The sequence below is a fragment of the Notolepis coatsorum genome, assembly GCF_963971535.1.
Source record: "Notolepis coatsorum genome assembly, chromosome: 9".
Classification (NCBI taxonomy): Eukaryota; Metazoa; Chordata; class Actinopteri; order Aulopiformes; family Paralepididae; genus Notolepis; species Notolepis coatsorum.
The window spans coordinates 13,614,240-13,686,328 of NC_140173.1; the positions used below are offsets into that span (position 1 = coordinate 13,614,240).

The 72,089-nt window shown below is 43.1% G+C and overlaps 1 long non-coding RNA gene across 1 annotated transcript; it reads left to right on the forward strand.

Moving 5' to 3' along the window:
- The first annotated feature begins 31,859 nt into the window (after positions 1-31,859).
- On the forward strand, positions 31,860-41,969 carry LOC311234318. Its single transcript, XR_014620088.1, has 3 exons — positions 31,860-31,980; positions 36,812-36,951; positions 41,845-41,969. It is a non-coding gene; the product is annotated as an uncharacterized lncRNA (long non-coding RNA).
- The last annotated feature ends 30,120 nt before the right edge of the window (positions 41,970-72,089 follow it).

Consider the following 72,089-nt stretch of genomic DNA (forward strand, 5'->3'; position numbering starts at 1 on the left):
CTGTCGAGTACCTGGGGCACGTGATTGACAGCACTGGACTCCACAAAGCACCGTCAAAGGTGAAGGCTATTGTGGAGGCTCCATCTCCGACGAATGTGAGTCAGTTGAGATCATTCCTTGGCCTGCTGACATACTATGCGAAGTTTGTGCCTGACCTTGCCAATAGGCTGAAACCGCTCCATGAGCTGCTACACAAAGCCCAAACATGGAATTGGACAGACAAATGTGAGGCAGCTTTCAAAGGAGCAAAGACAGCCCTCTCTCAGTCTGAAGCCCTCACCCACTTTGACCCCGCCTTGTCACTTCAGCTGGCGTGTGACGCCTCACCTTATGGTGTGGGTGCAGTAGTATCGCACATCATGCCATCAGGGGAAGAGAGACCTATCGCCTTTGCATCACGGACGCTGAGCAAAGCGGAAAGCAATTATGCGCAGATTGAGCGTGAAGCACTGTCTATAGTGTTTGGAATAAAGAAATTTCATCAATATCTCTACGGCAGGAAATTCACGCTACTGACAGACCATCGACCTCTCACCTCTATCTTCGGTCCTCATACAGGCATTCCATCGCTTGCGGCCAGTCGTATGCAGCGATGGGCTTTGTTGCTGTCTGCCCACCGGTATGACATTAGGTATAGGAAGTCGGATCAGCACGGGAATGCTGACGGGCTCTCGAGGCTCCCGTTGCCTGTCACACATAATCGGACACCACAAGCGGAGATCTTCTACTTCAAGGAAGTGACCGCTGCTCCAGTGACCTCAACTCATGTGAAGAAACACACACACACGGACCCGGTCATGTCTGAGGTTATGGACATCGTCACTCGTGGACGGGGAGGGGAGATGACACCAAGCTTGAAGCCTTACCTGGTGAGACGAAACGAGTTGTCGGTCCAGTCTGGATGCCTATTGTGGGGCTATCGTGTCATTATTCCCCCACCACTGAGAGGGAAAGTGCTTGACGAGCTCCACTCTGGACACTGTGGGGTCGTGCGTATGAAGGAAATTGCACGCAGCTATTTCTGGTGGCCAGGCCTGGATGCAGCTATAGAGGAGAAAGCAAAGTCATGTTCTGCCTGCCAGAGAGTGAGAAACCTCCCACAGCTGGCTCCATTACATCCGTGGGACTGGCCTGAAGAACCATGGCAAAGAGTCCACATAGACTTTGCTGGACCATTGGAGAACCACATGTTCTTAATCGTAGTCGACGCTCATAGCAAATGGCCTGAGGTTGTCGTCATGACGGGCACCTCCTCTATGAGGACCATCGAAGAGCTAAGGTCTATCTTCAGCCGCTTTGGTCTACCACAACAGCTGGTTAGTGATAATGGCCCACAACTAGTGTCTGAAGAGTTCAAGACATTCATGGAGGAGAATGGTATTCAGCACATCAAGTCTGCACCCTATCACCCTGCTACCAATGGGCTCGCTGAAAGGTTCGTACAGACCATGAAGCAAGCTCTTAAGTCCTCTCAAGGTACACAGTCCATCAACAGGCGCCTCAGTGCTTTCCTGCTGTCATACCGAAACACACCTCATGCTACGACAAAGGTCTCGCCTGCCTCGGCTATGCTCAAGAGACAACTCCGCACTCGACTTGACCTCCTGAGACCCCAAAAGACGAGGGAGATTGTGCATATGCAACAGAGAGCTCAAGTGGAGAGGCGAGCGAAAGCAAAGTTTCGGAGCTTCACAGCTGGAGACCGGGTTCTCGCCCGGAACTATACAAAAGGGGTCAAATGGATGCCTGCAACAGTTGTTGCAAAAACGGGTCCTGTGTCATATACAGTAGAAACCAGGGATAATCTCATCTGGAGAAGACACATCGATCAACTGCTCCACACGGCTGGTTTCCATGATGACTCACCTCAGCCGCCATCCTTTGTTCCAGAGCAGGAGACCTACCAGGAGCAGCATTCATCACCAGAAGAGCCCCAGACGCAACCTGCAAGAGTGGCCCCTGTCCCAGGCACACCTAGGCCTATCCCAGCCATCACTTCTCCCAGACCCGGACTCCTACAGTCCTCCCCAAAAGACAATGAAACTGACTTGCCTACAGGTCGTTACCCCAGTAGAGTCAGACGCCCTCCTGATAGACTAACCCTTACAATTGGGGCAGAATAATCCCCAGGGTTCAGTCTGGGAATTGAGGTAGTCTACCCTCTTTCCCTAGTTCAGGCAAAGGTTACTAGTCAATGAAAGTTTAAGTTAATTATAGAATGAAGGATACCAAACCACAGTGACACTTAGTGTTTTTTTGTTAATGTTTAAGTACTTACTTTTTAGGGGAACCTTCAAAGTTAAGGGGGAGGGATATGTTGTGTATTGACATTCTAAGTTTGCCCCTTATTAGATAACGTCACGCCCCCTGCTAATAAGTACTGCCGTGATTGTAATCACCTGTGTTGAGTTTTCCACTAAAGAGCTGTCAACTGGAATTTACCCGTGTCTCGTGTCTCCTCATTATTATATGTTATACTAAATAACCAGATGAGTATACAACAGTTCCTTTTGGGGTTGTTTAATTCCAGGGAATATGATTACATACAGGTCAATACCTCACTCGTCAGGTACACGCAGCTACCTGCCTCCACGTATATTCCACAACAACAACGTAACTTCCGGTGCCACTTCCTATCTCTCCCGGGGGGAAACACACCCCCAGGTAACAGTGACACACAAAACCCCAGAACATTACATTGTTAATTAATTGAAAACTTTATTAACAGATTGCAGAATGGGTACAGTACAGTACAGCTCAATACATACAATTGTTAAGGGGTTGCAGACCAGAGAAAGACTTTCGTCTTGTTTACATCAGGGTCCGCCATTTTCAATTCATCATAACATATATGACACACACAACATACAGATAGACAGTACTGCTACATCTATACATTTATGACATACCAGATTTGCAAATACAGTACTGTTTGTGGTACAAAAAGAGTCCAGAAAAGAGAGTATATACATTTGACGTAGAAACTGTACATTGGAGGAAGTTGGGTAGGTGGGGTAAGGTTGGGTGGGTGGGGGGGGAACTGTACATTGGAGGTGGTTGGGTGGGTGGGGGTGGGGGGGTGGGGGTTGGGTAGGGGGTGGGTGGGGTTTCGAATTGCCGTCTCCCGTAGGTGTTCTTTGAGAGTGTTTTTGAAAGTGGGTAGTGATTCACATTCCTTTACAGCTTTGGGTAGGGCATTCCACATTGATGTGGCATAATTGCGAAACGTGTTTAGTCCCTTGTTTGAGCCGTATTGTTTTTTTTTGTTGTTTGTCGTGGTATTCACTGACCTTTGGGAAGTATTTTGACATGTACATGGGTACCTTGGTCGTGTAGTGTATCTTGTAGACCAGGCCCATTGCAAGTTGCTGTTTGCGGACGACTCAGCCCTGCTGGTCTCTGACAAGAACAAGTTACAGGTTGAAAAAACACTCAGCTCGGAACTAGGCAAAATCTGCATATGGCTCGCCGACAACAAACTATCATTACACATGGGCAATGACAAGTGGGGCGGCTTTGGCTCAGGGGTAGAGCGGGTCGTCCAATGATCGAAGGGTTGGTGGTTTGAATCCCGCTCAAACCCATGTCCATCAGTGGCGTCGTTAGCCCTGGGCTTCCGGGGCTTTAGCCCCGGATGTTTTTCTCCTAGCCCCGGATCGAAAAAAAAAAAAAAAAAAAATTGTTTAATTTTTTTTTTTTTTTTTACTTTTTTCTTTTTTAGATGTCAGCATCCCCATTGTCTTTGCTGAATGTTTGTTAGTGTTTGGTATTTTTTGTTGGTTTTTAGTACTTTTAAAAATTTTTAGTAAGTAGTTTTCATTTGATCCTATAATATTTTCATTCACCGATTTGTGGACTTTTTTTTTAGTGTCCTGAAAGGCGCCTTATAAATCAAATGCATTATTATTATTATTATTATTATTATTATTATTATTATTATTATTATTATTATTATTATTATTATTATTATTATTATTATTATTATTATTATTATTATTATTATTATCATCCAGGAGGGAAAAGACACTTTGGATAGTAGGGACTGCATCTCTGCCTGTCCTGACCAGGAAACACTTTGCAACTGTGATCTCCTCTGGCAATAGTTGGATATTGTAATGTGTGGCGAGGGGTTGCAGCAATTCCACTGAGAGAAACTGGTCTGAGGCTGGATAACATGCCTGTATGCCTCTCATAAGTTGTTATCCAACTCATGAGAACCTGCTCTCAAGCTCTTGCAGCATTCTGTCGACGACTGGATAGAACAGTCTCTGTCTCAGCTGATCTCCTGAGCTGAGGTCTGAGCTTGTGCCACAAGATGACTCAACTACATACTTGTCCATCCTTTTCTGCTTCCTCCTTTGGCTGGTAGTATGTTCCTCAATCCAAAGGCCATTACATATGGCCTTTGTCCTGTCATACATGTCCACTGCCATCTCTGAGGTGCGATAACCTTTGAGTGTGTCCTGCACTGTGCTTTTAAATAGTACAGATATTGAAGATGTGCACTTTAACGCAGCAGCACCTGGAGCCATCCATACCCATGTCCAGTGTCCTATAATAAGCTTTAATCGAACCTCGGATAGTCCGGTTGGTTTGGGGTGGTGTGAAAGCTCATTCACTCTTGCAAGTGAACCCTGCTGCGGTTCATTTGAGATGTGAATGCAAAGCGGACCAAAGGCAGGAAAAGACCCAAAAATCTAATCTTTTTTTTATGAGAAGACTGAAACATAATGTATATAATGAAACACACAATACAGTTTTTTTTCGATTGCCTAAGCATGATTTTGAAAACGGGGCCTGGTGTTTCAAAACACACAATTAGCACAACCACACACACAATTATCAGAACACCTCAGATCCTTTGCTAAATTAAACACTTGTCAAAACCATACACTAATTTTTTTACCATATGAAACACACGTTTCATATGACTTAATTCTGTTTGAACCAGTTACACACACTGCTGTGCTTAACCTAAAACACATTTAGCAATTCTACTTCTCAGTGATTATTAGAGTACTGTAAGTGAAGTACGCAGAGAATGTGCAAATATACAATAAATTCACCAAACACTACACAAGACCAATGCTGTAGACTGATGAAAATATAATTTATTTATCTACATATACCCAAATCAATGATGCAGAATGATGAAAAAAATAACATTTTCTCTCCATATACCCAAATCAATGATGCAGACTGATGAAAATATAAATGTTCTCTCCATATAACCAAATCAGTCAACATTTCAACATGGAGAATCACAACAATACATGTCCCAGTTTTCATGCTACTATGTGTATAACACTGTAAGCTCAGCAAATATCAGACAAACCTAAAATACTGTATCCAGTACAGGTTAAAATTACAGTAACACATTTCTTTTTTGAAAGAATTTAAACAGAAAATACTAGACATTATCTCTTTGCCTAGCTGGATCTGGCAAGATTTTTTTTTGTGATTCTCCATGTTGACATGTTGACTGATTTGGGAAAATGGGAGAAAATGTATATTTTCATCAGTCTGCATCATTGGTTGTTTTGTGTAGTGTTTGGTGAATGTATTGTATATTTTCACATTCTCTGTGTACAGTACTTCACTCTCCTTCCATTTTGGTTGAAGACAGGTGAACTCACCTGCTGCATTTTTATAGTGCTTAAACCTGATTGTGTATCTACAATTAAGCAATGGTGTGTTTGTGCATCTGATGGCTGTGTTTAACCAATTGGCTCATATGTGTGGTAATTTGACATTCTGTGTCTAATGTAATGCAAGTGTGTTTAGTGTTTTGCAAATCACTGTGTGTATTGTTTTGCAAAAAGTGAGGCTGACATTGTAGGGGTGCAAATCTGGGCCTATATTTTGCTCCTTGAGTGTAAGGTTTTGATAATTGTGTAATACTTTTGATTTGAGTGTTTATGCAATTGAAAAAAACTGTAAAGACTAGAGATGAACTGTTTATTTATTTTGTACATAGGCTGTGCATATGTTTGTTTGTTTGTTTGTTTATTTGCTTATGTGTATGATTCTTAACTGTGTTTTTATTTTGTTATTGGTGTATATGTGTATGTATGTACAGTATATGTATATATATTATATATATATATATGTATATATATGTGTATATATGTATATTTGTACTCCTGTTGGGGCTTCTTGGACCAGATCAATGTTTTATCTGGCTAAATAAATAAATAAATAAGAAACTGATGATTTGGTCCTGTTAACTTTGAATTTTCTATGGGGACTGCCCAGATCCCTCTCATGGACCTGGACCTCACTTTGAGAACATCTAATGATTCTAGTTATTCAGTATTCATCTCTAATTACTCTAAAATTGCGTATTTCTGTGTTTAAAAAAAAATTAAAAAAAAGGGGGGGGGGGGCTGACCCCCCCTCCACCCCCCCGGGCTGAAGCCCCCAATGTTTTCTAACCCTAAAAACGCCCCTGATGTCCATCCCATCGCCGTTGTGTCCTTGGGCAAGACACTTAACCTACTTGCCTCGTATGAATGTGTATGCATGTGAATGAATGTTGGTGGTGGTCGGAGGGGCCGTAGGCGATGATTATTCGCCTGGCTGCAATTGTAGCTTACCACCACCGGTATGACTGTGTATGAATGAATAATGGACTCTGTGAAGCGCGCTGGGTGTCATGAAGAGCGCTATATAAATCCAAGCCATTATTATTATTATTATGGGCAAAACAGAGTCCATTCTCTTCGGTTCAAATAACAAATTCAGCAAGACCGACGGCTTCTCAGTTACAGTGGGTGACAATATTGTCACAAGGAAAGATGAAATTACCTACCTGGGTTCCATCCTAGAGGCTAATCTTTCCTGTGACAAAATGGCATCCAATGTAATAAAAAAAGTCAATTATATAGAAAGGACAGGAACCGATTTGGGGGAGGAGTGGGATTATATATATGTGATCTATTTTCGGTAAAACTACGAAATGACATTGACATCAGTGATATTGAGGCCATCTGGTTGCAGGAACAGCTGCCACACCTAAAGCCCATATTGGTTGGTTGCTGTTATAGGCCCCCTAGCTCGGATAGCCGTTACTTCAATAGATTGTGTGATATGTTGGATAGGGTTACTGAATAAGACTGTGAATTGTATTTATTGGGAGATATAAATGTTGATTGGCTCTCAGATAATTGTTATCTGAGTACCAAGCTGAAATCCATTACAAACACCTGTGGATTATTTCAAATTATGTCTCTACCTACAAGGATATCTGTTAATTGTCATGGAATCACCACTTCCAAATGTATAGACCATATCTATACCAATAATCCTGAAATGTGTTCCATACCTGTGTCTATCCCAGTTGGCTTCAGTGATCATAATATTATTGCTGTTTCCAGGAGAACCAAACTACCAAAGGGCAGGGCTAAAATTGTACTTACAAGATCCTATAAGAAATTTAATGAGGAGGCTTTTCTTGATGATCTTGGTTCAGTTCAGTGGAAGGATGTGAGGTCTGTAGATGATGCTGAGGTAGCTCTAAATATATTTATGGATTATTTAATGACAATTGTGAACAAACATGCCCCTTTAAAAAAGTTCACTGTCAAAGCGAAATGTGCTCCTTGGATTGATAACTCTTTAAAGGACTTAATGTTGCAAAGAGATGAGGCCAAGAAGATTTCGTTTTTATCAGGTCTAATTGAAGATAGAAATCATTACTGTAAATTAAGAAACCAGGTTACTAAAATTAACAGATTAAGTAAGAGAACCTATTATAAGCAGAAAATCTCAGAAAGCAGTAGGGACAGTAAAAAACTCTGGAATGTACTGAATGAAATCATGGGTAAAAAATCTGCCCTGGCTTCGTTTGTGGAATCAGAAGGTGGTATTTATCTGACTAAGCCTCTTCACATTGCTGATTATTTTAATGACTATTTTGTAAACAAGGTGTCCAAGCTTAGGCAGGGAATGGATAATACTGTCAATAACAACTCTGATGTGTTGATAAAAGAACACATTATGAAGGATAAAAACTGTGTCTTTGAATTCCAACAGGTGGATATTGTGACTGTGGATAGGCTATTGCGCTCTCTACCAGTCTCTAAATCCACTGGTAACGACCACCTGGATAGCAAATTGTTGAGAATAGCTGTGTCTCATATCTCTGCACCAATCTGTCACATTTTTAATAGGTGTTTAATCAGTGGCATGTGTCCTTTGTTATGGAAGGAGGGAAAGATCATTCCACTTCCTAAAGATGCTAAATTACCTTTTGGAGGTCCCAACAGTAGGCCTATTAGCATTTTACCCGTTCTCAGTAAATTACTGGAAAAAATGGTGTCTGAGCAAGTCCAGGCCTACTTTTCAGCTAATGACATAACAACTGTACACCAACATGCATACAGGGCAGGTCATTCGACCAGTACTGCTTTGACACAAATGTCTGATAGTTGGCTTTCAGCTATCGATAGTTCAATGCTGGTGGGTGCTATTATGTTAGACTTCAGTGCCGCATTTGATGTGATTGATCACAATCTTTTAATACAAAAACTCATCTGCTATGGTTTTAATAACTCAGCAATTTTATTTTTTAGGAGTTATTTGTCCTCGAGGTCTCAGAGGGTCTATTTTAATGGTGCTTTGTCAGGCAGTAGAGGGTTAGAATGCGGTGTCCCACAGGGGAGTTGCCTGGGGCCCCTCTTATTTTCTATTTTTACTAATGATATGCCTTTTTCTATTCATCAGGCTAGTCTGATTATTTATATGCTGATGATTCAACCATTTATTATGCTGCAGCTACAAACTCTGAGCTCAATCAGGTTTTGGCTGGTGAATTGGACATTTTATATGACTGGATAAAAACAAATAAGCTGGTGCTTAACATATCAAAAACTGTTTGTATGCTTTTTGGGACCAATCAAAGATTGGCACGTAAACCTACATTGGTTCTACAAATTGCAGGTCAACCTATACATCAGGTTGAAAAAACTAAGCTTCTAGGCATTTGGCTTGATAGTACTTTATCATGGTCTGATCACATAAACAAAACTGTTTTTAAAATGGGTAGAGCTATTGCTACTGCCAGGAAATGTGCACCATTCCTTCCATTTGCACTGTTTAATCAGATTGTTTGTGCTTTGGTTTTGTGCCACTTGGATTACTGTTCTGTAGTGTGGGCTTCTGCTTCAAAGCAGTCGCTAAATAGGTTACAAGTGGTACAAAATAAGGCAGCAAGACTCGTTCTTGGTTGTTCATATAGGACTAGTGTTGTTCAAATGCATGAATGTCTTTGGTGGAGTGTTGAGAAAAGACTTTCTGCCAACCTTTTAATTTGTTTTCATAAAGTGATCACAACCCACAGTCCTAAATATATCACGGATAAAATAATTTACGCCTCAAATGTGCACATGCATTTTACCAGAGGGGCAAGTAGAGGGCAGATTATTCTACCCCATACAAATACTAACAGTATGCAAAGAACAGTTTTATATAGGGCTATCAGGGCATGGAATTATCTTCCAAGTGACATACGTGACATAAGAGGTGTAGCAAGCTTCAAAAATAAATTAAAATCTTACATGTAGCCAATATTGACAATGCTGAGATATGCAATATGTTACCGTTGATGTACATATTTAGATATAATATGTTTGTGTGTTAATGTTGTTGTGGTTCCTCGGTTGGTACGTCTTGCTATGTTGTGTTTCCTTATTTGGTATGTCTTGCTATGTTTTAATTGTATTATGTTTTAATTGCAATGTATATGTTGTAATGTTTTAATGTTGTCTCGGACCCCAGGAAGACTAGTTGACGTCTTGGCGTCAGCTAATGGGGATCCTTTGCTAATAAACAATAAACAACCAACTTTTTTTTTTTTTTTTTTTATTATTTTTTAAACAAACATATAAACAAACATGACAACACACGATAAGATATACAAGCATTAATTACAGTGCATATCCAATGAAATTACCATTTAGTCAAATGTCTTATACAGGATATACCCCTAATACCTGTTATCCAAAAACCTACACACATATGCTCTAGCTCGTACCCCCCCCCCCCCCTCCATTGGATAATCCAACCATTATAACTTGTTCCTAACCAGACACTACCATTATATGCTAGCTTTTATTCTCTCCACCACTTCTAACCACATTGTCATCTTGGATTCATTGAGACCCAAAATTCTTGCTGTAGATATTTCTTGATAAATCACATCGAGATATGTAAGAGTCCAGACCTTCCGGCAAATTTTTTCCGGTTGAAACCATCGTGATGCTATCAGCTTTTTAGCCACTGTGATACCGGATAAAACCAATCTCTTTAGCTGTGGAGGTACTGCATATTCAAAGACATCATTCAGCAGTAATACAGAGGGTGTACAGGTATATCCAGAGTTGAGAGATTTGATAATTGCTGGGTCACTTCTTTCCAAAATATCTTAACTGGTGGGCAGTCCCAGTACATGTGCATAAATGTCCCTTCGTCCCCATTTGTACATAGGGAGCATTTGGAGTCTTGTTTAAGACCCATTTTGTTCAGTCTTATAGGAGTTAAGTATGTCCTGTGAATATAGTTAAGATTGATTTGTTGATGATCCGGGTTCCTTGATGCAAGTCGTACATTTACCCAGGCCTCTTGCCAGTCAAAGTCTGTCTCCAGGTCTGGTATATCCCTCCTCCAGACTGAGTCTAGACGGAGGGTTTCATACGAGGCCGTTAGTAATTGATGATAAAAATCTGAAACAAAACCTCTCGATGTCTCTCTTTCATAGAAACATTTGTGGTATCTGTGGTGTACAATTGGTATCTTTAATGGAACACCGTGAGCTTTCAAACATGCCAATAACTGTGCGTAATAATAGTATGTGGACTTAGTGAGATTACATTTTTTGCGTATTTCATTGAAACTACAAAAACCCTGTTTGTTGAAAACGTCTCCTAATGAGTGTATGCCTTGCTTTTCCCATCTAGGGAATCTTATAGGTTGTTTTCCAATCAAGAGTGCATTGTTATTGAATAAGGGAGTATGATTATGCCATTTATGTGGGATAGAATATTTTTTTTGTGTTTCACGCCATGTCCTGATCGCATGAGTGATTATGGGGCCAAATTTCCGTTCGCATTGCTTAATTGATAATTCGGTGTATACTATGCCCTTCAGCCTATGTGGAGCTACTATATTTTCTTCTAAATTTCTCCAGGATACTGATGCTTGGGGATCAAACCATGTTGTTAGTGGTCTTAAAGTGTACGCCTTAAAGTAGTGGTAGAAATCTGGAAATGCCATACCTCCGTCTGCTTTGTTTCTCTGTGCGGTGGATCTTTTTATACGTGGTGGTTTGTTATTCCAAATAAATTTGTATGTGGAGGAGTGTAATTCTTTCCAGTAACCCTTTGGAGGGGGTAACGGTAGCATTGAGCTGAAGAAGTTGATTCTAGGTAGGACGTCTATCTTAACTAGTTTTTAAGTTTTGACCACCTGACAAGGTCGTCTTTAATTTTGTTTTGGATTTTTATGTAATTGTGTTTCACCGTTTGGCTTATGGTAGGGAATATTTCAACTCCCAAACATCTAAAGTGTTTTACCATCTGTATCTCTTTTGGGAGGGTTATATTTCTTTTTGCAGGGGCGTTAAGTGGGAGGAAGGCCGACTTCGGCCAGTTTATCCTAAATCCCGATAGATCTCCAAAGTCCTCAATCAGCTTGAGAAGATGAGGCAATGCGGTGTTGGGGTTTTGCATGAACAGTATTACGTCGTCCGCATATAAACTAATTTTGAGTTGTGTGCCCTTGATTATGATTGGTTCTATGGATTGGGATTGTCTTATATATTGTGCTAAAGGCTCTAATGATAGATCGAATAGTCCGGGACTAAGAGGGCAACCCTGTCTAGCTGAGAGTGATACCGGAAAGATTTCGGAGATGATTGTACCTGTTGTAATCATGGCCGATGGGTCTTTGTATAATACTTTAATCATATCAATGAATCCTTTTCCTAACCCCATCCTTTCTAATACTGCCCATAGATACGACCATTCCAACCTGTCAAAAGCTTTCATTGCATCCAGGGACAGTATCGCCTTAGGTGTGTTGTCTTCCTTGTTGGCATCTAGTACGTGTAGTAATCGTCTTATGTTATCAGTGATCAAGCGACCTCTTATGAAGCCAGTTTGGTCCGGATGAATTAAAGATGTCATATGCTTTTGTAGTCTGATGGCTAATACCTTAGAGTACAATTTGATATCGGTTCCGAGGAGGCTTAAAGGTCTATAACTACCGCACTCAGTGGGGTCTTTGTCTTTTTTATGGAGGACTGTGCAATATTGTCATTCTTATGGAAGTTCCCCTCCTTGACTGAGTATAAAATCATATTTAGTAATAAGGGTCCAATTATGTCCCAACAAGAGAGGTACATTTCTGGTGGGATACCGTCTCTTCCAGGAGCCCTACCACTTTGCATTTCAGATATGGCCTCCCTAAGTTCATCTAGTGTGATTGGTGTTTCTAACTGTTTAGCGTCATCCTCTGAAAGTTTAGGGAGATTAATTTGATTAAGATATGTGTCCATTTTGTTTGGATCGAAGGTTGTATCTGATTTGTATAAGTTGGAGTAGAATTCTTTGAATGTCGTGTTTATCTCTTTGGGTTCTGTAACAAGTCCTTGTTGTGCTCTACTGGTATTTATATCTGCAAATTTTGCTTTGACTCTTAATCGCATAGCTAATAGGTGACTTGGTTTGGAACCTTGGGAGTACTGCTGTTGTCTTGTGCTGCGTATTTGCATTTCAGATTGTTGTCTATATATGGCGTTAATCTCTTTTTTTAGTATGTTGACTTGATTTTCCAGTCGAACCGAGTTGTTGTATTGTAAAGAATTAAATAACGTTGAGTAAAGCGTTTCCAGTTCAGCTAGTTTTGAGCATTGATTCTTGCGTAATTGGGAGGAAAAGCTATCAGTGAAATCCTTGATCATTCCCTTTGTCGTCATCCATAATATTCTGGGGTCCTGCACCGTATTCGCATTTATCCGAAGGAATACCGTAAGAGCTTCATTGATTTGTGTTATGAATTCCTTGTTATTGAGCAGCATCGTGTTAAATCGCCATCTTGGGGCTCGGGTTGATAGTATACCAAATGTTCCTTTTAGGAGTAAATAACAGTGATCTGATAATGCATTGGGTATCATTTCCACATCGTAGTTATCAAATAGTCTCGGGATGTAAAAATGTAATCTATTCTGGATAATGTGTTATGTCTCGCAGATCGACAGGAGTACTTCCGGGTCGTGGGGTTAAGTGATCGCCATAAGTCATTTACACCTGTAATCTTCGACCAATCCTTTAATGCCTTGGATGCATTTTTTTGTTCGCTGGAAAAGGAGGGGTTTGATTTGTCCATCCTTGGATTCCAAATGGCATTAAAATCTGCACCAATTATAAATGAGTATTCGGGAAGGTCTAACATTACTCTGGTAAGTGTATTGAAGAAATTAACTTCGTATAAATTTGGGGCGTATACCGCTACCAGCGCTATTTTCCTGTTCTTGTGTAAAATCTTAGCTATAGTTATCCGACCATCTGCATCAGACCATGCTCCCTTCAATTCAATGTTCAACTTCCGTCTAATGACTATGGCTACTCCCCGAGTTCTCGTTCCAAAGGATGAGTGACTAATGTTGTGATATGTGTTGTCCGCTAACGAATCTATGTCTTTCTCTAAAATGTGCGTTTCGCTTAGCAGAGCCACGTCCACCTGTTCTTTTCTCATCAGTGTGAGCACGCTTTTGCGTTTGTGTTGTTTATTTATTCCACCAGTGTTCCAGATCATTATATTCAAACTAGCCATAATCTATACATGTTGTCGTGTAGTTGTTGGTAATGCTTCTGGAGTGCGAAGCTACAATAGATGTACATCCAATTATTGAGGTCCCATTGAGAGCAGAGCTTAAGAACATATATATATATACAAATAAAAATCCCCTATTACCCCCTCCCACCGAGAGTCGTACATGACTGTGTTCCATGAACACAACCTTCGCGTATAACTCCCTCCCTTAAACCACCGGATATCCCAGAATGATCCAATTATCCTTAACATTCCTATGTATACCATAGGATCTAACATTCTAAATTCTACCGTAAGTAGAATGTCAACTGTGGCTTGGCCACTTTCCTGTTACGTTCTGGACACCGACTGAGGTCGGTGACCACCCACATTCCTGGCATATGTCACTGGGCTTGTCACCTGTCCTTTCCCTGTCAATTAGTGCTGTCACTTAGGGGTGGTTCCTGATTGGCTGTCACGGGGGTGTGTGTGGAATGTTGGTATTGGTGTCTATGTAACCTACCTGTCTTCTGCTTGTTCATTGTCAGGTCTTCACTAATTGCGTTCGGGGAAAACGCAGACGGTTCAACTCTGGACCTCCAATAAGCTCCTATTTACCTTATTTCCTGCCTGTGCTATTTAGCATTTATCTCTCTTAGAAATTACTCTTGTGTTCTTACTATTAAAGTCGAACCTGTTCAAGAGTAAACACTCTCCGTCTCTGTGATTGCCTTCACCCATTGGAACTCACCTACCTCCATTCCTGACAGAAGACCTGACCATCAAAGTTCCATGGAGGCAATCATGGAGATGCTCCAGGCGCAGAGGGCGGCCCAGGAGCGGATGGAAGAACATCAACAGCTGGTCGGCGGCGAGTTAGTCTGACTCAACGGGATCGTCGGCTCATCCCAAGCGGTGGCGCAGTCGGCGTTGGCCACAGCCCGACAAGCCCAAGAAGGAGTGGTTGGAGTTCAGTCGGCGACGGGAGAAGCAGCGGTCCACGCAGAGGAGAGTCGGGGGTGTTCGGGGTCCAGGAACGGTCCCACGAGCCACGACTGCAGGCGCCCGCTCGCTATGATGGATCACCGGATGGATGTCGGGAATTCATCACCCAGTGTCTACTCGTTTTCCGGCTGCAACCACGATCATTTCCATCGGAGATAGCACAGGTAGCGTATATTATCACGCTACTCACCGGTCAAGCTCTCTCCTGGGCTACGGCGGAATTAGAGGCGGGAGCGATAATCTGCGACAGTCTGGGCGCCTTTACCCGGGAGTTGAGAAGAGTATTCGATACTTCCCGGGTACTCTCGGTCTTCGAGGCTGGCGGTCGTCTTCTCGACTGCCGGCAGGGCCTCCGCACGGTCGCAGCTTACGCTATCAATTTTCGGATCTTGGCTCGGGAGACAGCTTGGTCGGAGAACGTCTGCGTGGTTCTGTTCGTCAGGGGACTCTCAGCGCGGATGCGAGATGCGCTCTCCGCGCGTGAGATCCCCGAGCAGCTGGAAGTGCTGATCAACACCGCCATCAAGATGGACAATCGGCACCAGGAGAGGGAGAAGGAGCGTGTCAACAACACCCAGGTATGTTTTCCTTCTTCTCCTGGTGTTGATACATCCATGCATTATACGAGTGGGCCACTGGGTGATGAATCCATGCAGCTTGGAGCGCTGTTGTTCTCGGACGACGAGAGGCAGCGCTTCATCAAAGAGCGACGCTGTTTCCGGTGCGGTCGCACCGGTCACCGCTTCGGCAGCTGTCGGGTCCAGGCTGTATCAGCTCGGTGCCAGTCGGGAATAGAAGGTGCGCCGTCAGGCTTCGAGAAAGCGCCAGCAGGTGGGCTCATTCCTGCCAAGCCCACTGATTCACGTACATTTTTTGAGGTGGCGATCAACTGTGGGGGTGACATTAGGGGAACTAAGGCTCTCATTGACTCAGGGGCGGCGGGCAATTTTATTCACGTGGGATTGGTGAAGGAGTGGGGAACCCCAGTGGAGGATTTAGGGGTTCCCTTACCGGTTTACTCCCTGGACGGTTGGCCCCTGGGCAGTGGGAGCGTCACCCAGCGCACGGTTCCATTACACATCCGGGTGGCGGGTGGGGAGTGGGAATGGGTTCAATTTTTTGTCATCTTTTCCCCCTATTCTGTCATGGTGTTGGGTCATCCCTGGTTGTCGTCACGTGTTCATATTATTAATTGGAGCACGGGCGAACTCTCAACGGCGGCCGGCGTCAAGTCGATCGTCAGCGGGAGTTTGCCCAAACCCTTGTCTTCCCCCCCCTCTTCCCTTTTGTCTCCTCCCTCTTTCTCCAGGATAGTGGGGAGCGTGGCAGATTCTGATCTACCCTCTAATCCCGATTTGATAGGGGTGCCTGAGATCTATTGGGACCTGGCGGACGTTTTTAGCAAAACGCGTGCTAAAGCACTTCCGCCTCATAGATCATACGACTGTCCCATTAATCTTCTACCCGGTACCTCCCCGCCTCGCGGGCGAATGTTCTCTCTCTCACGCCCCGAAACCTTGGCCATGAACATCTACATAGAGGAGGCATTGCTTGCGGGGCACATACGCCCGTCCACTTCCCCTGCCGGCGCTGGCTTCTTCTTTGTTGATAAGAAAGCTGGGGATCAGCGCCCGTGCATTGATTATAGGGGATTGAATGACGTTTCCATCAAGAACCGATATCCTTTACCTCTCATGGACACGGCCTTTGAGTGCTTACAGGGGGCACAGGTCTTTTCTAAACTTGACTTACGTAATGCATACAATCTGGTCAGGATTAGAGAAGGAGACGAGTGGAAGACTGCATTTAACACACCCAATGGGCACTATGAGTATTTGGTCATGCCCTTTGGTTTGGCTAATGCTCCGGCAGTCTTCCAAGCCCTAGTTAACGACGTGCTGCGAGACTTGATTGGGGTGTCTGTGTTTGTTTACTTAGATGATATTCTGATTTTTTATCGCAATATGGTGCAACACCAACTGCACGTTCGGGAGGTGCTAGACCGTCTCCTCAAGCATCAACTATTCGTTAAGGCTGAGAAGTGTGTGTTTCACACTGACACCGTGTCGTTCCTGGGCTTTGTGTTGACAAAGGGCGATCTGCGCATGGATCCAGCCAAGGTGAGTGCAGTTTTGGACTGGCCACGGCCTTCGTCGCTCAAGGGGTTACAACGGTTTTTGGGCTTTGCAAATTTTTACAGGCGCTTTATTCGCAACTTTAGCGCCTTAGCCAATCCATTAACAGCTCTCACTAAGTCCTCTCTCCCTGGCTTTGAATGGTCGCCTAGGGCAGAGTCGGCCTTCTGCGATCTTAAACGTCGATTTACATCCGCTCCTGTATTGATCCGCCATGACGCAGAGGTTCCGTTCATTGTGGAGGTGGATGCCTCTGACATCGCGGTGGGGGGGGGTGCTCTCTCAGAGATGCTTAAAGGATGGGAAAGTGCACCCGTGTGCTTTTTTCTCTCGCCGTCTGTCACCAGCCGAGCGGAATTACGACGTGGGTAATCGGGAGTTATTGGCGATCAAATTGGCACTGGAGGAGTGGAGACATTGGTTAGAGGGGGCGACACATCCTTTCATTGTTTGGACTGATCATAAGAACTTGGCTTACATCCAAGGGGCTAAACGCCTTAACGCTCGCCAGGCCAGGTGCACGTTGTTCTTCACACGATTTCGATTTACCATCTCCTATAGACCCGGCTCCAAGAATATCAAACCTGACGCTTTGTCGCGCCAGTTTGATCTTCCTGGTCGGGAGGAGCAGCCCCATCCCATTATTCCACCGGCCTTGATTTTGGCACCCGTGTCTTGGGGCATAGAGAGGGTGGTAAGGTCGGCGCTAACGCGGGAGCCCGATCCGGGTGGGGGTCCTCCGGGACGGTCGTATGTTCCCAAGGCGGCGCGCTCACGCTTGCTACAGTGGGCACATGCGTCATCCCTCACCAGCCACCCAGGGGCAACCAGGACCCTGGAATTTATCCGTAGGAGGTTCTGGTGGCCGACAGTGGAGGGGGATACACGTTCCTTTGTGGCGGCCTGTCCGGTGTGCGCACGTAGTAAGACCTCTCGACGGGCACCGGTGGGTCTCCTCCGACCACTTCCTATTCCTAAACGACCCTGGTCACACATATCTCTGGACTTTATTTCTGGTCTTCCCCTTTCGGACGGGTTCACCACCATTTTGGTGGTGGTGGATTGGTTCTCTAAGGCGGCTCACTTTGTCCCTCTCCCCAAGCTTCCATCGGCCCGGGAGACTGCTGATTTAGTTATACAGCATGTCTTTCGGGTCCACGGGCTGCCAGTGGATATCGTGTCGGACCGGGGTCCTTAGTTCACCTCCAGGTTCTGGAAGGCGTTTGCCGCCGGCCTCGGCGCCTCTGTCAGTCTGTCGTCTGGGTTCCATCCGCAGTCGAACGGGCAGACGGAGCGGGTCAACCAGGATTTGGAGGGGGTCTTGAGATGTTACGTTGCCGGTAGTCCGGCAACGTGGAGTAGGAGGTTGGCTTGGGCTGAGTACGCGCATAATACCCTTCTCTCCTCTTCTACCGGTATGTCTCCCTTTCAGTGCCAGTATGGTTTTCAACCTCCTCTGTTTCCCGAGCAGGAGCAGGAGGCGGAGGTGCCCTCGGCCCAGGCACATGTGGCTCGCTGTCGCAGGACGTGGAAACAGGTTCGGAAGGCGCTACAGAAGGTTTCGGTTAGTACCCAACGGCAAGCTAACCGTAAGCGTCGTCCGGCTCCAGTTTACCGTCCAGGGCAGCGGGTTTGGCTTTCCACCCGGGATCTCCCTCTCCGGGTGGAATCCAAGAAGCTGGCTCCTCGCTTTATAGGACCATTTAAAGTGATTCATCGGGTTAATCCAGTGACTTACAAGCTACGACTTCCGAGCTCTATGAGGGTTCATCCGACGTTTCATGTGTCCCTGTTGAAGCCATTCCTCTCATCGCCCTTGGCCCCGCCACTGCCTGTGGTTCCTCCGCCCCGGTTTATTGGCGGTCAACCCATTTACACGGTGCGGAGGATACTGGGTTGTAGGCGGAGGGGTAGGGGGTTTCAGTTCTTGGTGGATTGGGAGGGGTACGGGATAGAAGAGCGTTCTTGGGTGCCTCAAAGGGATATTTTAGATCCCAGCCTGATCGTTGATTTCCGGCGGCTGAATCCCGAGGCCCCTAGGTGAACGTCTGGTGCCGTTCGTCGGGGGAGGGTACTGTTACGTTCTAGACACCGACTGAGGTCGGTGACCACCCACATTCCTGGCATATGTCACTGGGCTTGTCACCTGTCCTTTCCCTGTCAATTAGTGCTGTCACTTAGGGGTGGTTCCTGATTGGCTGTCACGGGGGTGTGTGTGGAATGTTGGTATTGGTGTCTATGTAACCTACCTGTCTTCTGCTTGTTCATTGTCAGGTCTTCACTAATTGCTTTCGGGGAAAACGCGGACGGTTCAACTCTGGACCTCCAATAAGCTCCTATTTACCTTATTTCCTGCCTGTGCTATTTAGCATTTATCTCTCTTAGAAATTACTCTTGTGTTCTTACTATTAAAGTCGAACCTGTTCAAGAGTAAACACTCTCCGTCTCTGTGATTGTCTTCACCCATTGGAACTCACCTACCTCCATTCCTGACACTTTCCCGTTAAATAAAAGTTAAAATAAGATAAAACTAAAATTAAAGACCAAAAATAAGCTTCAATTATCATGCCATAATCACTTACATTTTGTATGAACTTGTGTAATTTATAATAACCCAGGAATAATATGGAGGTATTGAACTGAAAAGAGAACCTCAATAAATCAGAGAAAAGAGAAGCAAGAAAAAAGGAAGAGAACATTAACTTAGATCTTAAAAGAGCTTTGCTATGCTTAAACATCTAAAGTATAAATTGGAGAAGTAGTGGAAATATTTCCTATTAATAAAAAGCAGTTTTTAAATACGTATATGCAGCATTTCCCCTGGCCAGGGGTGGGCGATGATCCGTTGTGAAGAATGTTCTGTATCACTCTAGCTCCCGCTCTGCGTCTCTAAGCATATATCTCGCTTCAGCATATATACACTGAATAAATTTCAAAATGTACCTTTAAATGCCAGCATTCATCTGGCCACACCCCCATCCGCTTACCTATATAAGCAGGGGTGGTGCCACACACTCATCTCCTTCTCAAATTTCATCACAAGCAACGTGTTGCTATATGCCCACTTGACGTGGAGAAAAATATTAGCTGGAAAAGCAATGTTTACGAGGAAAGGAAGAACAAGGAGATACGTTGACATCATATCTTTATTTTCTCTCTTACTATTTTCGAGAAAATACGGCGATATTGTCTTCGTCACTGGAGTGTCTGGAAGATGGTGATCATTCTAAAAATCCTCCACCGGTTTTCGTATTGGGAGCACGCCGCTGCATGTCTCTCAACTGCAGTTCCTTGCTGTGTTGGTTGGGGTGAAACCTTTCAGGACACAGCTGAACTGTAGGACGCGCCGCTGTTGTGAGAAGCGGTGGGTTTCAGGTTGGGTGAGTACTGTTTGCTTGCGGCTCCACTTGTCTGTTAGTGCTATGGGGGCTAACTGACAATGTTTACGAACACCGGCCCCAGTTTAAGGTCTTTTGGTTCAGCCTCTTGGGCAGCAGCGGAAGACCTTGATCTGAAGCCCATTATAGTTTGACTAGTGGGCCACGACCATTAACACTGGTGATCCCTGTGTTTTCTGGACGAGTGGATATCTCTCTGTCACCGTGTTAAGGCCCCATCTTTCATAGCCAAATGAGAGTATTCCCTCACGAGGAGATATGGGCATAGATGTTCTTTAGCGGAAGATCTGTGTTCAAAGTCAGCTACACAGGCCAGTTGGGTATTGTGCTGGCTCCGTCGGGTGTTGGTAAAATCACTGTTGTAAAACTGTGTTAACATCTTGTTTCTCTTTTCTCTTAAAAAGTGAGGAGGTGTCGTATATTTCTAAATGAAAACATGAACAAAGCAACTGAAATGTACAAAGTAATGATTAGATAGAGAAGTTGATTTGATAGAAAGGGTGATTTGAACACCATGTGAGTTATTTCTGTGGCCCTAGGCTAAAAGAGGGTAGAGCATTCGACTCTCCCATCACCCCAGACCAGATGGTTGACCTTAAGATAATTACTGGGCCCTCCAGGAGATAGTAAAATAAGGCAGGAAGGACTCTAGCTAAAAAAGAGGAACAAAAGCTTACTCAAGAATAACCCATTTGCCCCCACCTGACGGAACCTATTTGATAATAACAGACAGAAGGAAGGAGATAATTATCTTTGAAACAGGAACCAACTCAAAATAACAGTTGAGATCAAAAGGTCATATTTAAGGAATTTCAGGTTACGACATGGCAGATGGTCAGGAGACCGAGTAAAACGGACTGTAAACAGAGCCTTTCAGACTGAAGATAGATGAGTCAGCAGCACCCAAGTGAGACCAAGTGTTCAATGCATCAAGGTTTAGCAAGTCAGAAACGGAAGAACAATAAGAAATGCAGTTGATTGGTAAATATCAGAGGTAAAGGGTTAGACCATTTGCAAAATGTGGTGTTTCATGGAGACTAGTAAATCGTCCTACAAATATGAAAATCAAATAACATGTGGTGAAATGACTAACAACTGTTTTCAGCCAAGGCTACCATTAGTATTATAAAGGAAAGTGTCCATGTGTTTGGGTTCAAATAAAATGAGTTGATTTGCTAATTCTAAATGTAAAATAATGAACCCAATAGGCTACATTGTATAAACTTAGTCACAATAAAGAATAAAAACTCGTAATACTAGAAGATAAAAGCTGTACAATATTGGTCATATAATTTAATCAGGAAATAAAGTGTTACTCAGTGAAAAAACGGATCCCCTCATCAAGTAATGATTAAACCGCCCGACAGATTCTATGGTGAACGGTTGTGTCAGCAGAATAATTGTGTAACATGTTGACGCAAGACCCAGCAGACAAGTTCCTGCTACAAGGAATGTGGCCAAATAAGGGAAACCAGATTGTGGGAGTGACGTGACTAGATAGGCAGGGAAGGTCTCTCTCTCTCTCTCTGTCTCTCATAAAAAGGGCTGATGGCGACGGAGAAAGGAACACACACCCGGTGACGGGAGCGAGGAGACGGAGAGGATCCCTGGAGAGCCGAGCCTGACACACACACCAGAAGGGACCTGGAGAGAAACACACACCCGGTGACGGGAGCGAGGAGACCAGAAGGGAACCTGGGGACTGAGAGACAGACCTGGAGCGCTGAAAACCTCCATCGAAAGAGGGAGACTCACCAAGCCGGCTACTGGAGAGCCGAACCAGTGACACAGAGAGCCATTGACACCAGATGACAGAGCCGAGGCTCATAGCAGACTCCGCCGAGACGAAAATCAAGCGCTCCCTGCCTGACCGCCGAGGAAACGACCAGCAAACCACTAAGAGAGGACTCGTGTTGCCATGGACAACCTGAGACAGAGAACCGCACCGGAGAAGAAAGCTCTGATCGGCCCTAGCTGATCCGAGCATGGACCAAACAGCCACATGAAAGAGACAATTAGATTGAACCAAAGAGACGATGTACTTGTTTTGATTCCTAAGCTGTGGTTTATTAATAAACACTGCAGTTGTTGATTTTGACCACCTCGTCAGCTTCTCTCCTTACTTGAACCGAACATCTGACATACCAAACAAATGCAGTAGAAGGGTAATAGAAAACTATACGATCACTGAACTTAGATATAGGTAAATGAAGATAGGAGATACTTCAGAGGGTTTCAGAACGGCGGCCTGTCTGGGTGAGTGTTATATCATTGTGTACAAGTTCAGGTGATAGCTGCTTAGCTTACGGTTAGCCAGTCAGCTGTTAGCTGCGGCGCTAGCCTGCTGTGATCACTAGGAAACGTTAGCTTGCTGCTGTCGGCCAAGGCCCAGCGCGGGGTGGTTCCGGCTCCTCGCGCGCCGCCGCGAGCTCCCCTCTGGTCGCGTGCGCCGTTCGCTCGCCATCTCGCGGGCAGGGGCAGTAGCGACCGACGGTTGGAGCGGCCGTTAGCTTAATGCTACTCTGTTGAACGTGCTTTGATTATAACATGTTTTAAACACTCTTGACTACGACGTCATCTTTGACAGAGGATGTTCGTCGAACCTGCCCTGGGCCAGGACGGCAAAGCCTGCGTCAACAAAGGGGACCGTAGCGACGGGTTGGAGCGGCGACGCTGCCCAGATCAAACAACACAGGACGGCTGTGTTTACTACGGTGTCTTGAGACTGCACTTCGTTGATCTACGCTCCGGGTAGGCCAGGTCTGACCAGACCTTGTACACTTCTTCTGGCTTTCCCTTCTAAATGTTTTGTAAATAACGATGTTTTCCAAAACGAGTGTTACTGCACTACATTTAGGATACGACGCAAGTTGTGTGTGAATTGTCTTGTCACTAGGTATTTAGCTTCTCCGTGCAAATCGGGTTGTTGTTTCAGATGTGAAAATGATCTGGTTTGTTGTGTTGAGAAACATCATGTGTGTTTATATGTACCGTGTACTCACAACTAAGGGGGTTAACTAACCTATAAAGCTATGCTTAGTGACAAATGAGTAAAGAATGTTCTTTTCTCAGCCTGTAATGACACATATTAACAGGTTTTCCTGTTTTAACTGGCCGTATTAAGGGTAAAGTAGGAGGATTGTGTTTCCCCCCGGTTCCCTGGGGACTTCTTCATCCTCCTATCAGAGTGGACATGTTGTTGCACTACATTGTGTCACTGTGTGGTAGGGATACGATGTAACCCTTAGCTTGATTGCTGAGGTTGTGCTAAATCTGCTGGAGTAACTTTATTTTCCTAAAAGAAAAGATTGTTGGTCGCTTTCGTGTGTGCCACTGCTTAGCAAGGCCTGTGGCCGATACTAATCGAGAATTATGTATTCTCTCATTATGAAAAACGGCGTTCCTCTGTAGTGTTTTTGCCATTTTTTATAGGTGATGATGGGTTGTGTGTGTCATGTGACCTACAACTGGGTTGGACTGGCCACAGAAGCACATGTGTAAGTTTGGACCGGGGCTCTTAGAGAGCCCTCTCTATTCTGTGTTTTTTCCTAAAAATCAGATAGCAGGTTAGCTCATGCGCTGTGTGAAGCTGTCAGACGCTTCATAGAGCTGACTATGACTGTGTCATACTCTCTTTTTGTCATTACATCGTATCATGGGTGTGGGGTCGTAAAGGGGTGAACTGGTAACCTTTCCTCTCCCCCTTTTTTCTGTTGGTCAGGGGTACACCCCCTGTCCTTCAAGGTTCCTGTCACGTTGCGGTCCCGCACGTTACGGGGTGAGGGGGGGGGGGGGGGGTTTCATGGTCCCACGGCCTGGAATATTGGGCGTGTGCACCGCAGAAATTCCCCCGCCATAGAGTGCGTCACCGTGCGCGTCTCTGTTGGTAGGACTTCCGTGTGCTGTTCAGGTCCATGTGATGGATCTGTTTCGGGGGGTGGTCAGGGCTCCTCCTCACCAAGCTCCTATTCGGGCCTTCTGTGAGTTCGGACTCCTCCTTCCATGTGAGGGAGCCTCCTCCTCAGATTGTCAAAGTGAGTGGACCCTCTAGAAGGTGTCCTATTCTATTGTGTATGTATTCGATTCAATTCGATTATTGAGTGTGTATGGGTTCAGTGCCTCTTCCCCGGAGAGCCCTAAAACCAATTTTTTACAAGGCTCAAGGTGCAATATATTCTTTTCAATCTGTACAGCTCGCGTGGGAAGTCTCTCTGGGGATTCCCGTCTCCTTCCTATGGAAGGGTGGTGGGATGTAAAAATGTGAAAAAATGTTACCCCCGGCTGTGTAGACTGGGATACATACTGTTGGTGTTTCCTTCTTTTTCTATTAAAAAAGAGTTGGAGTTAGGAAGTGTCACACCCCTCTTGTCGTTCCCCTGGGCGCCTTGGGGATTCAATGACAGGTCTAAATAGCCTGTTCATTGATGTGGGTGTGTCCCGACGCACGTATAGTGCTAGCTCGCTGTAAACAGGCGACTGACTGGCACGCCTTGGTTGCTTGAGGTTAAAACGGCGTTTTTATAAAGCAACTGGGATGGAGGTTTTTCCTCTTCCGACGACCAAATCCGACGACCTGGTTTGGTTATCGACGGGTTCTCGTTCATGTCTGGGGGATGATGACGGAATAGATCTGAACATATGTAGAGGGGTCTCACGCCCTGGGGGTGGGCCACGGGGCGCGGTTCGCCCGAACGTCTGGGTGGCGCCTTCTTTTCATGTTAAGATCAACATGCATATCTGCCCTTTCTCCTGGAGTAGGCATGTCGGCGTGGTTAGGGCACGGGACTGGTTCTGGTCATGCTGGTCCGGATCAGTTGAACCCGTTGTCCGCCGGGGATGCAGATCTGCTGTTCTGGTACCCTGAGGGACTTGGGCTTTTTTCAGGGGGAAAAATGCCCAGTCGGTCCGGGTGTCACAGGGTTAAGCGCTATGGAGACCCTGGTTGGGTAAATTTTTTACTCAGCACTGTCGTAATGGCTTACGGCCCTGCCAACCTGTACACGCTCGATCTCGTCGGATCTCGGCCGCTACACAGGTTGGTCCTGGTTAGTACTTGGTTGGGAGACCGCCTGGGAATACCTAGTATGGTGTGCTTGGGGCTGGTTCTCCATTCTTTTTCGCTCTTCTCTCACGCATGGCGAAGAGGGGCCTGTTGGGGTGGTCTTTGACCTCCTCTGGTGACCCTGTGCTTCCCGTATCGCCAGGCCCGGTCCGAAGTAATGTTTTGTCGACCCGTAGGCCTGGGTTAACCCTTTTTTGAAAACTGAAACACTTGTACTGCGGTATAGCCGGTGTATACCCGCAGGTGTGTTTTGGAGTTTTTTCTTGAGGGGTTATAGGAACAACCACCGCATTGGGTAACACCAAGGTGGTTGATTCCCTGGTGTGTTGGAGCAGTGTCAACTCCCGGGTTCACCGGTTGAGGGTGCCCCTGCACGTTCATGATGTCTGCCAATCGTGTCAGCATTCTCTGCCTCAACCCCTCTGGGTGGGGGTTTTTAAATGGAGGCTTGGTCATGCAACAACGCCAGCATACGCCCCTTCCGCCGGGGCGGCTGTGTTCAGCTGTCCCCTCTGGTGCCTGTCTCGTCCGCAGTCTCCAGGCTAGGGTTAACAGCCTGTTGCCTGGTTTTTCCCCGGTGCGCTGCCTGCTTCCGTTGGTTAACCTTTTTTGTGTGCTTACGGCCATGCTGACTGCCTGTTCTGCAGGGTCAGTGTGCCAGGCGGTGTACTATTGGGGGGACAGGGCCCGCTCGGCTGAGGGGCCTTTGTCCGAATACGCTGGCGATGTGGGGGGCGGGGTCACTAAGTGCCCACCTGGTGGGGTCTTGATGCTGGCATCATGGACTTCTCCGGGCCCCCGTTCCAGGGGGTCCAGTCCCTTTGGTGGGTCTGGGTCTTCCTTCGCGCTCCGCTGCTACGGCCTTGCCACGGGGTTGGGTTTGCCCTTGACCCCGTGATTCTGGGGGCAGTAACGAGGTTGTTTCCTCTGTTCGTTCCCTGTGCGTTGAGTTGCTTGAGTGCCTCTTCGCACGGTCGGGTCCGTCGCCCTCCCGTGAAGCCACCAATAGGGGGGGTGCCCTCCATTAGGGTGGGTCGGGGGGGCTTGGCCCTCCCTGATCTGATGGCTGTGGGGGGCCTCAGCGGGGTGTATTTGTCGAGCTTCTAGCTCCCACTCAGCTCTTATTATGCATAGAGACGCAGAGCGGGAGCTAGAGTGATACAGAACGTTAGGTTATGACTATAACCAAGTTCTGTTAACACTAGTGGACGCTCTGCGTCTAGACGCCGCTGCGGCCCTTGATTTTTCATTGTGGTGAAATTTGTTGGGAAGGAGATGAGTGTGTGGCACCACCCCTGCTTATATAGGTAAGCGGATGGGGGTGTGGCCAGATGAATGCTGGCATTTAAAGGTACATTTTGAAATGTATTCAGTGTATATATGCTGAAGCGAGATATATGCATAGAGACGCAGAGCGTCCACTAGTGTTAACAGAACTTGGTTATAGTCATAACCTAACATTATTCCAGCCGGCCGCTGCTGTGATGGTTCTGTGGTTCTGCAGCTAGATGCTGTTGGTTATTCCCCCGCAGGGCTTCTTGTAGTATGTCTGGCCACGTATTGCTGTTATTCCAGAATGTTCTCTATATCAAAGAATGTTTTAGATGTTCTAGATTATTCCAATGTCGTTTTTACAGTGTTGGAATGTTCCAGTATGTTCTGGAATGTTGTTAGAATTCCATACTCTTAAAATAAGGATCACTTCAACGCCATGTTCATCTTCTCTATATCATTCCAATTTTGAATCCAATATGTCCGCAATAATAGAAGCCGGGGAAAACATTCAATAACTCTGAGCTCGTAGGTCTCTCTGCCCCAAATCATAGGTTCATTAAAGTTTATACTATATGGTGTCCATGTCTAACAGAGATTAAAAGGCCATTTATACACTATCCTGCATTTTGTGCTGCCATGTATTTAAGCATTACATCACGCGCAGGAGTGGTTTGTGAACAATAAACCATGCCTAGGGGTGGTCGTTAGACCCCCCTAGGCATGGTTTATTGTTCACAAATCACGACTGCAAGTGGTGTAAAGCTTTTATACAACTGCCAGATTCATCCAACCTTATTGCTATACAATAAACACACATTAATCGAAGATTTATTGAAAAAACCATCCGCCAGAAAAAGTAGTTCCCACAACTACAAAAAAGACAATTTGCCTCCATGTGGAAGCAGCTCGGAAGTGCATCCAACCAACTAACACATCCAACTGTGTATTATTGGAATGATTGAGAGAAGTTGCCTCATGTGGAAGCAGCTCGGAAGTGCATCCAACCAACTAACACATCCAACTGTGTATTATTGGAATGATTGATTGAACATTTTATTACCAGATGCAGAATGGGTACAATACAGTACGGCTCAATACACACAATTGTTAAGGGGATGCAGACCTACTTTCTATAAAACTTCATTCTTAGATGCTTCTATAGAAAGTAGGTAAAACAAATTAAAAAGTTTTCTTTGCCCTATAGGAAAAAAAAGTTTTCTTCGCCCTATTTTTTTATTTATTTTTTTAGCCTAAACTTAACCAGTTGGAAACCAGGCGTACAGTAATAAAATTAGCAATCAACCAATCAATCAATTCAATAGACCATGCTCACTTAAAACAGCGCAGCACTCAGCTGCTCCTCTCTCAGTCTGACTTTCCCCCGCTGTTGCAGACAGGAGTGTGTGTGTGTGTGTGTGTGTGTGTGTGTGTGTGTGTGTGTGTGTGTGTGTGTGTGTGTGCGAATGTGTGTGTGTGTGTGTGTGTGTGTGGGGGGGGGGGGGGGGTGTGGCGGTGGGTGGAGACTAGAGCCAGCGCTGAAGTCAGAGGCAAGGAAAAAGAAATTGAAAAAAAATCGCAAATTAATCAATCAATCAATCCGCGATTTTTCTTTTGTTCTGTATTGACTCATGAACCAACAATTACATCATCCAACATTGTTTAAAAGACTAAGACATTAGCCGTGACAGAATCGCTTCATATTTAGTCGTTAGGACGCTATCATTGTTAAAGATTATTGTCCCCATCTTGTGATCCGGCGGAGTGATGTGAAGTGATTCGGTTGTGGGCGGGTCCTAGGACCAGCCAGCGTGGACTGTTCGCAATACATACGTGTAAAATGACTGTTTCAGCCAATCAGAATCGAGAAATTTGCATGCCGTTGTATAATTGGCTGCATCTTCAGGCGAGTTGAGGAAAACCCTTGCTCCTTGTTTATCGACGATGCAAAGTATTGCAGGGTATATTAATATGGGTTTGTATTTCTCCAGATAGAATTTAGACATCACCGTCTTGAACTTGGCTCTCAGGTCCACCACGTCCCGACAATAATCTTCAAAACAGTGTATTGATATATCCTTGTATTTCAGATTGCCTCTCATCCTGCGAGTTTCACAAATGATAATTTCTTTTATTCTGACTTGGCGCAGGATAACCAATATCACTCTGGGTCTAATGTTATTGCCGTTGGATCGGGTCCCCAATCTGTAGCACTGCTCCACCTCCGGAACATTAGGAAGTATCGTTGGTCCCAGGATTTTCTGTAATTCTGTCGCAAACTCTTCAGGGTGTGCGCAGCTCACCGACTTGTCCAGACCGACTATACGAATATTCAGCTTGTGATTTTGATATTCCATCTCGAATATTTTAGCTTTCTGTTCTTCATTGATTCGCTTAAGCTCAACGTTATATCGTTGAGCTCCGTCTTGAGTTCTATGTAGTTTCCCTTCATCTCAGCCGTTAGATTAACGTTGATATCAGCTACGTCTTTGTAGATCCGACCGAAACTTTGTTGGTGTGCTTCCAAGCCAGTTTCCAGTGCCACGGTGCGCTTAATATGTGCCTCGGCATCCACCCTTAGCGCTTCTATTTTGCCTTCGATAGATTCTTTGATAGCATCTACTTTTTCGGTTATTGTTTCGGTTATTGACTTCTCCATTTTTTTCATTTCATTTTTCATTTCCTGTATGATATAATCCGTGTCTGAGGAGGTGTTTGTAGAGGTTGAACTTGAGGAGGATGCTTTCTCATCCATATTCTCTGCAATTTGTCGCACGTATCCCGCGGCCATAGGCGGGTCCTCTGCGCTTGGTTTTTCAGTCGTTTTATCTTTCCTTGTACAGTATATGGCATCTCGAATCTTTCAGTCAATATAGTTAGTTGATAATCTCAGTTGATATATGCGTCAAGTTTTAAACGCATTGGTGGTTTATAAATATGTTTTTAAAACGAAAAAAAAAAATAACGGGTGAGCAGCTGTGTCACATCCGACTACTCCATTCTATAGTCAAACCGGAACAAACTCGATTCTTGTACCGGATCTCCTCTCTGGTAAACAAGAATACCCTGAAGACTCTGGCAGAAGCACTCATTCAAGGGTACTACGACTATGCTTGCACCTCATGGTACCAAAGCACCTCAAAGGCACTAAAAACCAAATTACAAACATCTCAAAACAAACTGGTCAGACTACTGCTTGACCTGACTCCTAGAACCCACCTCACCCCTGCACACTTTGCCAACCTAGGATGGCTTAGAGTAGACGACAGAGTACAGCAACTTGCAATGGGCCTGGTCTACAAGATACACTACACGACCAAGGTACCCTGACTTTTTTTATTACATTGGATGCCAGGAAAGATTAGCCTCTAGGATGGTAATTTCATCTTTCCTTGTGACAATATTGTCACCCACTCCACTGTAACTGAGAAGCCATCGGTCTTGCTGAGTTTGTTATTTGAACCGAAGAGAATGGACTCTGTTTTGCCCATGTGTAATGATAGTTTGTTATCGGCGAGCCATATGCAGATTTTGCCTAGTTCCGAGCTGCGGGTTTTTTCAACCTGTAACTTGTTCTGCATCCCCTTAACAATTATTTGTATTGAGCCGTACTGTATTGTACCCATTCTGCAATCTGTTATATACAGTTTTCAATCAATCACTCTGCTTTAGAAAAGTTAACATGAGTTATTTCTCAAAATACGTCCAGCGGAGGGCAGTAATGCGCCATACTGCCGGACATTTCAAAGACGAAGAAGAGCTTCCTCCAGTGAGTCTGGTCCTGCTGCTGCTGCTGCTGCTGCTCCTCGGTCCTGATCGTGTCTCTAGTGGGACTGACATCTGAGCCCCGTCCTCCTGGTGAGAGCAGCAAAGGCCCTGTCGCCCCAGGTCCGGAGCTTGGTTGTGGGAGGTGTTAGGAGGTTGGCATCTGCAGACCTAAGGCGACGGGTGGGCGTGTGACGGTGGAGGAGGTCGGACAGGTAGGGAGGGGCAAGGTTGTTGAGGGCTTTAAATGTGATGAGAAGTATTTTAAATTGTATCCTGTATTTGATTGGAAGCCAGTGGAGGTCGTGGAGGACAGGGGTGATGTGATCAGAGTGACGGGTGGAGGTGAGCATGTGGGCAGCAGAGTTTTGGACATATTGGAGTTTATTGAGGATAGTGTTTGGTGAGCCGTAGAGGATGCTGTTACAGTAATCCAGTCTTGATGAAATGAATGCATGAACCAGTGTTTCAGCAGCGGAGAGTGATAGGGAGGGGTGGTTTAGACATTTACAGGGGCCAGTTTCCATTGGGTTTCTATTATTGGGGGACCTGTGCGAGCACGGGGGGAGAACATGCAAACTCCACACAGAGGGGCCTGGGAGATACCCACCTGGGTACCTGGCAACCCGGTAACCTGGTCCCCAAGCGGGAATCGAACCCTGGAACTTCTTGCTGTGAGGCGACAGTGTTACCACTACACCACTGTGCCGCTGTAACTACAAATATGTTGAATGACAACATGCCAGAGAAATGTGTGATGGTGTTGTTGTTGTTGTTGTTGTTGTTGTTGTTGTTGTTGTTGTTGTTGTTGTTGTTGTTGTTGTTGTTGTTGTTGTTGTTGTTGTTGTTGTTGTTGTTGTTGTTGTTGTTGTTGATATTTATATTATTAATGTACATTATTATTATTATTATTATTATTATTATTATTTATTATTATTATTATTATTATTATTATTATTATTATTATTATTATTATTATTATTATTATTATTATTATTATTATTATTATTATTATTATTATTATTATTATTATTAATATTATTATTAATTATTATTATTATTAATAATAATAATAATAATAATAATAATAATAATAATAATAATAATAATAATAATAATAATAATAATAACAATAGCCTAACTACTGGTAATCTAACTTTGAATGGGGATGGGCTTCCCATACAATTCATATCATTGGGATAAACATTTTACTTTCTGAAATCTTTGTCAAATGGGGGGGGGGGGGGGGGGAATAGAAAAATTTCCAAATTATTCCAAAGTGTTTTTGACAAGCAACCAGTCCAACATTATGCAACAGCAGCCAGCAGCGCAACACGTCACGGCTCACGTCACCACGCAGGGTCACATCACTACGCAGGGCCACGTCACTGGTGTCTCTCTTCCGGGTGAGACGTGGCTCTGTGCTGCTGCCATATTGAAGAAGCTAACCGTTGACACTGACAGTTGGAACAAGTGACACACGATCTCACCAAGACACGTACGATCGTAGTCCCCCAAAGAGAGACAGAAAATGGTGAGTATGATGGATGCATTGAACATATTTGAGCGTCTCTTTATTATCGGGGCCTCGCTGCATCTATCTCATAACATTAAGCTACCCTGTTAGCTAGCTAGCGTTAGCCGTTAGCTTCTCCGACAACAACGTAATTCCCATAGGTTTACACTACCTAGTGTAACACCGCTATATGTAAGACGAATACAAGTCTTCATTTACGAAGCTCGAGGCTATTAGACGCGTTGAATGAATGAATGAAAACTTTATTAACAGATTGCAGAATGGGTACAGTACAGCTCAATACACCCAATTGTTAAGGGGATGCAGACCAGATAAATACTTTCGTCTTGTTTACACCAGAGTCCCTCATTTTCAATTCATGGGGACATTTATGACACACACGACATACAGATAGACAGTACTGCTACATCTATACATTTATGACATACCAGATGTGCAAATACAGTACTGTTTGTGATACAAAAAGTGTCCAGAAAAAGAGTGTATATACATTTGACGTAGAAACTGTACATTGGAGGAGGTTGGGTAAATGGTGGGTGGGTGGGGGGCTGTACATTGGGGGGGGGGGGACACACACTGTACATTGGAATACTGACAAAGCCATACTTGGTCATTTACTGTACAACTGGGTTAGGACTTTTGTAGGGGCCAGTTTCGAATTGCAGTCTCCCGTAGGTGTTCTTTGAGAGTGTTTTTGAAAGTGGGTAGTGATTCACATTCCTTTACAGCTTTGGTTAGGGCGTTCCACATTGATGTGGCATAATTGCGAAACGTGTTTAGTCCCTTGTTTGAGCCGAATCTGGGTTTCACATGATTTGTGGAGCTCCCTCTGGTGTTGTGATCGTGGTATTCACTGACCTTTGGGAAGTATTTTGACATGTACATGGGTACCTTGGTCGTGTAGTGTATCTTGTAGACCAGGCCTATATGTAAGACGAATACAAGTCTTAATTTACGAAGCTCGAGGCTATTAGACGCGTTGAATGAATGAAAACTTTATTAACAGATTGCAGAATGGGTACAGTACAGCTCAATACACACAATTGTTAAGGGGATGCAGACCAGAGAAAGACTTTCGTTTTGTTTACATCAGTCCCCCATTTTCAATTCATAGGGACATTTATGACATAAACAACATGCATGACATTTATGGCATAGGGACATACATGACATACAGGTATTTAGTACTGTTACATTTGTGACATATACGATATTCAAATATACAGTGCTGTTACCCATAGATCCTGATAGAGTATATACATATGATGGGGAGGGGACTGTACATTAGGAGGGGGTGGGTGTGTGGGAGAGAAATATACATACGGTGGGGAGAGAATAATATACATGCGGTGGGGAGAGAATACATGAGAATTATCAAGGCTCATCAGGTAGTGACTGAAATGTGTTTTCTAGCTGCATGTCTTCAGTGTTTGAGGGGAGTTCTCCTCTTACTGTGTTGTTAGCAGCGTCCACAGCTGCTTCTTATCGCTTGTGGTGGTTGATGTTGGCCTCTATAGATAGCCTCTATTGTTGTCTCACCTTTGGTGTCCATGGTATTGTCGTCTCATTATCTTCCAAATGAGGTGCAAGCATAGTCGTAATACCCTTGAATGAGTGCTCCTGTTAGTCTTCAGGGTATTTTTCTTTACCAGAGAGGAAATCCGGTACAAGAATCTTGTTTGTTTGATTTTTTGGTTACATTGGATGCCATCTTGTCACAGGAAAGATTTTCCTCTAGGATGGAACCCAGGTATGTAATTTCATCTCTCCTTGTGACAATATTGTCACTCACTGTAACTGAGAAACCGTTGGTCTTGCTGAGTTTGTTATTTGATCCAAAGAGAATGGACTCTGTTTTACCCAGGTGTAATGGTAGTTTATCAGCGAGCCAGGTGCAGATTCTGCCGAGTTCTGAGCTGAGGGTTTGTTCAACCTGTAACTTGTTCTTGTCAGAGACCAGCAGGGCTGAGTCATCCGCGAACAGGAACAAGTTGCAGTCACAAGCTGATGACATGTAATTTGCATTAGGGGTGCACCGATATATCGGTCGGGTATCGGTATCGGCCGATAAGTGCCTTGTTGACTGCTATCGGCCGATAAGCTCAAATGTGCCGACAGCAGTCGCCGATAAATACCCATCAATTTGTGTAGCGTCAAAAGGCAAAAAAAAAAAGTTCACTCGCGACCTACCTGCAGTGCACAACGCCCGCCGTCCCCCACACACACACAAGCTACTGCATCAAAGTAACTAGTACCTATGATTAACAAGGCATTCGTTTTGTGGCATTAGCGTTATATAGTTAGTGTTACACGGACAATAACATCAGCATATTATTATTACCCATAGCAGCAAGGCATTACTCCGAGTCCGTTCATTAGCTACCGGGAGATGCAAGACCAACGTTACTGGTGAAAATGTGATTTGCGTTGGAATACTCCTTTGTCAACTTGCTGTACTTTGCTTGCAGGTCTGCAGCCATTATTGCTGCATTATTAATAGCCCCAACTTTAGCCAAGGTAACGTTATGGCTAAACCTTTAACAATAGTTAACGCTAGCTTTCGGTTAGCTGTTCAATGCTATTAATAACACAACTCCCCGTCAACACCCTCTCTCGGGAAGATGGCATTTAAGAAAGTATCTGCTGTTAAAATGAAGTGTTACACGTTCAATAACAAGCATATTATTTACCCGAAGATAGCTGTAAACAAGGCATTACTCCGTTAGTCCGTTCATAGCTCGGTTCCATTCCGTTGCTCATTCCGTACCCAACTACACATTCTGCAATCTGTTAATAAAGTTTTCAACCAGACAAATGTATAGAAAGGCTTTGTTTTATTATAACATTTGTTGCAGTAAAATCATTATGTCTCATTTGGTCATGCGTGGAGCGCCGGTCGGCGGGCGCCGGGCCGGGCAGCTAACGTAGCTACGTTAAGTGTGTTCTTCTGCAGTGCTCTCGCAAACAGAACAATGGCGGCATGCCCGGAAGTAGAAACATTTATAAACGCTTGCCGATTGGTGGTAAGGACAGCAGGAGGTGGGTGCTAGCGGTGTGGCGTAATTGGCCGAATCGACTGTCAATCAAAATGGTTCCATTGCATTGGTTGAAAGCTCTGGTTGAGAGAATAGTATCCCGCTGCAGGCCGCAAGAATGGTTCCATTGCATTGGTTGAAAGCTCTGGTTGAGAAAATAGTATCCCTCTGCAGGCCGCAAGACGATACTGGGAGAGAGATAGTGATACCATAAACATATTTCTTGATGTTTCCTTTTTTTAAGTAAGTAAAGAGGCCTACAAATACAAACATACACATACAAATATACAGTAGTTTCATTAAAAAATATATATATATTAATAAAAAAAAAAAAAAAAAAAAAATTACAAATACTTATATACAAATATACAAATATCGGTATCGGTATCGGCCGATAGTGTTAGTTGAACAATCGGTATCGGTATCGGCGGCCAATTTTCATATCGGTGCACCCCTAATTTGCATAAATGGTTGGTGACGTTCGACAGAATAAGACAAAATAAGTTAAAGGTTCCAGAGAGGAGTGGGAACTATAAGCTGGTGTAGCGAGTCGTAAACTTTAAAGTACATTAAAGCAGCAGTTGAGCAGCGTTTGTGTAGCTTTTATGGAAAAGAAATAGCAGGAGCAGTAGTGAAAATTGTGGAAATTAATATTGGATTGTGAAAAATACAGCCCCGGCTGTCTTCCTCTGGTAGGTCTTCTAGCTCTGACTTGCCGTTTGCGTTTGTGGGATATTATTATCAGGCTTGAGAATATTCAGTGACTTTGTACTTATTATTTACCTTATTGGGGACATTGATCTAAGTTAAAAGTTATTATTAAATGTTATTGGGTACAATCATTATCAATATAGAATATTGAGTGAGTTATGACATATTGTAAGTTCATTCAGGCCTCTCCTTAGTTCAGTGGTGTGTCTGTGTTAAGGCCAAGCACCTGTGCATTTCCCTAGTTATCTCTGGGCCAACGTGTAGCTAAATGGGCTAGGGGGGAAAACACTTCAGCAAAAACATAAAAGCTATGCATTTGAACCTAGGTTTGGCGGGAAAATGCACAGATGCCTTGTTTGGGATTGGCCACCGACCACATACGCCTATGGACAGAGCAGAGCATAATAAGTAAGGATGGCTAGGACATTTGCTCGATCTCTCTTTCTGGTGTCTCCTTTCTGGCTGGACTCCACTCTCTTGGTCTGGAGTCAGATGCTCTCTTTCTGGACTTCTATCTTTAATCTCTTTTTTCTCCATCTAGTCTCTTATTTCCTATTATATTTCTCTATCGCCTTCCTGGTTGTTCTATCATGTCATTAATATCTGTTTAAGTGTTCCATGGACCACCCTATGTAAAGATGTCATTCTAATTCTGATCCTTTCAATAAATACAAGACATATTGTTGAACTCTTCCCTTGTCTAATATTCTATATTCTTTTAGTAAACAAAACTACCCACACGTTCGCCATACTATGATCAGACAAGCAGCTCTAAGGAGGCAACGCTAGAAAGCAGTGTGTTTACAAAGATGTGTAAGAGAGGAGCATACAAATGTATTTGCCCCCCCCCCCCCCCGCCACACCTACAGAATCAAAACAAGCATGTGGAAAAGACGAGCAAGGGACAAATTTGGAGCAAAGAAACCATGAAAACTTTGTTTACAGACTTTATGAAATTACATATTTTTGCAAAAGTAATATGACATTACTACATTTCTAGTGTACAATTGCTATAACCATACAGCCTAACTGAAATGTTTCATCTGCTTTAAATTATGATTTTGTCTGTATGGACTTTACAGAGCCGTGTCCAATGAAGATGTCCCAGGGAAAGAATGACCTCAGTGACGGCCCCAACAAACGTGTCAGAGCTGTTTCCCCGGCTGCAGACAAGAAAGATGACCACATAGCCGGTCCTAGCCAACACCATATGCTCTCCAAGGTGGTGTTATGCTTCAGTTGTTATGCTTATGTTTGACTAGTGGATGAACAAAATACATCACATATCTTTCTTAGGTTTGACTAGTGGATGAACAAAATACAGCACATATGGGGGCGACAGTGGCTCTGGAGGTAGAGCAGTCGTCTGGCAAGCCGGAGGTTCCCGGTTCGATTCCCGCTCCTCCCGGGCAGCGTGTCGATGTGTCCTTGAGCAAGACACTTAACCCCTAATTGCTCCCGATGAGCAGGTTGGCACCTTGCATGGTTGCCACCGCCGTCTGTGTGCGAATGTGTGAGTGAGTGGGTAAAATGTGAGTAACAAATTGTAAAGCGCTTTGGATAAAAGCGCTATATAAAAAAGCAGCCAATTACCAACATATGTCTTAGGTTTGACTAGTGGATGCAGGACTTCAGGGTTTCTGGAGACACCTACCATTGGAGTCAAGCAGAGTTGACGCATCCACTCCAATGATAGAAGTGGGCACATATTGGCCATTTTGGCTACAGAGCTATAGTACATCGGAGTTCACTTGTTTGGTCCACACCAGAGTTCGAATGAGCTTTCACACCACCCAAAACCAACCGGACTATCCGAGGAAAACGAACCAGGGTTCGATTAAGGCGGACCAAAGAGCTCAGGTGTGAAAGCGACCTTAGACTGTAAGAGTTCAGGAATCTACTCTTTTTGGGTAGACTATTTGCTAGTTTTGACATTATTATGGTATTGAGTTTTCCAATACCAGTTACAATGTGATATGACATCTATTTGATACTAAATTATTTCCATGCCAGGCTAAAACAGAGTAGCGGGATTGGTGGGGGGGGGGGGGATTTCCCCAATGCTAAAATCTGACACCAAGAGAGTGTGATTTGATTAAACTCCAAGCAGCATAATACCCTGTTTGGCCCATCTTGTATCCCAGCATGTGGGGAAACTTGGCATGGCCAAACACTGAGTCTGACTTGTGAGTTAAAGGGATAGTTTGGATTTTTGGACTCTTAAGTGGTATGAAATACTTGCTAGTAGTATAGTTGATGCGATGCCATTAGCTTAACTCACAGAGTACCGTGGTCTGAGTTCTGGCCTCGTTCTGAGTGAACCGGGAAGCTTCAGACAGGCAGCAAACGAGGTCATGAGACAAAAAAGTGTTATTCCACCACACAATAACCTGCAGGCAAAAGTTGTAATCATCCACAGCAGAAAACATTTCCTATGCTTCAGAGTGACATGATGTGTTGGAACTAGTGCACTGCAACCTTGCCCAGGCCCGACGGGGCCCGGCCCGGCCCGGCGGGTTCGGGCTGGGTAGGGCTTTTTTTTTAATAGATAATTCGGGCTCGGCCGGGCCCGGGCACCGCAGTTTTTTTTTTTTTTTTTTTTTTTCATATAACTAGGGTTATATGATAACCTTCGTTTTAAGATTCGCTTTCTCTTTTGCGCCAGAGAAACATTTGGATGTAATTACTGCAGCGCGCAGGGAGAACTCAGGGGACAAGTTCAACTCGATTGGTTGTGTTGGAATATAGCCAGTTGGCGAACGTTTTAATTTGTTCTTGGGATGTATGTAGCCGGTTTTGTTAACGGTGTTCAACGCGTTGCTGACGTCTGGTGAGTGATGTTTACTATTTGCTGGGTCGCGACTCGCTACTTGTTTTGTTGTGATTTTCATTACGTTGCTCTGCTCGAAATCTGATTTCTGTTTTCTGTTTGTTTGTTTGACTGAGTAGGCTATTGTGTGTCGTGTGTGTGTGTCAGGGTTTCCGTTAGAAAAAATTGTTGCCGGTCTCCGTGACCTGCAAGATTTCAATCTACCGGACAAATGAGATTAATTCCGGTCATAGTTTATTGAGCTTTAAAACAATTGAATAAAGAATGTCATCCTCAAGGCATGTAGATTTATAATATTATTACTTAAAACTATAGGCTACTTTTGCGTATACAGTCATTAATATATTCCAAATAAAATAAGTCCCTCGATACTCCGTGCTGCTGCTGACTTGAAATAAAATAGACCGCGTATGTGGGCAGTCGGTCCGACACTAAACAGCAGTCTGTTATAATCACATTTTTATGAGCTAACGAATTCCGTTATATTGGACATTTGTATTAATTATATCAAGCGAAGAACTGAGAAATTTTGCAGAGAGAGACGGCAACATTATCGTGGGTTTGCGTGATGTATATCTCCACCTCCCAACGACTTGGTGCTGGTCATAATGTCCGGTGAAAACAACTCCCTCCAAGCACAACTTGACCACCCGAACCGTACCAAAACAGGCCAAAATTAAATAGCCCATGCGACGAACGATTCATTACATTCGTTTCATCGTTGCTCCACCAAGCAGCCGGTCCAACAATGAAAGCTGTTATCAGCGCGAGCCGGCCGCAGTTAGTTTGCAAGAAGCATCCAGCTGCAGACCCGCAGAGCAGCTTTCCAGGTCTGGGGACCGCACTGTGCCAGCAAAGCTGGTGGGTTCTGTGGGTCTGCAGCTGCATGCCTTCCGCAAATCCAGCAGCAAGCTCTCGCTGAGCGAAGCAACGACAACAAACGCAATGATTGTTTCGTTCATCGCATAGGCCACCCAACTCCAGCCCATCCAAATACAATTCAAATAATCAAACTGTGCCCAGAGGGAACTATTTTCACCGGACACTATGACCGGAGGGATTAAATATGTCGGACTTCAACAGATTTTGCCGGTCAAATACCGGTAACTACCGTGTGTGTGTGTGTGTGTGTGTGTGTGTGTGTGTGTGTGTGTGTGTGTGTGTGTGTGTGTGTGTGTGTGTGTGTGTGTGTGTGTGTGTGTGTGTGTGTGTGTGTGTGTGTGTGTGTGTGTGTGTGTGTGTGTGTGTGTGTGTGTGTGTGTGTGTGTGTGTGTGTGTGTGTGTGTGTGTGTGTGTGTGTGTGTGTGTGTGTGTGTGTGTGTGTGTGTGTGTGTGTGTGTGTGTGTGTGTGTGTGTGTGTGTGTGTGTGTGTGTGTGTGTGTGTGTGTGTGTGTGTGTGTGTGTGTGTGTGTGTGTGTGTGTGTGTGTGTGTGTGTGTGTGTGTGTGTGTGTGTGTGTGTGTGTGTGAAAGAAGATTCTATAGCCTTCAATACGTTTTACGAGGCTGATGTGTGAGTCAGTCTATATAAGCGAGCACTGGGAGAGACGGCATTGCGAAACAGGCTATGTAAATGCTTCTTAGTTTTGTTTATTTATTACGTTCATATAAAACCGTGTTTCGAATATTTGAAACAAATACAAAAAAATATATATTTTAATAATAATAATTTTGTTCTGGTTTTCACGCGGGCTAGGGCTTAAAATATTATTTACAGTCGGGCTTATTTTCGGGCAGGGCCTGAAGTTCACGGGCTCGGGCAGGGCTCGGGCTTTATTTCAAGGCCCTTGCAGACCACTAGTTGGAACTAGTGGTCTGCAAGGGCCTTGAAATGAAGCCCAGCCCGAGCCTGTGAACTTCAGGCCCTGCCCGAAAATAAGCACGACTGTAAATAATATTTTAAGCCCTAGCCCGCGTGAAAACCCGAAAAAAAATTATTATTATTAAAAAAAAAATCTTTTGTATTTGTTTTAAATATTCGAAACACGGTTTTATATGAACTTAATAAATAAACAAAAACGAAAATGTTCAATAGGTCTACCTAAATAACAGATAGTGAAAACTAAAGAAACATTAATTATATAGCCAAATATTAAATTATTTTTTAGTTTTAAATATTCTAAACACTGTTTATATATTAACTAAATTTTTATTTTAGTTTATTAATACTGTTTAATATTAAACAAAAACGAAAATGACCAATAGGTCTAACTAAATAACACATATCACGCTGAAAACTAACAACCATTCTATAGCCTGTTTCGCAAATTCTATTTCCCAACGCTCGCGTTGACTCACACGGCAGCCTCGTAAAACGTATTTGAAGGCTATATGGAATCTTCTTTGACACACACACACGACACAATAGCCTACTCAGTCACTATACAAACAAACCGAAAACAGAAATCAGATTTCGAGCAGAGCAACATTTATTATATAATGAAAGCGCAACAGAACACACCAGCAAATAATAATAATCAGACTCACCACTTCGCTGTGTTGATGTCAGCAACGTGTTTATTACATCCAATTGTATCTGTTAACTTATACATCTTAACTCCTCAGACACGAGGCTTTCACTCTCTGATGACAGCACTACGTTACGCGAAAATGAAACAGAAACGTAAGGTTATCCTATAGCCCTAGTTATAAGAGTATAGCGAGCGCAAAAAAAAATACGCAATTTTTTTTTTAAAAGAGGGCACTGCCCGGCCTGGCCGAGCCCGACTTATTTATTTAAAAACAAAGCCCTACCCAGCCCGAACCCGTCGTGTCGGGTAGGGCCCCGTCGGGCTCGGGCAGGGTTGCAGTGCACTAGTTGGAACTAGTCTCAGTGTGAGGTAGTCACTAAATGCTTCAGAGTGACATGATGTGTTGAACTAGTCTCAGTGTGAGGTAGTCACTAAATGCTTCAGAGTGACATGATGTGTTGAACTAGTCTCAGTGTGAGGTAGTCACTAAATGCTGGGTCTTGAAGCATAGAAAATGAGGCACGCTGTTTTCTGCTGTGGGTGATTAAAACTTCTGTCAGGTCAGAACTCCGACCACGAGACTCGGTGTGTAAACTGAGGGCACTGCATCAACTATACTACTATAGTATTTCATACCACTTGATGTCCACAACTCTGAACTATCCCTTTAAGGTGACTCATCATCAAGTACCAGTGACAAGACATGTCTAACATAAAAAAAAAAACAAAGCCAAACATGTCAATCTACAATTACTCTGGGGACGGTGAACGTTGTACTTTGCAAGACTCTTATTGTTTTTTATCTGGTATTTTTAGGCCACAGCCCCACTGATATCCAGTACAGTGGAGGAGATGGCGTCTCTGTTGGGACTAAAGGAACTATCTGTCTCCTTGGTGGACTGCATTAAAACACCAGGACTTAAAGGGACTTTGAATGAAGGAGGAGGTAAGGCTATAAATTATCTTATTTAAAAAATAATTCACATTGAGATCTTTTTGAAAACATTTTTTTACAAGAGCGTCCTAGCCAAGACAGGCAACAGCACTATCATACAGGACACAATGGTGAGTATCGTATCTGTCACCATTAACACTTTGAGTGCCAACGACGATTAGTCGTCCTAACCCGCCATGCGTTGGGTGCCAATGACGAGTTTTCTCGTTATTTGATTGTTATTTCTTTTATTAGCGATATCCATTCATTTTTCATCCATCTAGCCTGACGTTATCATTGTGAATGGGTCTGAGCTCGAAAAGGGCAAATACCGCCGCCTATCGTCTCCCGGATGGTAATGCACATCATTGGATTGGATTGGGTGGCCATGTGCATCAGAAAAAAATCCGGTCCAGGGTTTTCCTATCTCTGGCATGCAGTATCGTGTTACCAGATTGACTGAGGACCCTCAGAGCAACGTCCATTATGTGTTTCGGACTATAACGTTGGATCAATAAACGCAATCAATATTTGGAATGGCAATCAGTAATTGGATTAATCTTTTTGCAGAACATCTGATGTGAGGTAAGGACTCTATTTTACCAGTATTGGGTTAATCAGATGTTTTTTTCATAGCGATCACAACGTGTGTGCGTGTATGACGTTAGCGCTGACCAGGTCATGGATAATAGATTTTTCAGCCCGCTTCTCTAGCGTCCATAAGTACACATATACTATCGATAATCTAGCGTTTATTTGAAAACGATTCATAAATCAGCCGAAAAATTACGACGTGTTTTGTGTATTCCACTAAAGGGCTATTATCGCGGAATTTCTCTGAAATTACTAGAACTCTCCGAAACTATACTCTTATTCAAAACGGTATATCTGTTTCGTACATGTTAACTGCAAGCAAGTCATTGATAAGCGAGGGTTGTTTTAGACCCATAATTTAAGATATAGTTTAAGCGTTCGCAAATATCCCCAACCTCCCATTGACTAAAGCGCTGGCACTCAAGGGGTTATCTGGGCAAAGGGGCGTGGCACCCAATGTGCTAAGAGCTGACTGATATGCAGAATCCAGAGGTTTAAGAGCTGATGCTGCAGCATGACTATAAATACATCACCATATTCCAAAACTGATAAGAACAACAATTATTTTCCTACTAATTAGAGGAACATTTTAACTGTTTCTTGTACAGGAAACCAATTTTCTGTCGCAGTTTAGAGGCAAGATTATCCACATGGAACTTAAATGTAAATTTCCCGTAGAGCCACAGGCCAAGATATTTATACTCAGTGACTCTGACAGTAGATACCTGCACATTAAAAGTCAATATTTCTGGCTCTTGAAAACAACATAAATATTGTGTTACTAGCATTAACTCATTGACTGCTGTTTTCGGGCCCCGTCTAAGCACTGCCACGCTGTAAAAGATAGGAGTCCATCACCTTGTTTGTAGAGCTATAACTATATTCTATATTATAGCTATGGATACAATACTATGGTCATTTGACAGTGACTTTCTTCCGGTCAATAATTTGTCCATGCATACATTCGCGCATTATACCGTGGTGCATATAAGTATGTTTTTAGATCGGTCTGGGGTAATGCTAAGGAATAGCCTTATGCGTGTATTATACTATAACTGTTGCCGTTTCTTGCCTGGACCAGCTATTATTCTCAAATCAAATCTATATCATAGGTATTATGTTTCATCATGAATACATGAAGGGGGGGTGGGGGGTCGTTTTTTGATGCTTTGATCGTCACCAACGGCATATGTTGACCGACCCAAACATGCAAAGAGCCATGGTGAGTAAGGCGAAGCTACATGGTAGATCCTTGCACATTTGTGAATAATCATTGCCGTATATCATTGTTCTTTGCCGTTATACTTTCTGTCATTCTGTGCAAATGTTATGCTAAGATTGATTTTAGAGTGATTTGTGGGTCTTTAGGAGATCATCAAACGGAACCCTCTCCCTGGTCTTTTCCATGCATCCCAAAAATGTGGAAAATAATTGACATAAGCCATCTTGCAATACCACTTCATAGGGTTGTATGGGGTCGGGGGTTCCAGTGGTGACATTATTTTGGGGACTTGAGGTCACAGTCGCATATTATTTGATGACTAAATGGAAAACAATTATGATAATTTGTAGCAATTATGATAATTAGTTGAGTGAAGGTGAGGATCACAGTAGCTAAATTATCAGTGCGCTGCACACTATTCTTTTTGTTTTCTTGTTAAACGATCAGTTAAACCATTAACCAATTTTTCTTTTATAGAATATTTGGAGATTAAAACCCATTATGCCCATCCCATGTTTGAGCTCACTAACCTGGCGTATTCCCTTTAAATTGGCTGTGGAAAAACAATACTGCTGTTGCCAAAATGTGTGTGCATCTTTGTGATGATGTTGATGACAAAAAGGTCTATCTATCGCAATTGAATTCCTTCAACTACTAAACATTATTATAATATTAATTAATGAGTAATTAACATAAATGTATCCAACCAATCCTTGGTAATCCTTGAAGTAGGCCTAACTAATAGGCTGTGTTTAGTTGTACACAGAGATGAAAGACTTCCGCCGATCCACAATGGTGCACATAATTTCTATTTCAATCTTTAATCTCGAAAGAACATTTACAATGATGTCGAGAGGTACAATACAAAAATAATATAGAAACATAAAAGTAAATCATTTAAACAATTTTAATTAAAACAAATGGTCGGCTATTATAGATTCAAACTGACCAATGGATACTCAAGTGTTGAGTTTAAACCCTCCCTCTGCTAAGCATAGGAAAATAGGAAGTATTTATATTCTTTAACTCTCAATAATACTCATTCACAGTAGATACAGTATATGCAAATGTTCACAGACAGTACCTTTAGAGCATAGCTGTCAACATTGGGATATTAAAATAAGGGAGATTTGCCAGAGAGGGAGGGAGGGGGGGTAAAGGGGGTGTTTCCCCCCCTTTGGTGGATGTTTTTGGTCAAATCAGTTGTGTGATAGTCACTTTTGGTGAGTTGTTTATATACATTCACTTATGACATTCGTATGACACAGGACTACAAAAGCATTTAGTATAGAAATGTGTCAACAGGAAGGCGGCTGGATGGCGCAGGGGAGATTGCGCCCGTCACCAATGCAAGAGACTCCGGTCTCGAATCCCGGTGTCAACATTGCCTCCGGCTTGGGCCAGTCGTCATACTATCTCAATTGGCAGAGGTAGCGGGTGGAAGTCGATGGGTGGGGATTGGACGTTGTGGACTGCGACTCCTACAGGTCGGTTGGGGGACGCCTGCACAGCAGAGACGGGAAGTAGCGGGGGTAGTGTGAGCCTCCCATGCGTTACACCTCGCCACAGAGTCTGCGCTGTCTGGTGAAAAGATGCCACAGGCTGCCTCCTCGTGTACCGGAGGGGACACGTGATGCAAGGCTTCTATCCTCCCTACGACCGACCAGTGGGAGGCATAGTCGAGCAACGTACAAGACGGGGGAGGGGAGAATTGGAAATACGAAATTGGGATGGGAGAAAAATAGAAAATAAGGAGAAAAAGTGGATGAAAAACAAAACAAATTTGTCAACAGACTAAAGCAGGGAACCACAATATTTTGCATACAAATTATGCTGAGCAGAATGTAATATCATAACTGTCTATTATTTTTCTTGCAATTGAGCCAATTTTCATTAGGTATGGTTTTGAGGTGTGTGTTCAACAGAATGTAGTATCAAAAACACGTTCACAAAAAGTATGGGTTACTGAATGATTAACTGCACTGTTATAATCACTAAGCAGGGCTGTACTCTGCAACGAGATTATCGCAAATTGCCCCTTAATTTGGCCCGTGCGAGTGGTAAATTATATTTGGGAGCAACCTTGCGAGTAGTGATTTCAACTCTTCATTCGCATTTCACTCCTAAATTAATAAAATTAAATAGTAAAACATTAGCCTACAACCAGGGCTGTACAGTGCAACATAATGCCGCGGACGGTGCTATGAAAAAATCTGTCGGCAATGAATGAATTTACCGATAGCGATAGCCCGTGTGTGGAAAAAAAAGATTTGCGTGTGAAGTGAATCTGGGTCACGCTATATACTTGGTAGTTGTAGTCTATCGTGCGATTAAATACCATGTCCCTGTCTGGAAGAGTCATTACATCCAACACCAAATCCCAGAATTCCTAGCGAACATTCGAAACGAAACTGAATGTGAACTTCCTTTCAATAAGTTTAAGCCGCTAATTTTGCTCTGCAAGAAGAACAGAGCGGATATCAGTCCATCTTATGACAACCACGTCCAATGTGGAGAGATGATAAGAGACCATAGCCGGTGAAATTAAGTCCGGTCTTGCAGTGATGATTGACGGGGAGTCGGACACGGACACTTCTAACGTTCAGCCGTGAGTAGCCCACTATTAGGACGTGAAATACTGTCTACTTAAATTTCCCTCCAGGGATCAATAAAGTATCAACCTATCTATCTAATACTGAGACAATATGCAAATAAGATAATACTAATAATTGTCACCGTTCCCCGTATGAAAGTGGCTTGCAACTTACTGCTGGTAAAATCACTGTTTATTTCTCGTTTTGCATAGTATTACATTCATCTTCTATAAACAATCAAAGTCCCACCATAAGAGCCTCATACGGGTCAAATAAACCTTTTTGATTAGTCTTTCCTTCGAGCTAAGTTGAACTGAACATTTCATTGTCAAAAGCGCAAATTTAAACAAGGTTGCGTCGCAACACGGTTTTCAAAATAAAGGTAACATAACAAATACCGTAGTAGGCCTCTCAATTCTTGTAAAAAAAAGTCCCGGATATACATAAAACATTAATTGGCATAGATTTGTGTGGCGTCGCCTTCGTGTACAACGATACTTACGTTTTTTAGGTGATTTGACAACGTTGTTGTAGAGTTGTGATATGCCATTTTCTTCTGGCACTCTGCTTTTTGGGCATTGTCTTTGCATATTTTAAAGTGTAACCACACGTCTGATGACTTCTTCGTCGACATGTCTGCTGCACATGTCCTTGTTGTTTTCAACACCGATAATCTCCACGTGCTTGTTGTAGAGAGGTGGAGTCGAGGCACCGCTTACTTTTGTTTCATTGGAATGGAGGCGCAAGATTTTGGAGGATAATTTTTTTTTTTTATGTTCGAAGCTTGTGCCATTGAACGAAGCTTCGAAGTATTTAACCCTTAGGAGTCTAACCTAAAGAGCTCCTCCTCCTGAGAATTTCCCCCTTTTTTTTTGTTACATAATATAAAATTACAGATTCATACCTTCAAAATAAGCCATCAATTGTCAAATTTGAGACGATAGTTTTCAATCAATGTCCTATCAAACATTCTGGTACAGTCATTACCAATTTGCAGCAGGAGCCTCTGAAGATAATTCAGTGAATTCAGCTAATGATAAGGGAACTACACTCCTTCCCAGAATGCAATGTGATGTCAATGTTAATTTCAATGACTAATTCACACCATGAAACAAAGGCCCAGCAGGGAACAATTACAGCTGAATGGGGGTATAGTGTGACTGATCAATACAGGCAACACACACTTTGATTTGATGCCATGCATATACACACAGAGACAGAGGTTTAGATATTTAGATAGATATATAATAGTAATATAATAGAAAGAGAGAGAAAGAAAGAAAGAAAGAAAGAAAGAAAGAAAGAAAGAAAGAAAGAAAGAAAGAAAGAAAGAAAGAAAGAAAGATACAGAGAGAGACATTTATAATAATAATAATTATTATTATTATTAAATAGAATCATTTTCTATAGGCTTGCCGTGGTAGTCAGTGATACTGGTGTATACACACACTAGATATACAGAGGTTTAGACATTTAGAGATATATATATAGATATATAATAGTATAGTAATAGAGAGAGAGAGAGAGAGAGAGAGAGAAAGAAAGAAAGAAAGAGATACAGAGATATATACAGAGAGAGACATGTATAATAATTATATTATTAATTCGTTTTTTACACACACACACACACACACACACACACACTAATAACATGATCATAACCAAACCAATTTCAAATGTATCATCAAGTACAAAATAGATTTGATTGTAATATTTATGAGAATGCATGTTTTTTCACACTACAGGAGGAGTATGTCACAGTATGATGTCATAATCGAACATTCTAGAACATTTGTGTTCTATATTATGCAACAATTCTCTGAGCATTTCCTGGCATTTTTTCAGACTACAACATCAATCCAGACTGGTTTGACCCTGACAGCACGTGTGGCCGAAATTCCTTCTGTAATGTACTGATTTCTTTTGATTTCTCTGTTTGAGAGAGAGAGAGAGAGAGAGAGAGAGAGAGAGTGTGTGTGTGTGTGTGTGTGTGTGTGTGTGCAGGGGAGTAGCTGGGGGGGGGGGGGGGGTTAGGATGATTCCAAGGGCCCAGCAAATGCCCCAATTTTTTTTATAGATTGGGGGCCCCACATTTTTTTAATAGATTGGGGGCCCACAAATTGTTTTTTTCATGGGGCCCAGAATCTCCAGCTACGCCCCTGTGAGCGCACCTCTCTACTCTAGACTAGAGAGCTGTCATCACCGTGATGCGCGCTTGAATGAACTGCGAGATAACTCATAACTCGGACACACACGCACTCTGTCTCTGCCATACAGTAGTTATGTTGTTTTAGCGCGACGTGGGTATATACACGGGCGAGGATGAAAAGCTTAAGCATGTTAGACTACTTTTAATTCATAAATTAACGTTCGGTCGGGTCCGCGTGTATTCTCGAGAATGATAATAATTAGGGATGTCCCGATCACGTTTTTTTGCTCCCGATCCGATCCCGATCATGTGATTTTGAGTATCTACCGATACCGATATTTCCCGATCCGATCAAAAAAATTTTTTTAATTTTTTTTTATTCAACAAACATGACCATGTTCACGTCTTAAACTCATACTGAGGCCTTAGTTTTGGTTTTAAATTGCATATCATCATTCATTTATTTATTGTCACACAGAGCAGAAGAATTTTGCCAAAACAAACCAATAGTATCCAGCTGCAGAACAGCAGACCAGCCACACTCTCAGACCCAAACGCATTTCCTTTGATTTAATTATACATCAAATGATTTATGAAGTTAACTTTTCACCTGGATAACATCAACATTCAGGGTGAATGTAATGTGAGAAATTGGGATAAAAAAAATTTAAATAAAAATTATTTGGGTCTGAGATTGTGGCTGGTCTGCCGTTCTGCAGCTGGATACTATTGGTTTGTTTTGGCAAAATTCTTCTGCTCTGTGACAATAAATAAATGAATGATGATATGCAATTTAAAACCAAAACTAAGGCCTCAGTATGAGTTTAAGACGTGAACATGGTCATGTTTGTTGAATAAATAAAAAAAAGTAAAAAAAAAAAAAGTAAAAAAAAAAAAAAAAATTTTTTTTTTTTTTTTTTTTTTTTTTTGCCGATCCCGATCTTCGGAAAATCACGTGATCGGCCCCGATCCCGATCACGTGATCGGATCGGGACATCCCTAATAATAATAATGCAGGACCTATTCAGATTATATTATCAACAACAGACAGTGAGAAACACAACCCCCCCCCCCCCTCTCGCGCTGAAGAATATGCATATTAGATCACTCAGTGATTAACACTTAGATGCGCTGTTTGTGTGTGCGCGCGTGCATGTACGTGACGCGTTGTAGTTTCGGGGAATACAGGGATATTTAGAACTATACAATTTAGCAAGAATTAAACATATTTACAAGTCGTATTATGTTTAGCAAGTAAGGATACATATAGATTACACTATATGCACTCGAAATTGTCTTTGTTCTATTTTTACAGATTTTTGAAAAACGGGACTTCCTGAGCATTTGTGAGAGATTCTAATTATTTTGTTCTCCGCCCACGGGAGCAATAAGCCCTGTTGACTCCTTAGTTATTTACAATAATAATAATTCATTTAATTTATAAAACACTTTTCATTGTGAAACAAATGTATGCAGAGTTTCTTGTCCTCCTGATTAATGCAATGGTGTGTGTGTGTTGTCAGGGTGTCCGCGGATCCTTAAAAAGTCTTAAAAGGTCTTAAATTTGTTTATCAATAATTAAGGCCTTAGTTTGTCTTAAAATGTCTTAAATCCATTTTCAGAGGTCTTAAAAATGCCATAGAAAGGAAAGATAAAATGCCATGTCATCTTATGTTTTATTATGAAATCTGGGGGAAAACTGTTAACGGGAGATACAGTTTGACTTTATCAAATCTCCGATCTCACACGCTGTCGCTGAGTTCTGTCTCAGACACCGCTGGTGCGGCGTCTGCTCATTCCTCCAGCCCCTCCCGTACGCATGTAAACACAGGTCTAGTCTAGTGAGACGGGACACGGAAGGACGGCGTCTCCTTGAGCTAACATTAGCTTAGCTACCGTTACAAAACGACCCAGTCAACTATTCACTTTTAGTTTAATACATGATGAGGCATTGTCTAACCGAACGGTATCTAGTCGGCCAGCTACCGATAGCTCCTGACATAAACAAACGCTCCACAAAGTCTAGTAGAGTGTATGATACCGGTTAGCTGTTAGCTCACGTTAGCGCAAGCTAGTTCACTGTTCAAAACGAAATGTCCCATTGAACTAAATAATTCACTGAGGCGTTGTATTAACGTTATATATCCGGCTAGCAGTAGCTACAGATAGCTCCTGATATCAATGTCTTATAACACTGATTAGATGCGTATTCGAGCTGAGGGCTTGTGAATGTGATTTAACGTTATAACAATACTAGGGTCCAGCTGCAGCGCCGGAGAATCCTTGCCGTAGCTCGAGGCTACTCTAGTATAGGTCCAGCTGCAGCTCCGGAGAATCCTGGCCGTAGCTGGAGGCTACTAGACACTAGAGTACACACAGACAGTGGAGCTTATTGCATGGTGGCGATGTCTCGCAGATAATACAAGTACAAGTCTAATTATATAATATATATATTTTATAAAGAAAAAAGAAAAAAAATTATATAAAATAAAAATTTATTTCTTTTAATCAAAAACGATCGGTATCGGTATCGGCCGATATGGCTCACGACGATCGGTGATCGGTATCGGTGGCAAAAAACGTGATCGGGGCATCCCTAGCCCCTGGTATATTTTGTATAGCTATATTTGCTATTTATGTTTGGTCACCCCTTTGTTGAAATTCATCCAATCCAGTTACTCCTTTAAGTTCAAGATTTTTAAGTTTCCAAGTTATGTTTTAATAAACATCTTTGGACCAATGTGTCCCTAAACTTAAACTAATTGGTGTCGTTGCATGATTTTTGCCATTTTGTTATTGTGAAATTGGTATTAAATTTAATTCTGAGTGGCATTAAAAAGTCTTAAAAAGCCTTAAATCTGACTGGGCTAAACCTGCAGATACCCTGGTTGTGGTGATCTCATTCAAGGAGCACTACACAAGCGCGCGCACACACACACACAGTTTGTTGTTTTTGTTCTATTAGTGATTTACACACTTTCTCAGTTGGTTCATTATACAAACCTGAAAACAAACGCACTTAAATGTTAAATAAAAGGACCACAGTAATGAGGCAGGAGGAACATATTTTTTTGCACTATAATGGTAAAATTGTTATTTAAAAATGTGCCCCTAAAAAATATTCTGTGCCCCTAAATTTCTCATTTAGGGGCAAGTGTGCCCCTAGTGAAAAAGCTTAGCGTACAGCCCTGCTAAGCCATTGTAAGACCTTACCTGTGTCCCTGTATCACTTGTCTCTGCTGCCCTTTGACTAAAAAACGTCCCTATGTCCATTTTCCTTTTTTTTTCTTTCTGGTCGCATATTTGAGTTAGTCACCTAGTAAAAGTGAGATAATTGACATATCAAAACATGCTAGGGCTGTACCGAATAGTTCTGTTGAATATTTTTAAAAGAGCCATGACAGTAAGCTGTAGAAATTGAGATAGAGTCAGTTGTTATAAAAATATAAAAACATAGTTTATTATCCTCCATATTTTTTCTGCTCCAGATGCAGGGAACTTAACTTTTTGACTTACCAGCCATTTGGCTGGTAAATTTTAAAAACTACCAGCCAGGCAGATTTTTTACCAGCCAAAAATTAAAAATAGCTTTTTAGTATATCGCCATGTGTTATTATTACTATATAATACTCTCATATGCTATTTTCAATTAATATCATAAACAACATAAGGAATATTAGCATAATTTTGAGTGGACTGAAGGAATGAGTCAGCGTTAATAGTTTTAAATGCAAATAATTTATTGAAACATAGAAGTGGGGTCGGGGACACGCACTGTTTCAACTCACCACCCCCGCATCATATTGTAGTCTAGTCTGTCTTCAAACTTCCACTCCTCTCGAAACCTTTTTATATTTGAATATCAACATTATCTGTGCATCCTCAGTAATCCTGAGTTTACTACAATATACTCCTCTCCTGAGTCCTGACTAGTGACTTCATCGTCTTTCCAAACGTACGCACACACAGAGAAAGGGAGAGTGCCCCCCCCCCCCCCCATTTCCCTTTCCCCAGTCCACACTGTCTGCTGTTCTCTCTGATCAGGATTAGCTTGTTAGCTTACGCTAACATAACGTTCATTTTGGGCGATGTGGGCATAAAGGAATGGCGACGATGCAATGCATGTTAGATGCATTTGACCCGTTGTGAGAAGAAGAAAAAACCACAGACTTATTTCGGCTCGCAAAATAGGCGCACTGCTGTGTAGCTCTGCTCTCGGGGAACAAACTTAACTTTTTGACTTACCAGCCATTTGGCTGGTAGATTTTAAAAACTACCAGCCAGGCAGATTTTTTACCAGCCATTGGCTGTTGGCTGGTACTTATTTTGTTCCCTGTCCAGATGGATAAATCCTCTTCATTTTGCTTGTTTATTATACGTAGGTATTGCTGGGAAAAACTGGAGGGTTGACAGGTATGCTTTAGAGAAGAGCATGAACTTTGTTTGGTTTGAGTACCAGTTTAAGATTAACGGCGTATCCTGCAAAGTATTAAATGAGAGTTGTACATTTGTAATGAGTAGTTGTACAGAGTCAACAACACAATAGACGATAGTGTCATCCGCATAGAGATGATCCTGACAATATCGGAGACAATATCATTCATATAAATAGTAGGCGTTAGGGATGCTCCAATCACGTTTTTTGCCACCGATCGTCTATGAGCCATACACTGCCGATACCGATAGTTTTTGGTTTTGTTATAGCAGCTGGCAGTATTATACTGTAGGTCTAACACAGGCATTCTCAAAGTCCGGACTCCGGACTAAATTATCCAATCTAATCTTAGAAATTAAGTAAAGTGAATATTACTGGGTGTTAAGCATAACAGCATCTACGTTAATTTACTTCTGAATATTGGGGAGTATCGCGTGCTTGTAGCCACGTTTTGATTACGTCATCACAACAACACGTTAGGTTACGAACGTAAGTTACGTAACCCTGTTCTTTGCCGTTCTTTGCCGAAAGCCGAAAGGGCCTTTTTTAACTACTTTCGGCCGATATGTTTCGGTGGCCGAATATTTGGCGCATCCCTACTCAATTAGTATCGACGTGGCACCTGTTAGACCCACGTTTGATATTCTGGAAACTTGTGAAAGCTTTCTGTTAATCTGGTAAACTGTTGGTTGTATTGCGGAGCTAAATGCTAATGTGGCTAACTAACAGTACACTTTTGTACATGAAATACAGCCCAAAAACCTTCAAAGACCCTGCTGAGAAACACTTTACAAATGTTTGCTTATTAAATCATTTTTAAAAGTAATTAAAAAAGAAAAAAGTTACGATAAAGTTGTTTAATTGACGGGAGAAAAGTTGCTAAAGTCCATGTATTGTGATGGGACCGGAAGAAGCCTACACGCTGAAGATTCAGGAGGTTTATTATTTGTCACATACATACCAGGGCATACAGTGACATAACCGGATATGCCGCCTCCACATTGTGCAAGTGGTGAATTGTCCCTGGCCGCAGTTAAACAGCAACTTTTCATCCAGATTTCTAGCTTCAGAGTTCCAGGGTCCCAGTTTGCTTATTCAGTTATGAAAACATATGAATAATTTTCAATAATTAAATTTCTCTCTGCATACATGATGTCAACTTTGCCGTCAAAATCTCGCCTCGCACAGCTTTTCTTTTTTTTTTATCTTTTTTTCCCCCTCCTTCTTTTTCCGATTTTTCTCCCATCCCACCCTTCCTGGTTGTTGCGCACTTTCCCCTACTGTTGGTCCGAGAGGCCGGAGACTGTTGCATGCTTTCCTCCGACGCATGTGCAGCCAGCCGCAAGCCAGCCTGGCCGCGCAGATTCTCACTGGGAGAGTGTAACGTGTGGGAGGCCGCACTACCTCTCTCCAGATCCTACCCTTGCTGAGCAGGCGCCCCGACCGAACTGTAGGTGTTGTGAAGGGCCAGATTAAACTGAGAATATACCTTTATTGTTTGATATACTTTGTATATTATTTATATATATACACGGAATATCCCTTTACCTGCGTTCAAACCAGAGTAATATTCGCTCTCCTTATTGGACAGCGCCCCCAGGCGCCAGCGCGCAGGCCCCCAACGGCAGGTTCAAAGACAAGTTCAGGCATGTCAGGACATGCCCGGAGACAGCGTATTGATACCAGACAAAGACTGCGGTTTGGGACTAGATATTCACTTAAGTATAAATACAGCGCAAGGTGCGCACACCAGTAGTTCAGTACCTTACCCCACCTTCACCCGAGTCAACGTGCAGTGAAGTGAGCAACCTTGCGTCTAACAGAGCATTGAGAACCATGTGCGAATAGAATAGTAAAGTGTCAGAGTTTAATGCAGTAACGTCGAGTTCGACCTAATCTAATGTGAAGTAAATAATCGTTCATTTATTGTATATCGTGCGGCCACAGTTCGTTGTGTGTAGCATTACCCAGCGGTTCGTCGTGTCTTTAGCTAGTGTACTTAGCCAGGGTGTGTGGCCTAAATACGTCGCCCACACCCGAGGAGTCCTAGGCGAAGAACCGTTGGACATGTACACAGGAGAATCGGCGTCGGCGATTGCAGAACCATTACTGGTTGGATTATATTGATTTGGAACGTGGTACCCGGAGAAGAGCATCGTTGATTTCCACTATCGTTTGGGATTCAACCTCGTGAGGATTACAACTCGGGCTGGCCTCGTGGACGGAGGCTGGCTAACTGTCATCAATGCTATCGAGCATTTGGATTACAATTATTGCTTTGCTGCTGATCAAGGGATTTACAAGGACCGACTCCTGTACCTGGAGTCTCTTTATTCCTCATTGAATCAGACGGAGTACCCGAACATTCCTCTACCCTCCAGGCCTTACAACCCCGGAGGGAACCCATTGTCTCTAGGCGGTACCAGTGTTGCCCTATATAGTTGCTACTATACGACAGGTGGTGTCAACTTAGACCCATCGTAGGATTCCTGCTATTCTTAGTGACTCATGCTATTGACTGACTTTACGCATATTCTTCGCCATACAAGCGCAACCCTAATTCTCATTCTGTAACCTAATGTTGCGTAATAATAATAAAATACCCTCAAATACTATTTATTTGTCAATGCCGTGTTCTTGTGGGTGTTCACCATCTATATTTGATGTACTGTCTGGCCAGTAATTAAAGTACATAACTAGCAGTGGTTTAATCTATCACAATCTTTAATACAGTCAGGGTTTTGTAACCCCTCAGTTACAGTAGGGGTCGCTGTCCACAACGCCCAGGACCCACCCGCCAGCTTTCCCACCCTCTAATTAGGGATGGGTACCGAATTCGGTACTTTTGAGGTACCGAACCGAAACACGTCGGTACTACCGAGTATCGAATCAAGTGAGAAACCGAAAAAAAAATAAAAAAAAAATAAAAAAAAATATTTTTTATTAATTTTTTTTTTTATTTTTATTTTTTATTTTTTTTAAAGTACCGAAAAAAGGTACCGTTGGGTACCGGTATCGATTCACAGGTACCGGTACCGGTATCGGTTCAAATGTGAAAGGTACCCATCCCTACCTCTAATACTGCCAATTGTATTAGTGTGAACGGCCAGCCAAGCTGGTGACAGCGCCGGGAGCTGGATTCGAACACGCGAACCCAGCATCTCCGGCGTTGGTGACGAACGCAATCTCCGCTACGCCACCTGACTGCCCCCAGCCTCGCACAGCTTTTAAAATGTCTTATCATGCGTTTTCATGTTTTTCTGTGTCCATGTGAGCTTTGAGATCTCCGGCACCTTTATTAGACACGGAAACATATGGTCAAGCGTTGCACACCGCTTCTTGTCCCGACCGGGGCGGTACATTGGGGATTCCCTCTGCAGTTCAAAATGTACACTTGCGCTTTTGCTTTGTGAGCAGAATCAAATCTGTCCGCTTCCTCTGTTTGCATGTGATGGACATTTTCATGAATTTAGAAAACCCCACCGGAGGCCCCGGACAGGGTGTGAATAGTGGACGTGTCCGGGCAGCGTCTATTCTTATCCTAACGGATTTATGTTTCCGCGTTCGCGTTCTGCGAATCTGATTGGCCACTGACGTTTCTTGTGCGATCTGATTGGCCACTGACGTTTCTGGTCATGTGACATGTGCGCCCAATCGCGTGACGCGCCCATTTCCGCCTCGAACAGCAGCAAACTACCTAACGCCTAGTTTATCACTGGTTAAGCTTAGGCGACTCTTTCGAAGTTGGTTAAGGTTAGAGTTTGGAATCAGGGCTGGCGTTCTATCGCCCTGCTCTAAGACAAACTCTAACCTTAACCAACTTCGAAAGAGTGCCTAAGCTTAATCGGCGAAAGAACTTGCCGTCACACGATTGGAGCGACCATAAACGTCAGTAGCCAATCGGAGCGCAAAACGCGAACGTGGAAGCATAAATCCGTCACGATAAGAATAGACGCGTCCGGGCAAAAGAGGACGTTTTGGTCACCTGATTAGCAATTCTAGGTTAAACTGGTCCTGGTGGTTAATATTTTGATCAAAAGTAATTTACTGTATTTCTATGGCATTTACACTTAACGCACTTTTTTTTTACAGTGTAGGCTGATGAATGAACAATAATCCACTTGATAAAGTAAAATTGGATGAAAACGAATAACCACGACTTGGGTCGAGTGAAAACGGATGACTGACAACGCTAAATGCCAGGCGGGCCGGCATAAGGATACTAGTAAAACATTTTAAAATATTAAATAGCAAATAGAATCAATTGTTGAAATAGAATCAATTGTTGTTTTTCTGGAAAATGTATAGTTTAGATGAATCGATAACAAAATAATGATAGTTGCAGCCCTAGTGTTGGTGCCGTGTACAGGAGTTCAGTCGTAGGTGAAGAGGTATTCACTACATGGTTCTGGGTCTGTAGTAAGAAACATGAGCATCACGTTCTGTTCAACATTGCTTCCAAATAAAAAGAGAAAATGCCTTTCATTTGTATTTAGTTTAAACTCAGGATTATTCAAAAGTAGTCATGGATTATGTGGTTATTTTGTAGACAAATGTTTCATCCAATTTACAGAAAACATACTATATCGTGATATATATTGTTACAGACACCGGTATATGAAATTTCCCATAGTGTGATGTAATATTTTATCCATAAGGTGACACTTAAATCTGTCATAACCTGATACTAAAGGGGCTTTAGTCCTGGACTAAATTAAACTGACCTTAACCATAGCCACGATAACCACTTCTGCTCCAGAAACTGTTGACTAACTGGTGCTTGAAACAAAGTGGTTTAAGTCTATAAAGACTCTGGACTACACTGTTCTTAAACTATAAAACCAAGATACATACCATTATAAACCTCTTAGAAATAGAAACTAAAGCTGAATAAAATCACCAATTATCTTTCTCTCCTTCCTCTGACACTCTTCTCCATCACTATCTCCATCCAGATAGCTGTCCTGTCAGGCTTGGGAAGAAACCGAGAGGCTTGGATGGAAGAAAAGGTCTCTGCTGTGACCAGTGTGGAAAGAGATTTAGTCGTAAAAGTAGTCTGAAAGAACACCAGAGAATTCACACAGGAGAGAAGCCGTACTCCTGTGACCAGTGTGGACAGGGCTTTGCTCAGCAACAGTATCTGAAAAAACACCAGAGAATTCACACAGGAGAGAAGCCCTACTCCTGTGACCAGTGTGGACAGGGCTTTGCTCGTCAACAGTATCTGAAATCACACCAGAGAATTCACACAGGAGCGAAGCCCTACTCCTGTGGCCAGTGTGGAAAGAGCTTTAGTCATCAACATCATCTGCAATCACACCAGAGAATTCACACAGGATGGAAGCCCTACTTTTGCGACCACTGTGAAAAGAGCTTTCATCATCTGATTAGTCTGCAAACACACCAGAGAATTCACACAGGAGAGAAGCCCTACTCCTGTGACCAGTGTGGAAAGAGATTTAGTCGTAAAAGTAGTCTGAAAGAACACCAGATAATTCACACAGGAGAGAAGCCCCACTCCTGTGGCCAGTGTGGACAGGGCTTTACTCGGCAACATCAGCTGAAAATACACCAGAGAATTCACACAGGAGAGAAGCCCTACTCCTGTGACCAGTGTGGACAGGGCTTTACTCAGCAACAGAGTCTGAAAATACACCAGAGAATTCACACAGGAGAGAAGCCCCACTCATGTGGCCAGTGTGGACAGGGCTTTACTCTGCAACATAACCTGAAAACACACCAGAGAATTCACACAGGAGAGAAGCCCTACTCCTGTGACCAGTGTGGACAGGGCTTTACTCTGCAACAGAATCTGCAATCACACCAGAGAATTCACACAGGAGAGAAGCCCTACTCCTGTGACCAGTGTGGACAGGGCTTTACTCGGCAACAGAGTCTGAAAATACACCAGAAAATTCACACAGGAGAGAAGCCCTACTCATGTGGCCAGTGTGGACAGGGCTTTACTCTGCAACAGAGTCTGAAAATACACCAGAGAATTCACACAGGAGAGAAGCCCTACTCCTGTGGCCAGTGTGGAAAGAGCTTTAGTCATCTGATTAGTCTGAAAAGACACCAGAGAATTCACACAGGAGAGAAGCCCTACTCCTGCGACTAGTGTGTGAAGAGCTTTAGTCATCTGAAATCACACCAGAGATTTCACACAGGATGGAAGCCTCCTTCTGTGACCAGTGTGGGAAGAGCTTTAGGACAAGTACACATCTTCTGATTCATCAGCAAATCCATACAGCAGAGAAGCCACATCATTGTGATCTGTGTGAGAAGAGATTCATTAGAATATTCGAGAAAACATGCGAAAATCCACTTGGGAGAAAAGATTCAGTGAAATGTCAAACTTACTACTTTTGCATTTGTGCAAGGAGGAACAGGAGGAGCACTGCCAGAGCCCTACAAAACGACCTCCAGCAGGCCACCAATGTGCATGTTTCAAGATTGGCATTTGCCAGAGATCACCAGGATTGGCAGATTTGCCCTTGGCACCCTGTGCTCTTCACGGATGAGAGCAGGTTCACACTGAGCACATGTGACAGACGTGGGTTCCTTCTCATGCATGACAAAAAAAACTAACTCGAAAACTAGATGAAAATATTAGGGATGCACGATAATTATCGGGCCGATATCAGCAATTATGACGTCATCCCGATAAACCCGATAACGTTATTGATAGCTCCGATAACATATAATACATTTTTTGGTTAAAAGAAATCCGGTGTGGGTGGATTTGGATGAAGGGCGCTTGTTTTTATTATAGCCTCCTCCCGTTTTGCCAGTACTGTGGTAAAACTGATAGCGTGTGGTTTAGGAATAGGGAGTTTTTCACAAATCCAGCGATCCCTTTCTTGGCTGTGACGTAGTCACGTTACATTCGGAGACAGACAGTCAATCTGCCAATTACGTCCCAACGCTTGCACCCACCTCTTCTTGTTACCACCAATCAGAAGCTCTCGTTCGTTTATTTACCTCCGGATTGTCAGCCATTACTCTACTCGGAGCTAACGTTATCTCCCCGCCAGCCACATTGACAAGTACCAGCGCTTATACATTACTGGCAAATGTCTTGTTGCACTTGTGTCAACGAGCGTTGTCAGCATCGACTTTAGTAAAATAGACCCAGACTTTTGAACGTTTCGTTCTGTCCGTCATTATGAGAGCAGAGCTGTCTGTACTCAGCAGCGCAGCACCCGTGTGTGTGTGTGTGTGTGTGTGTGAGTGTGTGTGGGAGAGGAGAGAGCACAGCCCGCTCCGCGCAGGCAGAGACACAGAGGCAGGAGAGATATAGACAACGGCCAACAAGATTAGTTTGCGACGTTTAAATTCCTAAAAAAAAACTCCATAATTTCTCGAGTACCGATAGCAGTACCGATGACGTCGGAGCTTATAAATACTAAAAAAAAAATATATCTTTGATAAAAAAATATATATATATATATATATATTTAAAAAGAAATATTATAATACAATAAATATCGGTTATCGGTTATCGGCTTGAGGAGCATAAAGTTATCTGTATCGATATCGGTGTCAAAAAATCAATATCGTGCATCCCTAGAAAATATAGTACTGACCATAGATGGAGTTGATGAAGAAATAACAACAGCAACAGATAAAAGGAAATTAACAATATGGGTGTTTATTGATTTAAAAAAGGCATTTGATACCTTAGATCATAATATTCTAATTTCTAAATTACGCTCATATGGTGTGAGAGGAATTGTTCTAGAATGGTTGAGTAGTTATCTCCACAATAGGCAACAATATGTGCAGTTGGCAGATGTCAAATCTGAGCTCATGAAAATTGAATGTGGGGTACCGCAAGGTTCGGTTTTGGGGCCCAAACTCTTTCTTTTATATATTAATGATATTTGTGATGTTTCAAAACTATTACAGTTTGTCTTGTTTGCTGATGATACAAATTTTTTTTGCTCTGGAAATAATTTAAAGGAACTAGCTGAATATATTGTGTATGAAATGACAAAGCTAAAGAAATGGTTTGATGTAAATAAGCTATCACTGAATCTGAAAAACTAAATTTATGATTTTTGGCAATCGAAAACTAGATGAAAATATAGTACTGACAATAGATGGAGTTGAGAGAGAGTTAATGAATTTCGTTTTCTTGGTGTGATTATGGATGATAAATTAACATGGAAATCGCACATAGCACACGTTAAAAAAAAGATGTCCAAGAGTATTTTTGTTATGAATAAAGTAAAGGATGTGTTAGAGTATGAGGCAATGAGAACACTAATGTTCACTCATCTCACCTTATATCAGTTATTGTGTTGAAGTATGGGGGAATACTTATGGGACCAACATAAAACCATTATATATACTACAGAAGAGGGCTGTAAGAATCACACAAAGTGAGTTATCGAGAACACACAAATACATTATTTATTAAAGTGGAGATGAAGCAGTGAACAATGTGATCCTAGTTTGTTTGTTGTGTACCTTGTGTAAGACAGGGTTCTATAATCACATGTGAAATCTATCTTATTTGTCTGAAAAATCAAATATAATATCCCTGTTTTCAACATGGGCGCCGCCATTTTGTTGCTGATGTCATGGCTGACGTCATGGGGCTGGTTTGGTGTATACACTGCTGGTTAGCTGCCTATAGTGAATGGGTCAGTCAGTAAATAAAATGTTGCCTACAAAACAACGGGACCGCGGTGGTTCTGTTTGTATTGCTCCTGGCTGTTCAAACTAATTTTACCATGTGAAAGAGAGGAAAGTTGGTTAATTTCCACAAACTACCAGTGAAAAAAACAGTGTTGTTGGCACGTTGGCTCAGGCTGGCTGCACTCAGGCGGCGCGACCAGCCTGTTGGACAGGGAAGGAGGATCTGCAGCGAACACTTCATTGCCTCGGATTATGTTGTTGGGGTGGGATGTTTGTCCAGAAGACCACTAATCAGCTGAAGCCGGACGCGGTTCCCTCAGTCTTCGACAGACAGACCGGCCCAGGCAGTTCAGCGTCGCGGAGCATTCAGCCTGCTGGCTACCTAGATCCACTTCAACCAGCGTCGCGGAGCATTCAGCCTGCTGGCTACACAGCTCCACTTCAACCAGCCGAGCGTTGGGAGCTCCAGCAGCTTGTCGATGTGCTAATAGCCTGGAGCCAGCTACCGTTAGCTTGCCGAGGCTATTAGCACACCGACAAGCTGTGTAGCCAGCTACCGTTAGCTTGCCGAGGCTATTAGCACACCGACAAGCTGTGTAGCCAGCTACCGTTATCTTGCCGAGGCTATTAGCACACCGACAAGCTGTGTAGCCAGCTACCGTTAGCTTGCCGAGGCTATTAGCACACCGACAAGCTGTGTAGCCAGCAGGCTGAATGCTCCGCAACGCTGGTTGAAGTGGATCTAGGTAGCCAGCAGGCTGAATGCTCCGCGACGCTGAACTGCCTGGGCCGGTCTGTCTGTCAAAGACCGAGGGAACCGCGTCCGGCTTCAGCTGATTAGTGGTCTTCTGGACAAACATCCCACCCCAACAACATAATCCGAGGCAATGAAGTGTTCGCTGCAGATCCTCCTTCCCTGTCCAACAGGCTGGTCGCGCCGCCTGAGTGCAGCCAGCCTGAGCCAACGTGCCAACAACACTGTTTTTTTCACTGGTAGTTTGTGGAAATTAACCAACTTTCCTCTCTCTCACATGGTAAAATTAGTTTGAACAGCCAGGAGCAATACAAACAGAACCACCGCGGTCCCGTTGTTTTGTAGGCAACATTTTATTTACTGACTGACCCATTCACTATAGGCAGCTAACCAGCAGTGTATACACCAAATCAGCCCCATGACGTCAGCAACAAAATGGCCGCGCCCATAATGATAAATGCTTCAAAAATGCACATAACAAATCGTTTTTTCTTAGAAACTGCTTATTTTTATAACGTGATTTTTTCTGTGGCTTATCTAAATACTAATGTGATGCTATGAATATGTATTTATCGCTATGCTTCATCTCCACTTTAAATCTAGAATAATTAAACTTGAAGACATGGTTAAGTTTCAAACAATGTTAATTATGTTTAGGGCAAGAAATAATACACTGCCAGAAAAACTACAAAATCTTTTTCATTTAGAAAGTGAGTTTAGTAGGAGAAAATACAATTTTAAACATCAGTTTGCACGTACTACACTTAAACAGATGTGTCCTTCAGTTATTGGTGTAAAGTTGTGGAATTCTCTCCATAGCGAGCTTAAGGGATGTAATAGTGTTTATCAATAATAAAAAAAAACTAAAAAAAATATATTTAGTCAGTATGAAAATCAAATGTGATCTTAATAGTGAGATATTTTTTTTCTCTTTCTTTTATTCTTTATTCTTATTAAATTTGTTCTTGTTTAACTGTGGATTGTGTGTTTCTTGTATAATGGTATAAATTATTATTTGTGTAAATTAGGTTGTACGCCGACCATTAACACTTTGACGACCGTTCGGCGCCGTCTAATTAGTGGCTAGAGGACCGGGGAATGTAAACAAACATGTGGGTTTTGTAACAGCTATATCTATGCTTTATAGTATTGCTATCTGTCCATTCTCATTGTCACTTGAGTGCATAAACCGTCCCTTCAAAATGGCTTAAAGAAGAAAAAAATCCATCGGTAGGTTGTCATTTTATAGCGCCGTGAATATAAGCTTTATTGCATATTTCGTATCATCTATTTTCTGGAAAGCTAGTTATAGAGCTAAAGGCTACTAACGTTATATTCAACGGCATTTCCGTTGTATATATTATAATGAAAAAACACAAACTGCTTATGGTCCGGACTGTCCCAGAGCATCTATGGATGAAAGGGGGGCGGCGGGGGATGTCGATTAGTATTATTGATTACCAATACAGTGGCCGTGTAAGTAGCCACATTCACAGATCGATTGCTTACGTTGCACAACAAGCTCCGATCCGGCTATAAATTAGGTGAAAAGGCTCCTACCGTCACCCGGTGGGTTCCCCTCCAGCTTTTCCCCGTTATCGATCGGCATCTGGTAGATCGCTATGTCCATTAATTGATGATAAATCCTCTTATTCCATGGTGAAATTAGCGATTCGAAACGTGATCCACTGTGTATAGTGTGGCTTTAATATCAGGCACCGTTGGAGGGTGAAAAAATAAAAATTGCGTTTGCCCACAATGATACTGCAGTGGAGCGATGGCGCCCCTAAGAGTATCTGGCCGGTATTGCATGTTGCCGAGGGTAGATCTGCAGAGTCGATCGGGGATGATGATCCGGTTATAAATATGGAATAAAACAATAACTTGCCACAGCTATATACGTGGCTCTGGTCCACAACGCATGGCACCGAAACCCGTATAAACTTTTGGCCGGTCCCTATTGTGTTAAGTAAATACTTGTTTAGTTTAGGAATAAGGGGCAGGTAACTATAAGATTTATTCTTCTTCCTGCTCCTTTTGTCCATGGAATGATATTTATGATTGTGTAATGAAGAAACTCTGATTGTATGATTCCATGTGGCAAATAAAAACTCTGAACTGAACAACGCTCGGCCTCATGTGGCTGGAGTGTGTCAGCAGTTCCTGCATGACGAAAGGCATTGATGCTATGGACTGGCCTGCCTGTTCCCCAGACCTGAATCCAATCCAGCACCTCCATCATGTCTCGCTCCATCCACTGACGCCACGTCGCACCACAGACTGTCCAGGAGTTGCCTGATGCCCTGATCCAGGTCTGGGAGGAGATCCCTCAGGAGAACATCCGTCGTCATCAGGAGCATGCCCAGACGTTGTAGGGAGTGCATACAGGCACGTGGAGGCCACACACACTACTGAGCCTCATTTAGAATTGTTTTGAGGAATTTCCACAGAAGTTGGATGTTATTTTGTTCTCAACGCATTCCACTATGTAATGAATAAAGATTTTCAACTGGAATATTTCATTCATCGAGATCTAGGATGTGTTGTTTAAGTAAGTAAGTAAGTATTTATAAAGCACCTTTCATACATGTCATGTAGCTCAAAGTGCTGTACACAAACATAGCCATATATAACGATAAAAGCAATAAAGTCACAGTGATCAGTTAAGATCAATGTTTAAAAAAAAATAATAATAATAATAACGTAAAAATTAAAACAGTCATTTGCGGACCAGTTTGGGAGAACAGGTCCGCACAAACATGTCCGTTCAGTAGCAACCGGAAGTAGGAAAAACACTAAACGAATGCACTTGTACAGTAGGTAGCAACGTTAGTGTAGTTAGGTTTTTATTAGTGGTCGCGTATTGTATGTACCCGTTCCCTCATCTAAAGAGTTGGGTCCATAAGGCTTTTCCAAGCCATAGCGTCTTTGTGTTATGTCTCATAATGTTAGGAAGTAGGAAATGCACTAAACCAATGCACTTGTACTTGTTTAGCAGCAACTGGAAGTAGGAAGTGCACTAGACCAATAACTAGTAGGTAGCAATGTTAGCTCTCATAACGTGCACTAAACCAATGCACTTGTACTTGTTTAGCAGCAACCGGAAGTAGGAAGTGCACTAAACCAATGCACTTGTACAGTAGGTAGCAACGTTGGCTCTCATAACGTCAGCTAGCCAGCAGCTCCGGGTACAGCAGGTAGCAACGTTGGCTCTCATAATGTTAGCCAGTTAGCAGCTCCGGGTACTAAAAATAAAGCATCACATTAATAAGACAACAGTAATAAAAGTACGGCAATAGGCAAAGTACAGTAAAATAACATTTCAGTAAAAGATCAATACATAAAAAATAAAAACATAATAATAAAAACATTTCAATAAGAAACTCGCTTTCCCTAAGGCATGGTACACTATTTGTAAGCTAGACTGTATAGGTACGTTTTTAATTTTCCTTTAAAAATGTGTATGGAGCTGGCGTTTCTGATGTGTGTTGGTAGTGTGTTCCATAGTTTTGGGGCATAGTTGGCAAATGCCATACTTCCTTTTTTTTGATCAAATTTTTTTTATTATTATTAATTACATGAAACAGGACAACACAATAACCACAGTAACAAAAAACATAACTTTCACAGGAGAATAACAAACAATAATAATACAGAATAATAAATTATAAAGACAAAAAGAAAAAGAAACAGCGTCCAACCTATCAAATATAGATGGCTACTTCAATAACAAAAAGGGTCTTCAAAACATGGCAACCTTTCCCCACCTTTACAAAGTGGAGTGACTTAAAAGATTGTTTATGAGAGTGTTGCCGCAGATTTACTGTAGATAGCCTAGGTCCCTTACACATGTTCAAGACTGCCAAACTTGCAGAAGGTAAAGTGTAAGAAGAAAGAAATTCTTCCTCCAAGTTGGTTGACAGGTCAATCAGTCTGTCAATATTAGTCTCTTGGGGAGATGGCATGTGAGTTGACATATAGCGCAGAATAGCTAAATACCAACCCCCCCTAAAATCCCCCCAGTCAAAGTTAAGAAGGACAAGACAAAAACCAAGACAGACAAGACATTTCCTCCTCCCCCTCCCCAGAGACCGCCGGACCCCCCCGATCAAGCGCCCCAACCCCGCTCAGCCGCACACTGCGGTCTTTACCTTCTCAGCTGCTGCGAACCACAGGTCAATTCCAGCCTGCCCTACCCCGATCACCCGGGCCGTGGATATCTCAAGATAAATCACATCCAATAGAGTTAGGGACCAGTTAATCATTGTAAGCTTCTCAGGCTCCTTCCATCTCATTGCTATTAGCTTCTTCGCTGCTGTGACGCCCGCTAGGACAACCCTTTTCAGTTGTACGGACGCGGGTAGTGTCGTTATATCGTTCAGGAGTAGCGTAACAGCTGTGAATGGGATAGTTAAGCCACACAGATCTGAAAGTTTGTCCGTTATTGACCTCCAGAAGCGGGCCACTGGTGGGCAATCCCAATACATATGCATATAAGTGCCAGTGGCCTTTTGAGAGCACAAAGTGCACCGAGAGTCGGTTATCAGTCCCATAGCAAATAGCTTCCTAGGTGTAAGATAGGTCCTATGAATATAATTAAAATTAATTTGCTGGTGATTGGGGTTGCGGGAAGATAATGCCACATTTGCCCAAACATCATCCCAGTCAAACTCGGGGTCCAACTCCGGTATATCCACACGCCAGATTGTATCCAATGATAAATTTTTATACGTGGATTGAATTAAGAGCGTATAAAAGTCGGAGACAAACCCTCTGGATGTCGTCCTGTCCACTATGAGCCTGAGGAAGGGGTGTGGGTGCAAGGCTTGAGCCCACGGTACGCCATGCGCCCTCAGTGCTGACCTTAGTTGAAGGTAAAGAAAGAAGGACTCGCCGGGTAGATCATAAAATTCTCTTAAGTCCTGAAACGCACGGAGGCCGTTCTTATCATAAATATCCTCCAGAGTATGCACTCCCCTCCTTTGCCATTGAGGAATATTAACCGGCTTGTGTCCAACAAGTAATTGCTGGTTATTAAAAATTGGAGAGTCCAGGTGCCAAGGGCATTTAACCCCACACGACCTCTGTACATTACGCCACGTTTGGATCACGTGAGTTATGATCGGTCCATACCTCAGCCGGCATTTCGCAATAGAGACAGTGGAGTACACTACATCCTGTAATCTTAGCGGAGACACCGCCGCCGCTTCTAAGGAGCGCCACGATACAGCCTCTACAGGGTCTAGCCAGCACATCAAAGGTCTCAGTGAAAAGGACCAGAAATACAGTTTAAAATCAGGGATTGCGAGGCCCCCATCTTGTTTCCTACGTTGAGTAGTAGCCCTTTTGATTCTCGGGCGTTTGTTATTCCAGACAAACTTAGATACCATCGATTGTACCTTGCGCCAGTGGTCTATTGGAGGGGGCAGGGGGAGCATTGAGCTAATAAAATTTATCCTAGGCAGGATGTTCATTTTGATTATGGAAGCCCGGGCTTGTAAGGAGTTAGGAAGGGACGACCACCTGTCTAGATCCTGGCGTATTTTATCATAAGTACCCGTGAAGTTGTACTTAGTAGTTTGGTTCAGCGTGGGGAATATCTCTATGCCCAGGTATTTGAAATGTTCTACTATGGGGATATCAGCTGGTAGTCGTACCGCCTTGGCCAGTTCATTAAGAGGTAGGCAGGCTGATTTGTTCCAGTTAATCTTAAAACCTGACAATTTACCAAAGTCGTCGATTATCCTCAATAATTTTGTGGCCGACCGGGAGGGGTCGTCCATGAAAATCAGCAGGTCATCCGCATAGAGAGCAATTTTGTGTGGAGTATTGTTGACCATTATGGGGACGATGTCCTCCGATTGCCTAATAAATTGGGCCAAAGGTTCGAGGGAAAGCGCGAACAGTCCCGGGCTCAGAGGGCAACCCTGTCTAGAAGATCTGGAGACTGGAAAGAGTGTGGAACAGTTTTTGCCTGTCAGTATCATCGCAGACGGCGAGGCATACAGGACTTTAATCATATGAATAAAACTCTTTCCAAGACCCATGACCTCAAGTACCTTCCACAGATATGACCACTCAAGTCTGTCAAACGCCTTCATGGCATCCAAAGACAGAACTGTGGATGGAGTTGTATTGTCTTTACTGTTATCGATTACATGCAACAGCCTCCTAAGATTATCTGCAGCCAGACGCCCCGGGATAAAACCAGTTTGATCGCAGTGTACCAATACAGACATAAATCTCTGCAGGCGACGGGCCAGCACCTTGGCAAACACCTTTAAATCGGCCCCGAGAAGACTCAAGGGTCTATAGCTACCACAATCATTGGGATCTTTGTCCTTTTTGAGAAGTAAAGAAATCAACGCCATATTGACATCTCTTGAGAACTCCCCTTGTTCGATAGCGTAATTGATCATATCGAGCATCAATGGACCCAGTTGGTCCCAGAAAGCTAAATACACTTCGGGTGGAATACCATCCCAGCCTGGCGCCTTACCCCTCTGCATTTCAACAATAGTCTCCCTCAATTCTACGAGAGTAATCGGTCTCCCCAGTTCCTTGGCCTCTTCCTCAGAAATGTGGGGTATCTCAAGCCCGCCAATGAACGATTCAAATCTAGAGTCATCCAGATTACCCTCTGAGCTATATAACTGTGAGTAAAACTCTTTAAAAGTGTCATTGATCTTTTTCGAATCAGTAGTGACTGCACCCTGGCTCGTCCTAATCGAGGGGATATCTGAGAAATGATCATTTGATCGTATTTTCATTGCCAATAGATGGCTAGGTCTGGAGCCGTGAAAATAGTAATTTTGTCTTGTCCTATGTATCAAAAACTCAGACTGTTGTTTAAGTATGGAGTTTATTTCTTTTTTGACTATCTTACGTTGTGTGTTTAGTCGTTCATTATAGTCAGTTTGCAAGGATGCGTATAGGTCCGCATATAATGATTCCAGTCCTTCTAGCTTTTTTGACCGGGATTTTCGCAAATTGGAGGCAAATAGTGTGACATGACCCCTGATGAATCCTTTCAATGCGTTCCACAGGACCCTAGGGTCTTCTACTGTGCCAACGTTGATCTGCAAAAATTCAGCTAGTTTACTCCTGAACTCAGAACAGAAGTCATCGTTCTTTAGCAAGGTCGAATTAAAACGCCATCTGGGAGCTCTTGCGGAGAGCCTGCCAAAGGTTGCCGTAAGGAAAATCCCCTTGTGGTCTGAGAGAGCCAAGGGAACCAATGAGACATCGAAACTATCAAACATATTAGGGGACGCGAATGCATAGTCAATTCGAGAGAAGCTTTTGTGTCTGGCTGACAGGTGAGAGTAATCTCTGAGGGTGGGGTTGCATAAGCGCCAGAGGTCTGAGAGCCCCGTGTCTTTGGCCCACATCCTGAGGGCCTTAGAGGCCCGTTTCTGGTCGCTCGTTTCAGAGGGCCCAGACCTATCCATCTCCGCATCCCAGCACGCATTAAAATCGCCACCCACAATGAGAGCGTATCCATTAAGTTCCAACATATTCTTCGTGATTGTATTATAGAACGCTGAATCAAATGTGTTAGGAGCATACAATGCTATTATAGCCATCTTCCTATGCAAGAATTCAACTTTTGCTATAGTAATCCTTCCCTCCGTGTCCGACCATACATCCAAGATTTTGATATCAAGGTTACGTCTTGTAACTATGACTACTCCTTTCGTCTTATCATCGGCTGAGGATGCGGAGATAACGTGATATTGCCGATTTGCCAGTCTTGACACGTCACCTACCATTAAATGCGTCTCACTAAGGAGAGCAAGGTCAATATTTCTCCTCTTCAATAGCCAAAGGACACTGGCACGCTTGTGTGGGGCGTTAAGCCCTCCTGCGTTCCAAATTAAAATATTCAATTTAGCCATGGTCGAGCTTGTATAAGTGCGTAGAGAACATACCCGTGCAGCCAGGCTGAGTACAGAGGTGCCGATCCCGGCGGGCCCGGACGGTCAATCCCAGGAGTTCAGAGGAGGAACACTTACACATATATAAGACAACAGTACATAGAACACATAAAAATACCACCCCAGCTACAACCCCCCCTCCTTCTACTCTAAACCCTAACCCACCCGTCCTACTATAAGTTCCTCTATACCCACTCTCCAATCCCCACCCTATGCCCCACCCACTGAGGATGGTCATCTTCCTATCACTTCCCACTAGAGACATGGATCAATAAGACGCTTCCCACTCCCACCCCCCTCTAGATAAACCCCTGAGTAAACCCCCACTAGTCCAATAAACACAAATAATAATAAAATAAAATTCAATAAAGATATCGGTCGAAAACCACCTGAGCCCTGGCCCCAACATGAGAAAACCATAATGGTAAAAATAGCCATTATTAAATAATAACTCCGCATCAACCTGCAGCCCTCTATTTCGGAATCTGCGCTTCAACATCACATTGTTATAGCCCAAAAAGGTATAGGAAAATTCAATACAAAATTAAATTAAAGCATCCCAGCCGATAGTCTAAGGCAGGTTCGGGTCACAGGTTAATTGTGCAAAATTGTGTGAACAGTGTCAATTAAACAATGACAAAAAAAAGGAGGAAGGGAAAAAAAGGTTATGGTCAAAGTGCACCCCTTTAGCCGTCCCTCTGATCAGGCACAACGGCTGAAATGACCCAACCTATGTAAGATTAGAATTAAACACAATCATTCATTAATCAATCCGGGGATGGTAATAGGCAACACCTGACACCACCTGTCATCATACATTGTTTCAATAAAGATATCGGTCGGAGCAGTTAGTCCAAGGTAGGATCGAATCACATTTAAATTGCTCATTCAAATGCCATTAAAACATATAGGAAAATTCAATACAAAATTAAATTAAAGCATCCCAGCCGATAGTCCAAGGCAGGTTCGGGTCACAGGTTAATTGCTCATTCAATTGCCCTTAAAACAGCGACACTAATTATTATATAATTACTCAGCATCAACCTGTAACCATCTACCCTGGAGTCTGCATATTAATGTATCAACGTTATAGCATAAGTGCCTCACGGAAAATTCAAAACAAAATTAAGGCTTGTCAGTAGTTAGTCCAAGGTAGAACCGGATCACATTTAAATCGCGCATATAGATGACATAAAAACAGCGACAGTAGGAAAGAAAAAAGAAAGGAAGAGAGGGTAATGGCTAGAGTGCAAGCCATATAACCATATAGCCATTAAGTGCAAGCCATACCCGACCCAACCTGTTATCAAATATTGTTTATGCATATTCAACCGACCTTGGCATCTACTTTGGATCACCAAAGCTCAAAACAACCTGGATATAAAAATAAAAAGCATACCAGAAGTTAGTTAGGGACTCGGTCACTCTTGAACTGTGCAAACCAATGTCCCTTTGAACAGCAACAGCAACCAAAATACGTAACCATTAACGAATGTCTCAGCGCAGACCATAGTCGAAGCCCGCTGGCTAGCCCGAGGCTAGCGCGTAAGCTAGTGACGAATCCGGATAGCACGTTAGCCTACTATGTACATTGTTCAGCTAGCTCGTTAGCTTCCAAAGAGGCGATACACAAGTACGACCATGAGGTCAGCTTTAGCAAGTAACAGAAGTCATTGGGAAGCCCCGCTAGTTGGATGGGCAGAGGACAGTTAGCATGTCTGGGCATGACAGCAAGTGTTTGTGAATAATCGACCTAATCAATGTATATAGGCCCAAACCGCCAAGTCACTCACCCTCCA